The sequence below is a fragment of the Platalea leucorodia genome (assembly GCF_965183815.1).
Source record: "Platalea leucorodia genome assembly, chromosome: 5".
Taxonomy (NCBI): Eukaryota; Metazoa; Chordata; class Aves; order Pelecaniformes; family Threskiornithidae; genus Platalea; species Platalea leucorodia.
Window position 1 is genome coordinate 72787584 of NC_138827.1, and position 71360 is coordinate 72858943.

Consider the following 71360-nt stretch of genomic DNA (forward strand, 5'->3'; position numbering starts at 1 on the left):
CCAGGAAAGGTGTCGCTTTGCCAGACTGAGGCATGCTTGGAATTGGTAATGACGGTCTGTAAGACCTCTTCAGCAGTGCTTGCTGCGCTAACCTTCCCTCTCATCTTCCCACTAACACATACATTTACACATCTATGGGTATATTTATGAGAAAGAGCAGTTTATTATTCACACGCACCCTCACACCTAGCTTTTCTGCTAAGCTAAAGGTGCTGGAGATGGTCCTGTTTGAGACAACCTCTGGCTCCCTAGGTGAAGGCTGGGAAACAGGCATCGTTTTCACAAGCAGCTCACAGGGGACAGACATCTTCAAGTGAGCTGCCCCTGGACTCTCCAGACCTGCAGCCTCATGGTCAAAGCCTGAGCAACAGCTCCCACAAGCCATCCCGCTGCTTCTGCAACGCGAGCACCCAAACAAAAAGTGTTTCTGCAGAGGTGAGACCATTTATTTGGGAAAACTGCCTATGTCCAGTCTCTCCTGATTACTGCATTTCCTTCAGCAACAGCTTCGTTTCCCCCTTTCCCTCTAGATTTTGACTGCTCAAACTACAGTGTGGTGCTTGCTCTGCTTTATTTTAAGTTACAGCAGTGGTGGTTACCAGCACCTACAAGAATTTGGGGTTAGTGCAGCCATTATCCGGGCTTTCTTTAGAAGTTTATTCTGAGCAGCTTTCTTCAAACATGGCTTTCAAAATTGTTAAAATGGACCCAGTCTTGGAAAGGGCAATTTGTCTTCATCACCAAGAAAGAAAACATACCATGAACTAATTAGCCCTGATGAGTTTTGCTGCCTCATACTTCCACATCGATCTGAGTGGGACACCTGGGATGAGACCTGTGTGTACTAGTGGCATTGCACCAATTTACACCAGCTGAGGCCCGGCCCAGACACTTTCATCTGGTTGCAGAGGGAAGACAATAGCGAGTAGAGCCATCTTAGTCACGTAAGGCAAGAAAAGTGTGATGCAACTGCTCTAAAACCAGATAGTTTAACAACCCCCAGCAGCATCTGCTTGCCCTGATACCCAGTCCAACTCACACAGCTGACAACCCACCATAAAAGGGCAGCGGGGGGATGTTCATCCAGCAGCCTGGTGGCTAGACACGGCCCTGGCAATGCAACCGATGGGACTACAGGGCCCTCTGGATTTGAGGGCAACAAAGAGAACATATTTCTTCTATTACTGGACACCCCCCCATCATCCTTAAATGAGCACACTCAGTTCTGCAATCCTTCCAAAAGCAGAAATGCAACCGTGCCCAGTGCCAGAGCAATTCTGGGGAAGCTCTGCACCACACTAACCATTTAAGGTCAAACAGCTTATTGGCCAACCCAAACCAGCTCTCAAAGAGGGCTCAGCTCACAGCTAAGCCTGGTTAAATGCCATGATAGATGCCTTAATAAGCACACGAGCATTTCAGGAGATAGCATGGCTGGATTAACACTCAGCGCTGCCCGCGCCTCCGAAGCTGGGTTGCTGTGGTCTCCATGCACAGGCACCCAGCACACACTCCCTTTGCTGGCTGCTCCTGCTCAGGGTAAACTCCCACTCTCTCCCCTTCCAACACCCTCATCAGCTGCGCATCTTTTCCCAGCCATCTGTGGCCGAGAGGAAAAAAAAAAAAAAAAAAGTGCTTTTCTCGGTCTGGCCACCCTCAGCCCCCGGGGACTGGAGCGCTGGTGGCCAGAGAGCAGCACACAGCTGCACACAGCGCGGCCAGGGCAGGCTGCTCGGCAGGCACCCACCGCGCTGCCCCGGCCCCTCCAGTGCCCGCGCCTCGGCGGGGCAGCCCCGCGCCCGGCAGAAGGACGGCCACGGCCTCGGCCGCCCCGCTCAGCTCAGCTCAGCTCAGCTCAGCGCCCCCAACGCCACCCAGCCCCTCAAGAGCGGCGGTTTTCTGCCGAAACCGGTAACCGCGGCCGGGCCGGAGTGCGAACGCCGCGCGCCGCCCCTCAGCGCACGGCGCTCTACCGCCGCCGCGTGTGCCGCCGCCCCCTTATATAGCGCCCTAAAAATAGCTCGCCGCGCACCGCCTCGCGGGCCGCGGGGAGGAGGTGGGAGCCGCCTTGCCGGCCAATCGGCGCCGCCGCCGGCGGCTCGGAACCGCCCCCCGCGCCCTGAGCGGCTCCGCCATTGGGCGACAGTGACTTCAGGCGCGCCGCGGGCCCGCCCCTCCCGCCCCGCCGTTTACCCTACATGGTCACGCGCTGCCTGAGTGGGCCGGGCGGCTGCGCGCGGGGGGGGCGTGGGGCGGGGCGGCCGTGAGGCGGCCGTGAGGCGGCGGCGGCGGCGGTGGCGGCGGGGGGGGCCGGGCCGGGTTTGCCGAGGGAGGGTGAGAGGAAAACGGGGGGCGGGGAGGCGGGGGAAGAGATGTGGTCTCCCGAAAATAGAGAGGGGAGGGGGCGGGGAGGGCGGGCGCGAGCGCGCATGGCCGCGGCGCGGGGCTGCGCGGTGCGCGGCGGCGGGGACGTGCCCCGGTGCGGCGGCCGCGGGGTGCTCGGTGCGCGCCGGCGCCTCTCGTCCTCCTCGGCCCGGCCCCCGGCCCTCGCCGCCCCTCCGCGCTGATTCTCTCTCTCTCTCTCTCTTTTTTTTAAAGTGTGACTGAAACAAAACAAAGCCAAAGGGACGCTGGATCTATCATTGGTTGATTTTCCTCCTTCTTTTTTTTTTTTTATGATCAAAAACAACCCCCCACCCGAGCAAACAAACACACACAAAAGCAGAAAGAAAGGGTCTTGCTCAGCAGCAGCATGGATGTCTTGGCTAGTTATAGTATATTCCAGGAACTCCAGCTTGTCCACGACACCGGCTACTTCTCAGCTTTGCCATCCTTGGAGGAAAACTGGCAGCAGGTGAATCATTTAAATTACTCCTGTAAATCTCTTAAGCGCAGACAGTCGATGCATTGGGGCTGCATTTCTGACTTTATTTTATTTTTGTTCTTTAATTCAGGGTTGGTTTTTTTTGGTGTTTCTTTTTTTTTTTTTTTTTTTTTTTCCGCGTGGGTAGACCTTTAAATCTCTGTATTTTTTTGCCATGACAAACTGAGCAGTCCATTCAAATCTGTCTGCCTTCAGTCCTCTCTGAGCACGCCTGGCAGCACCTGAGATCCGGTGGCGTTCTTTAGGGTTTTGTTTTTATGATGACTACTATTTTTATTTTATTTTTGAGCTTAGGTTTTGGGGTTTTTTTTTTGTTCTTTTAAACAAGGCTGATCACTTCCAGCCAGTGCTGACAACTGGCAGCTGGTGGAAACGGAATAGATCATTCTTATTTTCAGGTAATTAGTATATGTCAATAAAAATCGTAGCTTAAATCAGAGATGGGGGGTGGGCAGGTGTATGGAAACACTAGCAAAAGCTTTTAGGCTAAATTCTGTAACTAGGGAGGTGAGTTATTTTTCATTCTATTTTTTTTCCCTTTTTTTTTTAGAAGGTCGGGAGAAACACACACTTGCTGTATCTTAAAACAATGACGCCTTAGGCTGGTTCCAGTAAACCAGTGTGTTTTGAGGCACCATTGGGTTAATATGCAGACAGAATTACGATACTTTAAAGATGGAAATCAAGTGTTACGAATGCATTAGAATGATGACTGGTGGCATGAATAAATAAGACCAAGGAGAAGAGTAGGTTACAGAGAAAAAGAGTTGTATAAAATGAACTATGAGACCAAATGCATAGATGTATAAATAGTTATCAGCTGCGATACTGAGGGAAAAGGAAAGACAGGCTTCCTTGTTACGGCTGGACATTGTGCGAAAATGCTGTTTCTTGATGTGATTTTCTGGCAGAGGTGATACGCCAGGCAAAATTCTGGAAACTAGTGTCTCTTTAAAAGAAAAAAAAAATCTGCTGGTGGGTAGGAATAGTGGAGTGTGGCTGGGATGACATGTGGTGCTAATGCAGCGCATGGACCCGTGGCACTATCGATATAAGAATAACAAGCCACTGGATTTCATCTTGCCAGCATTCACCTTAGTCTTGGCTAGTGTAAGGGTAGTGTGTGTTAGGTCTCCAGTATGTGACAGTTAGGGACATTCATTTAATTTTTCCTTAGAAGTGTGTGTGGGGAGAAATGTGGACGGTAGGGCTTCAGGGGAGCACTCGGGCTGTAGCATTGTCATCCAGCTGGACCGGGGCTGGATCTTTAAAGGTTTCCCCTAGTAAAATTGTTTTGGCTTCAGCTTTGTGTGCGTATGTGCACACACACAAGAGGTTTATTGACAGCTACAGTGCGAACACATTCAGGATTTAATTTGCAAAATCACCGATCCAACTTTGCTTTATCCTCCGAGGGGGAGGGGATGCTTTTTTGTTATTAATATTCAGCTCGCACATCCATGATGGTCACATCTGCTTTCCTTTTATATTTTTAACATGCTAATTAAACTGAAGAGGTTAATATAATTTCATTTAAAAAATGAATTTCATAGCATCGTTGTTGTTGGATCGGTTGCATATTCAGTTGCGTATTAGTAACAGTCCAGACAGTCCAAAGCGAGATAATCTGTTGACATAGCCAGCATGCTTTAGGCAGTACTGTGTGTGATACTCTGTCTCCTGCTGCCTTCTTTTATGCGTGGAAGAGCAGCAGTTTGTTTTATACAATACAATGTACTGACCCAAGCCCACTGTTACTATTGCAAAATTTAAACTCACACTCTCCTGGTTAAACCCCACTGATTCTCCACATATGTTTGAAAAGAGAAGTTGAAAATAATTTATTACATTTTCCCTTATTTCCTCTAAAATCCTCCAACCAGTGTCTGATATTTCATAGTACATCCTGTATTTACAGTTTGTTTTTATTCCCCTGTTGCTGCCTGGACTCTCCTTGCAAACAACGGGGAGCAAAACTGATGTATCCGTGGTGGGAGCCGCTGAAGCTGGCTGTACAGAGCATGCTGTCACGCAGGCTTGGCAGACCCACTGACACAGAGACCCCAATTTCATTCTCCTGAATCACTCGCAAATGTAGCCAGGTCTTGGGGATTTATTTATTTTAGGCAAACCGTAGCAACTTTGGGACAGGGATGTGTGTGCACATGTGTGTGTTTCTAAAGGTATCCCTTAAAACCGTCAGGCTGCAGTCGAGACCCCAGGGAAAAGAGCTGACAGGGCAGTGACTGATCCCTGCAGGAAGTATGAGGATAGGGAAGCAGCAGCTTTAATTTTGAGTGAAAACACTTGAATGGGTCTTGCCTCCGCTCCCATGAAGAGCTCTGGTGCCATACCCGAGGTCCACAGAGGCTCCAGAGCAGTTCTTCTCCCAGCAGCAAAGCAGCGCCCCAGGAGATTACTTCAGTCTCTTAAAAGGGGGGAAGTAGTTGTGTGGGCCAAGAGCACGCTTCCTTATCACGTTGTGAGCTCCAGTTGTTTTCTGATTAGCAGCTACTAGCACTTGATCTGGAGAGGTTAGTCCGTGCCAGTTCCAGCTCCTAGAAGTGGTGTCTACTGTGATACCGTAAAAGGTGCACTTGCCCCACTGAAAATCAGAGCATGCCTTGGGGTGAAACCGTTGACACAGTCCTGTCTTCCTTTTCTCCTGAGTCTGGATCACACTTTTGTAGCTGCTGGCTGGGGACTACACAGCTGGGGCAGTTGCTCGTATTTCCGATTGTGAAACACCCGTCACTCACTGAGGGCACTGACAGCACAGGCAGGTTGCTAAATGCTTGCATGCAGTCAGCTGATCTCTCCCTTTTTTCCTTCCCACTGCAAGAGAAATGTGAGCAAGTTTGATATCTGTGCTTTTGACAATTAACATTGGAGTTGAATGAGAACAACCCAGCAATATGTACAAAACAAACAGATTTTGTGTAGGAAGAGATTGTCATCTCTTGTGTAGTTTTTTTTTAGGAGGAAAAAATACAAACAAAAAACCCCTCACTCTGCCCTGGACATAGTTTACATTGTAGAAGTGGAAATACCTCAAGTGGAAGGTGGAACCGAATCCGTGATGTGTTTCACGTTATTTTAAAACACATACTGGGAAGGGGAGGGCTTGGTTTTTAGGCAACAAAAGCTTAGCTTCGCTATGTCAGCTTTGAGCGTACTCCTTCAGGCAAAACACTTTTGAGGTCAGGAGGGTTTTTTCTTGGAGTGGGGAGGTCAGGATCTAATGAGTAATTCAAAGCACAACTTCATCAGGAGAGAGAGAACTCTGTTTAGTCTTTGTTTAGCTTTTCCAGTAGTGTTGAGCCACCACGGCGCTGAGAGAGATTAAAGGAAGAGGTGGGCTCTGTGCGTTGGAAAATGAGGCGTTCGCTGTACATCAGCTGACTGGTATCTCGGCATCTGTGTGTTTGCCTGGTGCTTAATCCTGGCTATGACTGAACCCTCCTAGTTGCTCTCTGTCCCTGCAAGCTGACTCTGCAGTACAGGACCAGGGCGGGGGGAGATTTCAGCACCTGCGTGGCTGCTGCGGTGCAGTGGGAGGACCTCTGGCTGCATACGTGTTGCTCGGGGGTAGCTGTCTGATGTGGCATCCCCGAGATTGGAACCAGACTGCTGGGAGAGACAGCACGAGGCCGAAGAGCGCATTGTTACCCTGCAGAGGAAGGAAGTGGGTAGGAGGCTGTTTTTGAGGGAGGCGACTGTGAGGAGCGTAGCCCGTGCAACTGCACATAGTCCCACACTCAGTGTGCCAGGCTGCAAGGACGGGGAGAGCAGGGCTGGGAATTGGGAAGGGCTGGACACGGGGCTTCAGTCTGTTCTTCCTGCTGGGCCTTCACAATGTCATTTGGGGGGGTCATTAAAAGATCAGTGTGCAGAAGGCATCTTTTGTAGTCAGATATGTCTCTTCCTAGGGATAACATTTCAAACCACCCCTATTATCCTTCTCCATAGGCCCCTTGGAGGGCTCTGGACTCATCACCCTTGTGTGGAGAAGGGGTCTGATCAGGAGACAATTTGGGGCTCTCTTCATATTCTGTGTGGGCCATAGGGCAGCCTCTAGCATGGCAATTCCCGTAATGTCAGAGCACAGGAGCACCAAGTGCAGGTCACTGTGTGTGTAGCTGATGCAGGTGTATAAAATCAGCAGGATGTAGGAGACAAACCCTGGCTTATTCTAAAACAGCCAACCTTTCCCACATGTGTCATTGGGCAAAACAGGTCTAATTGGCTGGCAGAAGTGGAAATAGCATTATATCGTTTGCCTGATAAGCATTGCCCAATAACATTTCCTCTTGCCTTGGCTGACCCGGTTGCTCTCAGCTGCAGCAAACAATGATCCTTCCAAGGGAGATGCACGTTTCCTGTAAAGCATAGGATCAAGGAAGCCTTTGTTTTGCTCTTGACTCTGTCGTAGAGCCTTCTTTGCATATTTTTAATCAAGTCTTCTGAGTCTTGGTTTCCCCCTTTCTGAAGTGACTGACAGCAACGATGCTAAGGCATGGTCTTTGCGAGTCTGGGAGGCTGAGTTTTGACCCGTTCTGGCAAAGTGCTTTGAGATCCCTGTGCTGTGTGAGTATCCCAAGGTGACTTATCTAGCAGAACTCTTACATCTTAATGCTGACTTCTGTTTGGCAGACAGGGTCATTTCCAGGCCTATAGGAAAAATTTCCACTGCTACTGGAAAGGAATAAATCACACTGGAGAACATTCCTGCCTCCCCATCGTCTCCATTGTTCTAGTTTAATGGCATAGTTGGCCACTATATAAACTAAACCATCTCTTTTAATATTGCTGTTTCATCTTGGTTCCAGTCACAGTGTAACACATTTCTTAAGTGCTTATAGTACATCATGCCTCTTGAGAATAACTTGGAGAAATGGTTGACTTCCAAGAACAGCCACATGTGTAATGCAGTGTATTTCAGACTCAGCATCGGTCCATTTATACCTGCAGGCTCTCTGCTTGCTCCATGTGCTGAAAGCATGCTCCTATCACCTTACAGAAAGAGACGGAGAAAGAGAAGAAAGACAAACTTGAAACTGTCTCTATTGTTTCATGATTCCTTAATTACAGACTCTGTTGTTATAAGTGATTATTTCTTGGCATTATGAAAGCGTAGAGTCGTGCACTCCACGTTACAGGTCTTAAATAGCTGATTACGTGTGTGACTTGTATCAAGTGATTTTGAAATGGGGTAAATACCTTTAAGCAATGCACAATCATGATGTGGGTACTCAACTAGAAAATATTTTCTCTTGTTTGGGATGCTTTAACCTCCCCTCCCCCAAGCCCACATGTTTCTGTATGTCCTGTTGAATAGGCAATGCATAGATTAGAGTAGGCTACATAAAAGTAATGATATATAGCTGGTCTGCAATGTGATACTTCCATGTGGAAATGGCAGAAGGTCTTCAGTTTCACACAGTAATTTCACACTTAAGCTCTCCAGGGTGGAGGGAAATGGTATCTTCTGGATATTGTCGTATTTTTTGAGGCCTTGTCAAATGACTCTCCACTGAGAAACATCCAGTGTGTTGCTTCTCCGTTCTGCATTGGGAGACGTTATAGGGAAGTGAGACGGAAGCTGCTTCTGTTTGACTCTGTAGCTGCATATGAACAGCCTTGATTGCAATTGCCCTTATAAAACAGGGATTTTGCTCACTGGCTGAGCAGCATTGGTGTTCAGCACGTTAAGCAATGGGGTAATAGTACACCTCATCTTCTATCAAGTTTGTCATGTTCTGCAGAGGGAAGAAAAATTGCAGGCTTTTGATCACCACGCTCAAAACCTCATGAAAAGTTATTCACAGGTATTGTAATTGGTGACGGTTTTCCTTTTTGATGGTAAACCTGAATTCTGGAGAGTTAATAAAGGTGTTTTCAAGAATGGTGCTGAGTCCCTCTTACTTTCCTTTCTGTTTCCCTGGACTCTCAAGTGCCTCCTGCCCATTCCCTTACGTATTCATCTACAGTGCCCCCACTGCTTCCAAGCTCCCAGCAACACTTAGGAGCTGGGAGTGCCATTTTTGTGGTGTCTTTCAGGCTCAAGTTGCAGGAATCACCCGCCTGATTTGATGAATTTCTTCTCCCCACAGGTCCTCCTCTTTGTACTATGGGTGCTTCTGCCTCAGTCCAAACGAGTTTGGATTCACTTGAACTGCAGGGTTCAGCTGATTCTGTAGCAAACAAACAAAACAAACCTGCAGGGAAAGAGCCTCCCCTCCTCCCAAATTTTCCTGAGCAGAGAACAGGTTTGGAGTACAGATGTTACACAGGTATATTCCCTAGCTTGATGCTGTTGTATTTGAGACTGTCCCAGTTTTCTTCCATTGACTTCAGTCTTGATAGGCGCTACACGTTTTGAGTGTCTGAGTTTGGTACCCTCTTGGCTGTGTCTCCTTCCCAGCATTGCCACTTTGAGTTAAAAAATCATGTGCCTGGTTCCCAAGACACTGAGATTGTCTTTAAAGTCACAGACTTTATTTTTTAATTTGATGTTCTTTTTACTTTCCTGGCTTCTGAGCCACTGAAGATTTGTTTTATTGTCTTTTATTCTCAAAAATAAAAAAGCTGGGATTTCCAACAGTTGCTTGATTCCAGCAGCATTAAGAAAATGCCACTATTGTGACATTTTGAGAGCTGGTAGTAGAGAGGTAGGTGTGTACATCAGAAAAAGCTCACGTATTGCTGCGTTCACCAGGCTGTATTTGCCATCCCTGCTCTGGTAGCAGCTGGCGAGGAAGGCTGCCTGTGAGAGCAGTGTTCATGTCTCATTTCCCTTCTTAGAAGAAATCGTTTCAGCCTTTATGCTCAAAGATAGTTAGACATCTTGGATTTCATCAGGACACCAAACCTTTGCTTCTCAGTTCTTCAGTTACAAGGTTACTTGGCAGCTCTTCTGTTCTCTTAGGGCTGCAGCGAGGATTAATATTGGGGGTTTGCAATGCTTGGGCACAGCAGCTGGGGCAGGAGAGGGTTGCACTAGGCTATGGGGAGACGGGCAGCCAGTCCCTCTGGAGCTGCCGGCCCAAATCCTGCCACGCCAGCTGGCAGGTGCTGAAAGCGCAGGACAGCTCCTGCACAGGGAGCCCTTGGTGGGGTGCGGCATTGCCTCTCTGAAAAAACGAAAATAAGGTTCCGAAAGATAAGCTTAAATCCCCCTTCCCAGAGGTCTGTGTTGTCTTTGAGACAACCTGTGTGTAGCACTAATTTGACCCCTTCTCTAGGTTTTCAAAAGGTGTTGGGAGTTCGGTGTAGGAAGCTCGGGCAGGAAGGCATAGATTTTTTTTGTTTAAAAGGTTTAATATATCAGCTCTGATATATTAAGCTGCTCTGATGCTCTTAATCCTTTTATAGCAGGTACCCATCCTCTCCCTGTTCTTGCACATGAAGGATCCTTTCCAGTCCAGAGCATTTCCGCTCAGTGCAACTGTGTATTCATTACATGTGTTATTGTCTGGAGAACTATTAAGATGCATGTGGTACACTTTACAACGTACACTAAAGAGTCTGAGTCATTTATGCACAGGCTGCGTATTAATGCTTGCTGAAGGTCCAGCAGGCATACTCATTTAAGTGTCACAACGGTTTTGAATATGGTCCTTATAGACCGTGTCTCACATGTCCTAATCCTCTTGGTTATTTCCCAGCATTGTGCACCCGAGTGCAAGGCTGGGGTTTAAATCATACGTGGGGGTCAACAGCTCCTACTCTGCAAGGGATAGAGAAGTAGGCAGTGACACAGGCGAGCTTGGGAGACAGTGTGATTGATGGGGAGGGATGCAAAGGAGAAGGATGCTGGCTTGTGAGAGGCTCTTCTGAGACATTCCAGTTAGTGTCCTGATTTACAAATCCTGCACTTAAACCTGCAGCCTCCCAAGGTCAGTTTGAAAGGGACACTGGCATAGGGTTGACATTTGACCACGATGGACCTTTGTAAACCAACATGTTCTGACAGAAACTGCAATCAATGGAAGTATCTCCATCTATGTAATTAAAAAAAGCCCTGGAAGCAGGGTTTTTGGATGGGAACGTCTTGCCCACCTGCTGCCTTTGCAGCTCCCGTGCTGCAGCACTCTTCCCGTGCAACTGAAGCGAAGTGACTGGAAATCAAAGTGCAAATGACTGTTTACTTGGATTGTGCGGTGAGGAAAAATGCATGCAGCATGACAAGTAAATTAGATTTTAAAAATGCTTTCACTACTAATAGGCTACTATGCTGTTAGGCATTTGGTTTTAATCCTGACTCTCGAGTGGGCAAAGTTCATTTTCAAGCATAAGGAAAGTTCTCGGGTTTGTAAACATTCACAATTTCTGCTGACTTGTCTTCACTCCAGCCCAGGAGGGGAATCAGCATTGCGCTGAATTGCTTTGTGCTGCTAGGGGAGAAGTAGGGGACTGCCTTTAATCGCCTGCCTTTATTCTCCACCAGGGCTGGATGGAAAACAAAGGTTCCAGCGAGCAAAGGCCACTATGAAAAATGTTTAGTGAGTGGAAGAGTAGAAGGGGTGAGAGGTGCTCCTGTCTGCTTGCTTTTTACACCCAAAATGGACATTGGCAATATCACAGCACTTGGGTGTGATGTTAGAGACCCAGACTTAAGTCTCTGCTTTGCTTGATTCAGGTCTGCCCTTCCAGATTACATCGTGGATATGTGAAATTTCAGTGGATGACGTGGTGGCTCCAAAACCAATATGTTCCAATAAAGCACTTTAGATTGGACAAAAATGTAATTTTTTTGGAGAATGTTTGGTAGAAGTGTTTCAACCAGTTCTACTTTCTAGAAGTTTCCCTGAGGGCCTGGCCCTGTTTTTGGTGTGAGAGACTTGATTTGGCTAACATCTTCGGCTTTGTTGTCAATTTTAGCCTTCTGTTTCAGGGCTTGCGCCCCTAAAACTCGATTCATTTTTCCCAGCTATTAGTGATTTGGCTAGTAAAAGGTATCCGGACTCTCTGCATCTTTTCAGAACTGCAGCCACAACCCTATGTGATGCCATAAGCAATGTCTGGTTACTTCTGGTCTCTAGCCTGGGGGCCTGCTCTCCCTCCCTCTGGGAGAGGGTCTGGCAAGGCGTGTTGATGCACGAGATGCACAAGAGCGGTGCAGTCGCACATTTTCCTCGGCTCCTCGCAACTGCTGGTCACTCTTCTCCCTGCTCAGCTGCTGCCGGTGAGGTGCTGTGCTGGTTTGTTGGCGTGGAATCGGTGCACTCACCCTCCCTTGGCACCTCTGGCGTGCCGCTGGGTCTGAGGTGCCCCACGTCCCTGGGTGCAGGGTGAGGTGCGTGGCTTGCGGGCTTTGTTGTTTTCCTGTGGCTGCACAGCAGTTTGAAAGGTGCCAGCCCTGCAGAGCTTGCTGCCTGCTTCAAGCTGGTGAAAAGTACTGAATAATCCTGGTTTGGGGTTTGGTTTTTTTCTTTTCTTTCTTTTGGCCTCCCCTGTCAGCTGAGAAAATTTATGCTGCTCCGAAGAAAACATTCCACTCATCTGCAAGCTACTACAGCTGCCATGTGAGTAATAAAGTATGGAAAGGAAGAAGGGAGAAGGGAGAAGAAAGATGGGAGCTGGTGTTTCATATGGAAAGCATCAGCCCAGAAGTGGCTTTGTTTCCGACACGTGGACAGTGGAGAGGCTGCGTTTGCTGCTCAATGGAAAATCTGTGCCGGTGAAAAGAAACCTCCCTCATTAGTGACTAGATCAGAAAGGGAGGGACTTCGGTGTCTCTTGCTTTTATTTTAAAATTTGTCCACATTTTAAAATAGTACGGGAGAAGCAAAGGGCACTGGACTGACTTGATTTGAGAATACAGCCAGTTTGGGCAAAATAGCTCTTTTCTGTCTCCATCTGACGCTGCTGTCCCAGTTCAGCCTGGTGGTGTCACAGCCCTCCCCCAGCTGTTCATAAGCTGTGCCAGCACCTCAGAGTAGCTGTGAACATCTGAAGATTGCTGCAGATCAGGTTCTTAGCAAGGTGCATGTTCCTTCTGCTTGTTTTTGGTTTCTGATCTTTCAGGATAGTGTAAAGTCATGTTTGTAGGCTTTCCTGCACAATCGAGGAAACCTGGAGCTTGGTTTTGGTGCTGAGAAAGGTGGTTCTGATGTAACCAGAAGCCTCTGAGAGTTGGGGCTTTAAGAAACATGTGGGGGTTGCAGTCAAATAGTGAGAGTAGAGTAAGGGGTGTTTCTGTCTGATCAGCCAGAGGAAGGAAGCACTTACAGTTTCGGGGGTCTCCAGTATCTTGGAAGAAGAGACAGACTGCTCTAAGTGCTGATGTGACCCAGTGAAAGAGTGTGTAAGGTGCTTCTCTTGCAGGTTTGAGAACTTCAGGGTAAGTGGATGTCACCTGGGGTAGTCGTCTGCCGCAGGAAAACAGCATAGACTTCTCTTATCGGCGCATCCCTTAGCTCTCCTGTGTTTTTAAAGTGAAAAGAAAGATCGTTGTATACAACATTTGAAAACAGAAGGGCCTGGCTTAATCCGTGAGTTTTTTTCTAGAGGGAAGGAGTCTTTTTAGTGGTTGATTGTACAGGTCAGGAGGAGCTTTGCTGTTTCTTCCACTGATTACAGGATGAAACCTTTCAGACACAGGCTGAAATCTCTGCTCCAGTGCTTCCCTGGATGAAGATGTTTGCTTGAATCAGTGCCTCAGGAGCTGGGGTGATTTGGGACTTAAAGAAGGTAATGCCGGGGTCTTGCTCTGCTCGATTTGCATGCCTCCGGGACAGCCTGATCCCATGGCACCACGCTGTACTCCTGAGTTGGCTGCAAAGCTCATGTTCTCTCTTCACACAGCCCTGATTTTCTGCTCACTCAAGACAGTTCTGTGCTTTGCGAGAGTGACTCCTTTATTACTCTTTCTTGGATGCTGGCAAATGAGTTTCAGGGTACCCAGTTTAAATACTCTTTACTGAGTGTGCCTAGCTTCTCTTGGGCTTTCTGAGCTTTGGTAATTTGTTTAAAACATGAATAAGCCCCAGTAGTTTGAGGGAGAACAGAAGAATGCCAGTGCAGAGTTACTTTCCGGTGAGAAGGACTTGGTAGATGGGTGACTTCCCAGGATAGTTTCTCAGCGCTGAGAAGAATACCAGTAGGTGCACAGACTCCTGCAAAGGCTGCATTGGGATTTCTTTTTCTGACATGAGAAATCCATGTTACTTTTCTTTGAAGAACATATTTGAGGGAGAGCAAGGGAAGCAAGGCGTGGGTGGTTTCTTACTCCCAAATACCTCCGGTGCATGTGACTTTTAGAAAATGCTGAATACTCATCTTCCAAGTCTTGAGTGCCTGTTGAGCTGGACACTGAGTGGATGCCCCAGGTTGAAGACTCCTTCTCACTGGGACTGTCTCACATGGATTATCTTCATGCAGTGAGAGCTATACCAGCTGCAAGGCCTTGTAATTCAGTCAGTGTTTTGTTTGAGCAAGCTGCATCTCTGGTCAGACATTGTTGCACTGTGGTATAAGATGGGAATTTCTGTCTCCTTTCCATTTCTTTATGTTCAAGTGGAAAAGGTCAAGGAAACCTTTGACATTCAGTCCTGAATACTTTTTCTCTTTGTAAATGGGAAGAATAGTACCCACATCACGTTGGGGATTTCAGATCAGTCAGTGAGTCAGATCCTGGGCTGGTGCAAACTGATGCAGATCTGCCAAAGTCCCAGTGGCGATATGCGGATTAACACTGGCCCAGTGTCCACAAAGTCACTTGACACCTTGCAGGAGAATGGTCTATACAAATCCCAGGTCTTGTCAGGATGTGGAATAAATATCAGGATGTGGGCAGAAAACAGCACGCCCATTTTAATGATTTGATTAAAACAATATTGCTGCTCTATGGCTCTCATAAATGTATTTCCACTGGTGTTGGGGGGAGGAGATATTCTCAAGTGCCGTAATGAGAGAGTACATTTTTTAAAATGTTGCACAATAGGCCACTAAGTTGTGCTCTAGCTATATTGGCTTTTTTCTGTTTTATAGTGAGCGTGGCCTTAGGCATCCTATAAATACCATTTCTCCCCCCACCTTCAGCTAATAAATAATGGAAACTGTACTGGAAAGAAATTTTCTTTCCATGAAAGAGTGGGAGGTCCTGAGCTGCCCTCTATAAAACAAAGGATGTAGCATGATTTGTTTTCTTTGGTTTTTCAAGTGAAGAAAACGTGGGGGTGGGAGGGAAAGAGAAGATGTTTCTAAGTGCTAAATGTGCTCTCCCCAACACTGCAAGGTAGGATGATGTCTGGTGTGGGCATTGCTTCCCCCAGGACAGTAATACCCATCTGTGAAATGAAGACAAATGAGAGAGGTTTCTGAACAGTCTCAGTGCATGGGAAGAAGGAAGGATCCCATTCTGTTTTACCCTCGGGCTTTCATATCGAGCAGTGGAAACCAACCTGAAAGTGGATGTAAATGAGCGTCTAAGGGAGCCCTTTGTGTAATTGAGTGGCCTGTGTCATTCAGGGGTCAGACTAAATTATCAGAATGGCCCTTTTTGACCTTAAAATCCGCTTCTCTAAGTAAGTTCGCTTCGAGACCTTTTTGCTCTGTTTTAATGATGTCAAAAAGCTGTAGTGTAAATGTGAGTCATGAAGGGTACCTGCGTGTGCATGTATGGGCGGCCGGACACGTTTCATTTCGAGAATCCATCACACGCGTACTGTGTGTCAGGTTGGAAATGTGTCTCAGAGGAGAGACCAGGTTTGTGGAGGTGGGGGCTTCCTCCTGCACTAACTGGAATCAAAAGCAAGTCCATGTTGTGTCGTGTCGTGTCACGTCGTGTCATGTCATGTCATGTCATGTCATGTCACAGAGAGGGTGTGAGGCCACATTCTGACTGTGGCTTGGCCTCTAAGGTTAGAGAAGGGTCAGGGAAGACCTTGTGTTCAGCAAAGGGGGTCTTATGGGCTAATTTGGAAGGCAATTGAGGATCAAGAGCAGGGTGCACATGATAAAAAGTCATTTTCGGTCACTGCCTTCATCCAGCAACAATAAACTGTGCATATAAGCAGATCTGGTCCAGAAGCACATAAGCTCAGAGATTAACACTGTTAGATCATGAAATTCTTCTGCCCAGGTGTCATTTCTTACTGTATGCTTGGTGGTGCTTTCCAGTCTCATTTGAAATCCACCTAGCATGAAAGCATGAAGCCCTGCTTTCCTTGGAAACCTAATTTAGGGGAGGAATATCTAACAGGCTGTTCTGTCTCCTACCTGAGTCTAATTCCTCCCCCTCCCATATTCTCTCTCTTCTCCATGAGCAAGTCCATTGCTTTGTTTGGGTTCACCCTGTTCATAGCTGCACGGTCTGTGATGCTTTTTCCCATCTTTATATTAGCTCTTTCAAGGATTTTTGTCTAAATGTGAAATGAGACCTCTGCTCATTGACTGGAGATTATAATACTGACTGTAGAACAGATGTGATAAATAGTAATAAATGTGCATGTCCCTTTCAATTTTGTCATACTTTCCATCTCTGTGTTCCTTCTAATTTTCCTGTATATCAGATGCTAAGAATGTGTCCTCGAAGCTATATTGGTCTTCTCTGTGTCTTATCTGTTCTAGGTCTCTTTTCAGCCTTACCGGATCTCTGCTTTGTATTGAGTGTGCATGTTGTCTTGCTATTTCTTCCATAAATGCATTAATTTGTCTTTTTCCAAATTCAATCTCAAGGATTTATTTCCTGCCCCTGTGTGATTTTCTGTATATACTGCCTCTCTCTGCTGGCATCACAAAAAAATTTAGCATTTCCTCCTTAAGCCCTTTTCCCTGCTTTTCTTCACAATGAAAGCTTTTTATCAGTTTCCTTATTTTTCCAATTTGTTTTTATTAAGCATGTTTTTGTAGTGAGGGCTGCGATCCATCAAAGTAAACGGAAACAAAGAAATTGATGCCAAGTTTTTGTTTGTTTGTTTAACGAAACAGATCAGACTTTAAACGGGATGAAGCCAAATTGGTGCTGATGACTTGACTTGATGGTAGCTGGTTCTGAATGCTGGCTCTTGACAAAGAGTTGTGGAAGACCTCAGCATTTTGAAGAGCCTAAAAACACAAATACCACCATGGGGCTGAAAATCACGTGGTGGTATTAGTATCGGGAAGAGCAGGGTCGCTGTGAGTTGCTGCTCTTTGTTTGGGAAACAGTATCTGTATGCTGGTTAGTTAGTTAGTTGAAGACCACTGTTTTTGTGGTTGGTGGATGTGAGGTGGGTGTTTAACCTGGATCATGGTTAAAGGGTAAAGGCCCCTTGAATTTCGGTGCCCACCCAGCACACCTCCGCCCTTCTTTTCAGCCAAGGGAGCTGTTCCGAGGTGGGCAGGGAGCAGGCCTGCCCAAAACGCTGCGGGGTCAGCGGCGGGATCCCACCACCGTCCCTCTGGAGGGTCCCCCCTCTGCCACCACCCATCGGCGTGGGTGGCTGTGGTGGCCTTGAGCAGGGTGGCTCCCTGCCACCCTGGCTCCGCCACCTTAAAGAAGGATTTGCCAAAGCTGCTAGCGTGAGGCAAAGGAGCCTGCCTGAGCCGGGGAGGGCATTAGCTGCTCTGGACTGCAAGGCACTCTTTGGTTCGCTTGGCGGATCACCCCAGGCTCTGGACCTTCCTGCTGTGTTTGTCCGCTGTGCTGCTTTTAACCGTCTCTGCTCCTTTGAGTCAGCTTGGGCTGCTCGCATGGCAAAGAAGTACTTTCCTGGTGTTTCAGAAGGTGGGTGATTCCCTTTCCTTCCTGTGCAGGAGGAAAGCTGCTCGCCCCATGCAGGGTCTGCCGGGGTTATAACAAAACAGTGGGGCCTTGCCAAATAGCAATGAGGTGCACAGCTGGCTGTGGGCAGCTGGGCTCTGCTGGTTTTTGCTTGGTTCTGCCTCTGTGAAAACTTCTTACAGAAACTGTCATCTTTCTCCCCTTTATTCAGCAAGCTCTTAAGCTGTGGGTGTCCGTGAGGGGTTTTTGTGTGGAACGCAAGGACTGTAAAGAAGCAGGTCCTAAACCATGTGCTGTTGCTAATGATCCTGCAGACCAGCATGTAAAAAGCCAAATGTTTTAACAGAAATTAAGGAGTGAAAACAAAGAAGGGACCTGCTACAGTGAGGCACCATGTGGCACCGTCCTTATGACTTGATGGTGCGATTGCACTGGTCTACATCCTGGGTGTATTCTTCCATCTAATGACTGACTGGAAGAGTTGAAAACAGAGGGGTATGCAGAAAATCAACTGTCCATCCAGATGTTAATCAGTACAAAAGTTGAAGTTCAGAAATAAATTATAAAGGAGAAAATTGTGGGAAAGCAGTATTCTCTGTGCCTACCTCTATTTCAGTACCAGGGATTGTGCTGACAAATTTGTTCAGTCTGGAGCAGCAAAAACCCTCAGCAGTACCCCAATAAGTCAGAGGACCTGACACCTACAGTCTTGGAAGTAAAACTTGCAAGTTGCCTTTTCGAGGCTCAAATTTGCCAAGAGCAATGACAGAGCTGTTTCGGCAGAGAAAAATACATAGCCTTTCATCTAAGACCCAGAGATTTAGAGCATTCAGATGTCTGTCTGATTTGATGGTTGGGCTTTGAACAGATAGGATGCTTCAGAGCCATTGCCCTTACAGAGCAGGGAAGCTGTAGCGTGCCCATTTTACAGGCTGGGAAATTGGGACACCCAAGTGCTAAGTTGTTGGAGAGAGGAAGTCGAGAGCAGAGTTTGAAAAGGATACCAGCTCCCTGATCTCCATTTTAATTAAATTCTTTCTGCAATTGTCTTCCCTGGCAGTTTAACTGGTGGAATCTGGTCTAGCAGAGGAATTTTTGGCTGCAAACTTGACAGGAATATTTTTCTGGGCCAGATCCTTGCTTAGTGTAAATTAAGATGACTCCACTAGCTATGATCCCATGAAGCGCTAGCGATTTCCTCCTCCCTCTGAGAATCTGGCCCTGGTTTGCAGACAGTGGGCAGTGTCATATAATTTGTTCTTTTTAATTTTAGTCTGTCTAGACACTTCTGCAGCACCCCTTTCTGGGAGGATTTTGTGCCAGCAGCTCTGGAGCAGCACCACACTTAGCTGGTGAGAAATGCTTAGCAAACGCTGCGTGGAGGTGGCCTGGTGTGCTCAAACTCAGCATTTCACCTCCCTGGTGCAGGGTTTGGCTTTTATCATCTGGGTGTTTTGTGGTGGAGAGGCGGCAGAAGGGATTCGCGGCAGGATTTCTTCCCTGTGGAGGGGGAGCAAGTCTGTCGTTTTCCCCGTTTTTGATGATGTGTTGTCCCAGCTGAGTGCTGGAGAAAGATGGCTGGTGCCAATGCAGCATTTCTGTGGTAGTTTTTCTTTCCAGCAATGGATGACACACCTCTCTTTGTGGGTAAGAAGGTCTTTCTCCTGGTTTTAAAGGCCATTTGCTGGTCTTGTGTTTATTATTAGTCATTCCTTCCTCCCATGCTGTCAGTATTTACCACTCAGCCTTTAGCTGCTCTGCTGTGTTTTCTCCCACACTGAGTCACCTGGCATAGAGGTGGTACCTCTCTAGCCTCCTTCAAACTTGTCACGAGGCACACACAGGGCCTAGTTTTTACAAAATCCTCAGATTTGCTGGCCATGGTTAAGCAGGTGATTAGCTAGGACTGTTTTTCTTCCCCTTTCATTCTCTTGCCAGTTCCTGAGTTACTCACCAGTAAGAGCCAAACAGAAAGGCCGTGACTCTGGCTGGGGCTCAGGAGCGGCAGCGATATATACCCTTTTACTACCATTATTTCTGCTTGAATCCAAATGCATTTGACTCAACCCCTAATCCTCATAATCATTTTACAGAATTTGCTAATCATAAAGTCCTGCCTTCTGTTGTTAATCACCTACATTTATGTGTCTGTACCCAGCCCCCAAAAGGAAGGGTCTTCATGGCTGCAGAAAAAAGCCTGAAGATAGGGATTTTAAAGTCGTTAAAAAACAAAATTTCTTTTTGAGAAAAACATAAAGCACACACTATTTCTGGGATTCCACCTGATCTTTATCAATACTAACGAAGCAGAGCTCTCCCAAAAAAGCAGCTTGAATGGAAATGGGTAAGAGATTCTTTGTGCAATCTTAATGATTTTGAGAGAGACATTTCCCCTGTGAATTGCTGTAGGAGTTTGCACCCCTTCCCCCACGCTCAGCAGAGGCAAGAACATATGACTATCCTCATGTAAGGTAGCGCAGTGTTAATAATGCTGCTGTATTGATCAAATTGGGCTGCTTTGTCACCAGGGACATCTGGGAGGATTTATTCTGACTCCTAAGGCTGTGCCTCCTAAAGTGCATTTTCCAGTCCTTTCACTAGGCAAAGGGTGTGCTGTGCTTTTTTGTCTTAGCCTGCAGGAGCGACAGTTTTCAAAAGATTTCATGGTGTCCCACCATCCGCTGCCTCTATCATTTCTGCTCTCAGGGCTCCCACCTCACTCCCACTCAGAGCTGGACGTGTCTCAAGTTCAAATATGCATTGCGGCGAGATCCAGTTGTTTGCCCTTGGAGAGCGCCTGGAGGAGCAGCTGCTGGCTGCTGGAATGTGGATAAACACAGGGTGACGGGAACAGGAGAGGCTTCCTCTTTGCTTAGAAAGTGAGCAAAACATCGGTAAGAAAGCAGCGCAGAAGGAAAAACATGTGCAGGGTGGTTTTGCTCCCCCCCGCCCCCGCGGCTGATATTCATGACCTTGTTAAAAAGATCGGTCTGCTTCAGAGACTGCACGTGGTCGTTCTTAAGTGTAGGGAGAAACCGAATGTGGCTTTTATTTTTCCATCTGATAAATTGCCAATTGCAGGTTTTACTTACAGAACACTCTGAGTAGTCTGAGAAGAACACGATCACCTTGATATTATATTTATGAGTAAAAATGGTGTGAGGCAAAGAAAGCTTAGCTCGCATGTAAAGAAGACTTTTAAGGCAGTTTTTGCTTCCAGGAGTGCACCATTACTTGTGGTGGGGGAGGGACACATTAGCAGGCTTGACAGGAGGACTGAAATGCCTAGGGGCACTCAGGGGCTTGCAGGGGCAGTTTGACATCATGCTTCTTTGACAGGTGTCGTGAGCTCGGTGCTGGGTAGTGATGGGACATCTGCAGAGCGGGGAACGGTTAGAGACACTTGAAATGGAGGAAGACCCCTCAACCTTACTCTGGTGATGGTGGGAGCACCTCTGGGGCACTCGGAGCAGAGCCCATGTGTTCAGCAGTGCTGCGATGTATTCTGCAGGGGCTCAGGGTGGCAAACGAGTCGTGCCTGGAAAATTGTGTCCTGGATGCGTAGGCTGCCAATAGTGCCGGCTATATAGCTAAAGAAGCACAGTTTGAGTGCATTTCTCTCCCTTTCTGAGTCCCAGTTCTTGGACTGCTGGGTCTGAAGCAGATCCCTCCAGCAGGCCTGGGCACTGCAAGGCATTTTGGCTCTCGCTTCAGCTCTGATATCATGCAACCACTTGGGAAGCACAACCGCTTGGGAAGCGGAGCCGGCTGGAGGCGAAGCAGCAAAGTGCTCCCAGGAATGTTCCCTGCGAAGCAGAGACTCAGCCCTGTGGTCTCTTGTGTGGCTCCTCCTCTCCCAGCATAAAGGTTACCTTTGTATGTTTATAACCAAAATAAAATTGCAGCTCCTGAAAGCTATAATTTGTACTTGGGGAACATAATGTTTGTGTTTAGCTATTGCAGGGATTGTACCAAAGCACGGTGACAGAGGACTGGAAGTGTTTGGGATGACGATAGCTGGCAACAGACTCTGCCTTTGGGGGCTACTAAAAACAGCTTTAGTTAAGCAGTATCGATGATAAACAAGATGCCAGGGAGGATTGGTTGTACTGTGAGGAAGAGGACCCCACTCCTGCAGCGGGAGAAGCTGTCCTTCCTCAGTTCCTGCTCTTCCCCTTCCCACAAACCGAGCCAAGAGAGCCTGGCCTCAGTCTTCCAAGCTGTGACACTGGAGACTTCCATCCCATCTGAGAAAGACAATAGAGGGAAGGAGTGGTATACAGCCAACCCACAAAGGCAGGCTTATCTCGGGAGATGCTATATAGGCTTAAATAGATGTGGAAAAGGGAAATTGGGAAAAATAGGACACTTAAGGTAAACTAACTACATTTTTTAAACATTTGAGTTGGAAATATGCCAGATAACATGTCCACTGTTGAGACTATAATGACTACAATATGTTTCCTCTTTTCCTTGTTGGTAAGCGGGTTTTGTTTGTTTGTTTTCTGGAGAGTGGTGAGGGACCGCAGTTCCCTGCAGTGCATGCGTAGTGAGCTGGAGCTGTCTATGGCTGTTTAATGGGTAAGGCTGCAGTGCTGTGAACGTGACATCTTCCAACTCCTGGCATCATCATTTGGACCTTTTCTTCTCAGGGAAAGATGCAGTGTCGAGTTTAATTCTGTTTACTCCAAGAGGATACATAGGGATGGGACCAGAAAACCGAAGGCCTCTCAGCCGTGCAGGTGCAGGCAGACGGCATGCTAAAAGCCTTGCCATCAGAGATACACCTTCATCTGGTATCATCTCTGCAAGGTGGTGCTGAGTGTTGTGTTCGGTGGTGTACCTGGAATTAATTTGGGAACCCTCCCAATTGATTTTAGAGGGAAAGGTGCCAGCATAAACTTGAGGCAGGGTCTGGCAGTTTTGCACAGTATTCTCCAATACGTTTCCAGGGATATTTTGCCAGGAGAAACAGAAGGCTTAAGAGAAAGCATGAAGAGGGACACTGACTTGCCTTGATTGCAGGGCTCCTGCCCAAGTAAAGAGTGTTGCTGAGGAAATGCAGAAGAAACAAGGGAAGGAGAGGGTGCTCGTAGGCTGAAAAGAAGAGCCTCTCTGAGGTCCTGGAGTCAGAGAGGTTTCTGAGCAGGGCTCAAACAGGTCCCATCCCATCCTCCACCTTCAGGAAGAGTAGAGCTTCTGTTTCTCCTGATGCTCCATCACAGTGCCCAGCCTCTGCTTTTCACCAGCCTGCTTAGAGTAACAAAATACCACTCTTTGGGCCTTTCTGAGTTGTAGTCTCTGCAGACTTGGGACTCTGCAAGTACCCATACCGGGCATTTCTATGAAGGCATGTCGTGATGGCTTATCATATAGTTAGCTCATCTAACAAAAGACAGTCTTCTGCACAGAAACATTTTGAATTAACCATGGTGCTGCTTGGATGCTGGGAAGTTGTCGCATCTTCCAGGAATACCAAGACATTGCATTCCTTCTAGGCTATTTTCTGGCTGCTGGGCTATTAATAACTTTGTCCTGAAATAGCACTTTCATATTGCAGCGTATTAAAATCCATAACAACTGGGTGGGTGTCCACAGTCAACAGACCGAAGAAAGCAAGCCAGCGCGAGAGCTGTGGTTGTGTAAATTGGCTCACAGAGGTGTGCTGACTCTAAGCAGCTGGTGATCTGACCTGCCGAGCTTTCTCAAGTCAATAAATGGCAGGGCTTTAAATGGGATCTGTTGGCTTCCCATGCCGTGCTGCAGCCAGTAGCCGTACAGCCTGCTGGAAACCACGCTGATGCGAGACTGATCTCGTGATCCTTTCATGAGGAGTGAGCAATGCCTTGTCCAGTTTTGACAGTGCACCTTAAGTTGCTAATGATACCCACGAAAGGCCCTGCCAGATCTCCTTTTTGTTTGATTTAATGCATTCTGGGGATACAGGTCTTCTCAGATGCCTGTGGGCAGCTGCCTGGGTTGCTGCTGAGCAGTTACGCCAATACTGGCAGGTGCTTTACCAATGTGCTCCAGCAAATTGCTTTTAAAGAGGACCGTGCTGCTTTTATCAGGGTGCATGGCAGCCCAAGTGCACTGCCTGTGAGATTTGAGGCTGATCAAAATCCCTGGTGGCTAGAGTTTTGAAACAAGCACTTTGGCAGAGCAGCGTAGAAAAGAAAAGCAATGGAAAACCAAAGGGAGCATCCTTTGGAGGGCACCTGGCTTTTGAGTGAGAGGCAAGTTTACCTGCAGTGGGACATTCAAGCGTGAAGGCTGTTGTTTCTGTCCATAGATGATGAGAACTCTGGTCTAGAAGTGGCAGAAACCAGTTTGTGAGTACCTCAGTATAGACTGCCCAAATGTAAAAAAAAAGAAAAGAGAAAAAAGAGACAAATCCAAGTATCAGGATGTCTGAAGTTGGTGTTGTTTTTAAATTCTTGCTATTTTTCCATTTGGGTTACATTGTTCCTAATAAAGTAGACAAGATTCGTAATATAAAATAACCATCTTCAGCTGCCTAAGAACATGTCAAATTCTGCTTCACGTAAGCCACAGAGTTAAGTGGCGCTAATCAAGAGCAGAATTTCATGGAGTTTGAGTGTTGGCAAGGTCCTCAGCTGATGTAAACAGGAACCATGAAATCAGGGCTGCTCTGTGCTGATTTACCCCAGCTGAGAATCCGTTGTGCTTCCCATGGCTTTGTTTCTAGTCAGAGTTTTTTTTCTCAGTGTAACGGTGAACCTCAAGTCTGTTGTCTTCTCTTTTCCTTGCCCAGAGTGGCATATTTATCACAGCAGCACATGCATCTTCTTGCTCTTGTAAGATAACAAATTGCCCAAATGATTTTAAAAAAAAAATCAAAGAAAAAAGCAGCAAATGGCTTTTTGTAAATGTGCTTGGACAGTTGCTGTGCTCACGTTAAAGTCTAAACTTCAGCCAAACAGCCCACTGCTCCCTGCGTGGCTGGAGGCAGGCTTTGGTCCTATATGTTTATTATCGTTTAGAAATGGAATAAATGCTCTTTTATTCTTCTTTGTTCTGACCTTATTCTACAACATATTCCCCTCCTTCCTCCTGCTTCCTGTTTCCCAGACAGGTCCCCACCTCTTCCTCCCCACAGCCAAAAATAATACAGAAGGGAACATACAAAAGGTTTTTTGAGCCATGAGATGTGATAATGAATGGGCATCATGTACAGCGTAGATACAGTAGTCCAGTGCAAAAATGTTGAACACGCAAAGTCTAGATGAGGAATCGCACATTTTTGGGTTAGGAATTCAGTGTTATGCATCCTCTGGTTTAATATGTTTTTAGATCAGAGCAGAAGAGATGACTCGCAACCCAGGACTCTTAGGAAATGTAGCATATATTGAGTGTATTGATCACATCTCCTCTCCAGGTTTGATTTAATAAGCTAATTGTGAAGAATTGTGCTTACGAATATGCTGTTGCCTGAGAGCGTGAGCACACAACTAGTGTATACGTTTGTGTCAGCTGCTGAGGAGGAAATGTTAAGCTATCTCTGGATGTTAATGAAACATCTCTAAAGAGTACATTTTTTCATTCATGATCCTATCCAGAGTAATTACAAGGAATCCAATTCTGCTGTGTAACCCCACTGCAATACTCTGTAAGGATGAATCTTAATTGAGGATTGAGACCTGAAATATTGCTCTGCTTTGTATGTTCCACAGCCATCAGGATTTGCTCTTGCGTATCCATTTCCTGTGAGAAGTTTACCACACTCTGGGGCATGCTTTGAACCTGATCCTTTGATTTCAGTAGGAGCTAGGACTGGCAATTCAAGGAGCTAATTGTGCCTTTTTTGCTATTTATAATGCTAAAATAAAGCTGTTTCCAAACTGGACGGCAACAGGTTAAATACACACTTGAAGAAGTTGAGGGAAAAGTTTGCAGTGAGGGCCACTAGCCAGCTCACTCAAAGCCATCCAAGGCTGTTATATAAATAAATGATCTCTTCAGAAAGATTTTGAAACACACTTACATTACATATATATAATTTCTCAAATGGTCATTGTATGGCTACTTGCCGTCTGGATTGCATGGCAGCCTGTAGGGCATGTGCTGGTGTACAAGCACACATGGGTTTTACCGTATTTTGATAGTAGCGCAATGGGCTGTGTGCACTTTTGAATTCTTGATTTGGCTATCCTTAATCCTTTGCTGACATTGATGCTATTTTTTGTTGTTGTGACTGGTTGCAGATATTTTTTCTATCTTTATTAAACCGGCAAAAAACAACAAAAGCCCTCCAAAGCCCTGGTTCAGTGTTTGCAGATTTTTCATCCTTTTTTTTTTTCCTAGATGCCTATCAAATTGAGCCATGCTTAGCTGCAGTCCTTTGTTCAATATTTCACAACCAGTGCACTGAAATCCTCTATGCTTAGAGCCCAAATACCACAGATTTTTAGTGAACAACTTTGTCTTGTCCATTTAAAAGGATATTTGTTAGATAAGATATATTTCATTATCACTAAGTTTGGGACCAAATCTTGATTTTGACTCCTTGGTTGGAGTTATAGGTTCAGACCTTTTTTCTGTTTGAGACATCTGTTTTACCACCCATTTCTGCTGGTGGAAATTGCTAATTTATGGCAAAATTGGTTTTGATCCTTTGAACTTTAGAGGCTGATCAGTCTTTGATAACCCTGGTTGCATCATGCCCCAGAGCAACAGGAAAGTGGCTTACGTTTATATGAGGGCAGTGATTCTGTCCTTTAAGTAAATTTGCAGAACTTTTTACATTAAAGTGTATCTTTGCTGAATGTGGTTTAGGCTTCTGATTTCAGTATCTTTTATTCTCTGAAGCAAAATGCTGTGGAGAACATCCAGGGAGAAAGCCGTCTGGGTCATGGTAGGAGGGTGTTCGTTGAGAGTGCTGTTGTGCATGAATAACAGTGAACAGGCTGGTTTGGCTAAATACATTTCGTTAAAGGTTCATTCTTTGGGCTGAGCCCAAGGGCGAAAAAGGGCACAGGCCATTATTATATTGAAGAAATTTGCAGAGGCTTCAGTCCCGTGTAGCATAGTCAAGAGTTAATGGACTTGTCCATTGCAGGCTGTAGTGGCCGGTGAGACCCATTCAGCCGGTGTTAGAGGACTACCCTGACGGCTCAGGCATATGGTGAAGTTACCACAGGAAAACAAGTCTTTGTGTGTCAAGCGATCTTTGTTGACTATGTGTGTGCCTGCTTTTTGCTCTTGGCAAAAGCCTGTTTGTTGAGCATACAGTTAACTTGATTTGCTTCATATATACAAGGGATTAAGAACTTGCATGCAGATATTTACCATGAGTTAGCTGTCATTAGGTGTCTTATTGTTGTACCTGAAAAGTGGGTTTAGCTGTCTTTTTTTTCAATGAACTATATAACACATAGGCGAGATATGCTGGCACGTGACGCGGAGTTTTGTCTTAAATCCTTTGCAATAGAAATTATTTGCTGTTGCCTGAAACTTTTTCTTACTATTCATTCATTTCAGACTGCAGTTTTCCCATTTTCCCAAATGTATTTTGCAAAACTACTTATTTTAATACTAAAATTCTGTTTATTTTATGCTGTCCCAAATGTTAAGCTTCTGATGTGCTGCAGCTTTTTGACAGCTAGCAACTGCCCAGTAGAGGTTGCCAAGAGGAAAAGCTGGAGGTTTTGGCAGCTGGGTGGGAACAGATGACAATCTTGGAATAGATGGGCAAGAGTATTGGGTTTTGTTGTTGTTCAGGAAGTAATGAAGGCTTTTGGCAGTGGGAAGAAGATGCATCTTTCAAACCTTGTTTTAGGGTTAAGGGCAAAAATAGCATGTCATTCTGGGGAAGGCAGGTGAATTTTGGATCTCTTATTCCTCTTAACTTCAGGGCTGCCCCACAACATCCAGTTCAATATCTGCCTCTGGCATCAGCAGTGCAAGTGCCACCATAGCTCAAAGCTTTCGCTGTTCTGCTGAAGAATGAAATACTGACACCGAGCACTGGACCTGGTGCCACTGTTTGCTCTGAGCTTGAGTGAATTGCAGCGGCACTGACCTTAGAATTGTTGTTTTGGGTTGCCTTCAGGTTGAGGGTGCTTTCTCTTCCTTTGCAGCCTTGAGACTTTCACAATTATTTAAGGTTAGAGACAAGGCCCCTTTTTTACATGCCAGTGGAAAGCAATGGGGCCATGATGGAGGTTGGAATTTGACCTTCGCTATTGCATGTATAATTCTGCTTTGCTTGTATAAATTATGCTGCAAAGAGAATCCTTTCAAGTATTGTAAACAGAGCTGGTAGATCAGACCTGCCTGTCAACCACATTCAACATTTTCATTCTCTGTCAGAGCCTGATCTAAGTATCCAAGTTCTTAATTAGGTTTTGGATAACTTCCAAGATTGGTGCTTGATGTCCAATTATATTTGCAGTAAAATGGCACTTAGAAGTAACTAGCACTTCCAGATAAGACTTCCCATGATCTGCTAGAAAAATTCAAAATCAAGATGTTATAAAATACTTCAGCATCAATGAAACAGAGGAACGCAGTGACGATGTTGATAAGGTGTCTTCCCTGACTTTCTGTCCTCGAATCATTATAAGTGTTTGGGCTTTGTTTTACCCTTGACAGACCTTTACTGTTGCCACATTGTGCTGTCTTCAGCTGTGCAAAAGGGGTTTGAGTACTGTAAAGACTTCACAGCATAGACAGGTGCTTCTGAAGTGACCTGTGATTTTTCAAGAGCCTGTATGTATGGGTCAAATTCCGATACACAACATGACTGCGAATCGAGACCAGTTCTTTGCAATTCATTGGAGCAAGTTTAGATTTATACCCCGGGAACTGAGAGTTCATTTTAGATCATCAGTTGGAATTAGGTTTTCCAGCTGTCTGGACCTGAACCCAGATGCCAAACTTGTGTCCCTGCCTATGGGCACGTCTTTCCCCCATCATTCTCTCAAGGGGAGACAGAGACATCGGGTACCTCCACTGCCTTGAAGCTTGGCACATCGATGACGGTGGTGGTCCCAGATAGAGCCTTCCTGCTGGTTGCTCTCTGGGGCAGAGTGATGAAGTCAAATATCAGCATCATGAGGGGTGACTCCAGCTGCTCCATATCTGGATTTTGAATGTTCTGGGTTGCACTTTAACCTGGACAGCTGACAAGTACCCTAAAACTTAGGCTGCCTGAGCCAAACCGAGTGCCTGCAAGTCTGGGAGGGACTGGAAAGTTTGGGGTTTGTCTTGTTGTTGAAGTTAGTAGCAAAACTGTCTTGATTTCTGCTGGCTGCAGAATTAGGTGAGTGCTAAGCTCTGCTGAAAATCGTACAAATGTATCACATCTCTACTATCAGAGGCACACACTGGGTTTCTCTTGCATTGTATTTCATAGTGGTGAGCATAGTCAGTGTGTTTGATAAATAATCTTTACTTTCAGTAGATGAGCTTTAGATGAGCTTCGGAGGTAAGAATACAGGTAGATTAGAGGTCATACCTTTCTGATTTGACAGACGTACTGAACACTGAATTTCCCTGGATCAGTGCTACTGCAAACACTGAAAGGACTAACAAGTAAGAAGTAGGTTCTTAACAGGCATAGGACAGCACTACAGCGGCCGTCTTGTGCTGTCTGAAGGATCTGGTGCTGCATGTGGAGGTGTCACAGTGCGCAATTTATGTGAATTCTGCTGCTATGCATGCCCCAGAGGACTGAGATGATAGTATAATGTGGGGAGTGAAGAGATGTTATGAGTTACTGGTGTGTAGGCAGGGAACACACACCATTTCTTGCAGGTGGTGGAAATGTGCCTCTGCTGGGAAACTGAGCCTTTTTGCAATTGTATCCAAAATTGAAAAATCAGGCTTAGGCCTTGTCGGGAATGTCCACATGCCAGACTACCATCCTTTGCTAGCTGGTTTTCTGCAAGTACATGGGGTCTCACAAAGTCACATCCTATTATTTGTCAGCCATGAATCATAATTTTTTTTAACTGGCTAAATTGAGGAGCAAGGTGCAAGGAGAATGACCCTTGTTAATCAGGGCAGATGGGTTGAAGTGGTGGGTCACATTTTATCGCTTGCCTGTGACAACGGCTTGACAGCAATCAGCAATCTTATGGATCTTCTTCTTGTGCTCCTGAAGGGAGCCGTCTTCCTCTTCCCGTTGCAATTTTCGAAGTCTTTATTGCTGTAAGTCCTATAGGCACTGTGTAAGAAAGTTTAATACCTACCAAGTTGCCTGCAACGTAGCAACCAAAGGATACTCAGACTTAATGTCGCATGCGACATATATTACATCCATTACACAAAGTTCCCCCTCTCTTGCATGAGTGGTTAAGGAGAAGCTGGATATCCAACAGAACTATGACAAGAGCATGACAAGAGCAGCTAGCTCCTGTCTTACGTATCCTTGGATCATTTTCCTACCAGGTTGGTAGCGGAAGTAGGAGACCTACAGGGGTTCACCAGCATCTGAACCAGCAGTTTGGGTTCCTGTCTCGGTGGATAGTGGTCAATATCCTGCTGCTCCCACAAAATAATGGTAGTTTTTGATGTACTCGCTGGCAAATGACTTTGTGGGAATGAGGAACTCTCCTGCCCCTCCTGATGGTCCACTGGGCTGGAGTGGGGACCTTAGTGATATCAGCCTGATTGGTTTCTCCGGGTCAGAGCTCAGGATGAGGGGGCGGGCTTAGTTGGCCTAAAAATTGAAAGTCTTGCCAGGGCAGGAGTGAAGAAAGCAGGCTGTTTTCAAAACGCTGCCACACCACTCCCTGGGTGATTTGGGCCAGGAGGAGAGAAGGTCGCGTAAGGTACTTGGCAGAAGCTGGGAAGTGCATATGGGGAAAGACGCTTTGTTTCTGCCGGCAATTGCCTGCCCTGGCAAATGCAGCAGCAGGTAGGGCCCTGGCGGGGGGTAGAGGAAGGGCTGTGGCCATAACCCCTCACCAGGCTTTGTCTGCCATGCAGATTAGGTGGAGGGCTTTTCTGGCTCAGCGTTGCTAGGCTCTTCCCCCTTATTGACTTGGTGGAGAGGCTGAGGGGGGTGGGAGGGAGGGACTGCATTATATTGTTTCTTTGAGTTGTTTTTTTCCCCCCTCTATGGGGAGATGGGCTTGATCCACTGGTTTTGGATTTCAGAGGCAGAAGGCAAGACATGACCAGCTGGTGTCTTGAAATGGCACAGGTGCAATGGCTGCGGGAGGGGGGAGCCAGGAATAATTACAGGTTTCTGAAGCATCAGGCTTTGCCTGAAAAGGGCTCATCGAGAAACTGCTCTTTATGGAAAATTAATGGTGAAGCTGGAAAAAACTGTCAGGCCCACTATTGTTGTCATGGGGTAGTGATGCCTTAAAGGAGCAGCACCTCCCGCTTGCCTCCCCTCCACGGGCAGCCCGGAGCCGGGCTTTCTGATCAGCTTTCTGATCCCATAGCAATTGAAATTTCATGTCACTGTCATCAGATTTAATGGCCTTGAGTCCCTGTCTCTTTCTTATTTTTTTTCCCCCTTTCCATCCCTAATTTGTGATTGTGGTTGCTCTTTCGCTTGGAAGCCTTTTATTGATTCAGCCCCTAAACCTGTTTCTGCCCCACTGGGTGAAGGCTAAGTGGGCCAGAAAGCCCAAATTACATGATGTGGGGAATTCAAAAGCATCGCCTTCAAAAGCATTTGGCGAGGGGGATTATTCCTGAAAGACTGTGGAGCACCCCCCAAAACTGGTTAGGATTCATCTGGGGAGAGACCAGATCCTCAGCTAAAGCCATTCCTGGTGATCCCAGAAATGCACTTTAAAAAGAAAACTGAAAGGTTGCTTAAGGCAAGAGTACTACCTGGTAAGTGTCCCACCTCCAGGCCTGTGTGCAGACACATCGTATATACAGTGTCATGCCTCTGAAAATAACGTACACACTGAAGTATAGCATGTCTCTGTTGCCATTTTATTGCTTTTTGTCCAAGCCTATCTCTACAGCTGAGGTCTATAATCAGTTATTATTTTAAGAAGAAACAACAGATAACTGTCTGACAAATTTATTTCTGAACTCTGAAAGTCATCCCAGCAAATTGTATCTGCAACCAGCATTGCTCCGTCCTGGGTACATTGAAAGTAATAATCTTGAGTTACCTGATAGCTGCTAGAGAGCTGTGAGCGGGGCCTCTTTACACTGCCGTTGATGGGACCTTTGTACCCAGAAGGCAGGAGTCTCTGTCTCTCCTCTGGTCATACGAATCTTGTTTCTTGATCAGATGCTGGGCTGCGCGGGCTGAGATGTATTTGGGTCGCCAGATCCCATAGGCTGAAAATTTTTGCCTAAAATCCCTTCCTTAATATCTCTAGAAGTGTTCTCTGAGGTGCAGTTTTTAAAGGTTTCTAAAAAGTATTAGTTAGAATGTCTGTTTCTCCAAGTCCTGTAAAATCGCAGCGGTGGTGTTAAACCAGCTAGCCTTTCAGGCAGCGAGAAATGAAAAATAGCACTAGTAAACTCCATTAAAAGCTCCTGAAACTGCAGCAAACGGTTTTCTATAAACAATAAAAGTTTATAATGTTGGTTATGGAGAATGCTGGGCAGTGTGGTGGTGCCTGGAGGCTTTATTGGGGCTAGCTCAGGGCACCTCGTATAAGGTACATTCAAGTAGGAGGCTCACCCCATCCTCGTGCTGGTGATCACTGCTGTGGAGATGCAGAAACACGTTTTTATGTGGCAGCCTCTTTGACTGCTTTTTAATAAGGTGCATGTGTGTGTTTGTGTGCAAGTCTGGTGTCCTGTACGCAGGAAGCCCCATTTGACCAAATGTGCCAAAACCCCTCTAAAACTGACGGTAGGCCCCTTTTTTCTGTCACACCTTTCCTTCTCTCAGGCTCTTTAAACAAGCTGTGGTGTCACTGGAAATTTTTCCCTGTCTCCTATCTTAAAATGCTACGCTTCAGAATTGTGCTGTTTTAGGAACAGATTGGGCCCCAGCCAACTATGCTGAGTTAAATTTGGAGCGAAAGTTAATGTTTGTGAAGGAAGAGGAAGGAGTTCTTTGGAGAGGTAACTTTTTGTTTGTACGCGGCCAGGCGATGGGGCCGTTAGGATAGTTTCATATGGAGGTGACTGTTGGCCAGATTACACTTAAAATTGGGAAGGGCCTGGTATCGGTGGGACAATGTACAGAATCATGAAAATGCAGCGGGTGCTTTCTGGTTGTCGTATCTTCACTTCTACCATAATATCGGCTACCATATGTGGATATTCCCACACTTTGTCTCAGAGCAGCATCAAACAAGTGCTGAATCCTCATGTCTCCCAAAATGTGACCGTCTCACGATAAGGTGCTGGTGTGCATGAATGCTGGCTCTGAATGGCACTGGACCACGTTGTTCTCCTGCCCTAGGTGGGAGCTACACTGTAATCTCTCTCTAACAGTGGTTTCTCTTCCTCCCCTCTCCCTTCCCCTCCTGCAGACATGCCTGGAGTTGGAGCGATACCTTCAGACTGAACCGCGGAAGATCTCTGAGACCTTTGGTGAGGATTTGGACTGCTTCCTTCATGCCTCCTCAGCCCCAGAAGCAGAGGACAATATCCGACGGCTGGACCCCATCCTTTTACCAGTGGAGACGAGTACGTGTGACAAAAGCACCAACATGGACATTATCCTCTCACGGGACAAGCTGCTGTCTGAGACGTGCCTCAGCTTGCAGTCCACCAGCTCTTCCACAGAAGGCTACACAGCCGTCAACCAGGCCCAACTCAATGCAGTAACCTCATTAACGCCCCCTTCCTCTCCGGAGCTCAGCCGCCACCTTGTAAAAACCTCACAGACTCTCTCAGCGGTGGATGGCACAGTGACATTGAAATTGGTAGCCAAGAAAACTTCACTCAGCTCCGTAAAAGTGGGTGTAGCAACAGCGACCGCGGGGACGATAAAAAGCGGGCAAAGTGACAGTGAACAAGGAGGTACAGGGGCAGAAGCATCCCCAGAAAACAAGAAGAGGGTTCATCGCTGTCAATTTAATGGGTGCCGGAAGGTTTATACAAAGAGCTCCCACTTAAAGGCTCACCAGAGGACTCATACAGGTACTTGTGTAGGATGCTTCTCTCATCTTGTTCTCCTGCCACCTAACCGTAACCATCTCCTTTTATTCTCATTTAGAAAAGAAAAAAAATCTCTCTGAAAGTCCAAGCTTCTGTCTATGAAACAGGGCAGTGGAAAAATATGGTAGGCCAGCAAATGTACCCATTATTCAATAGAACAGAGGAGTTCACTGTCTACCATTAACCTGTTGGGGTTTCTTATGTCTTGTGGGGCTTGATGCAGAGTAATTTTAGGATACCTAGGGGATATAGATATCATTCATGTTAAAACTGTGGGCATGCCAATTTGGGTTTTTGGCACTCACTTCCTCAAGACTTTAAAATTGTTAATTTTCGTCAAGTGTTAATTGCTCCAAATAGAAAATAGCATGGGTAGGGTTTTGTTGCCCTTTGTATGGGGGGAAGAGAAAAATGTATTTCAGATCTGAGATATGCAGTTTAGGAATAATGTTTACGTGAGAGAGCATGCGTGTAGATGCAGATGTGTAGGTACACAGACGCACACACCGTTGAGGTATTCACAATCTTGGACTTCTCTGGTGATAAATCCAGTGAGAACAAATGGAAGAATGACATGGAGTTTGAATGGAATGGTGTAGGTAGAGAGGGAATAGGATGTATGGGAAGATGTCAGGCTGTTATTTTGGGTAATATTTTAATGTTGCATATAAGCTCCACTGTGTAAGCTTCTTGAAGCATACCGAATTGACTTAGGTTTGGCTGTTCAGGATCACCCCTCTCCTGTCATTTGTTCACAGTCCCCAGTAGCTTTTCGGCTGGTATTCATTGGCAGTAATAGCTGTGCAGTTCGCGCGCGTTGCTGCTTTGTTCTAAGCTTCACATGTGATGAGAGATGATAAATTCCCATTAGCACTGTCTTATCATGTGATTATTCTTGTTTCCAGAGGGATTGCTGTAATCAGTTTTCTCAATTTTACTGTAAAATGTGTGGTCTCTTACGATAACTGCACATTTAATTCACGATCTTATCATGCAGGCAGATTCCTAGAAGCGAGGTTGTTCTTGCAAGGTAGAAAATAACGTGTTGGACCAGTGCAGTAAATCAAACAAATGTGTGGGTTGTTAAGAGAGCTGCATCCATCAAATACTAGGCAGCCCCGTAAAAGTTACATGGTCTGAAGTATAAATCATATTAAGATATAAAAGGCATTGGTTTTGATCTTTTTATGTGGGCTTTCTGGTGCTTTTACTGGGGATAGCCACCTTGCCAGGAGTGACCTCACTTGTGATCCAGTGATTTGAAAGCCAGTGAAAGCAGCGCAGTCATTTTAAAATCTGCAGCAAGGCAGTCAGGAGGCTCCTCGTAGCGTCAGTGCCGCTGTGAGGCTGGGCCCTGCCGGGGCTGTCTGGGGGGACGTCCCTGCCAAGGCCTTCCCGCAGGCGACGGGCCTCCCATGAAGGCACAAATGCAGAGCGTGAGAGCCGTTGACGCGGTGGTCTTGTCTCTTCAGATGTGACCCCTGTGTTCCTTCTCAAGCTGGAGTTGATGGCTCTTACACAGCTCTTCCTGAAGTTAGTCAGGGAAGTGACACAATCGCCTAGAAGGGGTGAACTTGTGGAGTTTTTCTGGTTTTGTCACCCAGTAGGTGGGGATGTGGACAAGGAGTCCTGAGAGACCACTTGCAAAAAACACTGCTCTTTCAACACCTCCACCCTTTGGAGTCAAAATCTTGCAAGATTTTGCATGCTTTTGAACCCAGCCTTAGGTCTGGTTGAATTTTGTATCTGAGGTCAAAACCTTTCCCCTTGGTAACATCAGCATGTGAAATCATACATTTTACAATTAATCCATGATGAGAAACATTTCTCGCTGGCCCTGTGATGCTTGTGTTGAATAGCCTTAGATTCTACGTAGAGCCATTGACGTGTATGTGTCTGCCCATCCACAGCCGTGCTCAGCATGGTGAGAAAGACAAGTCCACCTTTGCTGGCAGATGGGGAATACCTGTATCAGATGATGAGACTGCAGCTGCCCAGGTGCAGTGCCCACACCTCCCAATCCCAGCACCTCATGCAGTGGGTTCAGCTACCCCTCTCTTATTGCCTCTTAAACTGTCAGTGGTTTAACCAGCCCCTACACCATTTACTGGTTTATGGGAGTGTTCCTGTTTCCATTTACTAAGTCCTAAGCAGATAGCATAGGTTGTTATGAAAGCAGGAAGGCAAAAGGCAAGAGGGAGTACAAACCTGGAGCTCTCCTGTCTTTGCAGCCATATAATCATCCTGCACCTTGCCACGTCCTAGCTGCGCATAGCTGCGTAGAAAGCATGGTTTCATTTTGCGATGAGGACTGGATGCAGCCTTGTTGTTAAAATACATCTTTGATGCAGAACCTGGGAGCAGGTAGGCACCTGGCTCCCATTTTTGTCTCTGGAAAGCAGATTGTCTAAATACCTTTGAACATTTACATCTTGGGAGCAATCTGAGTGAACTGAGGTGAGGGGTGTGATAGGCTTATCTAACTAGCTTATTTGAGTCCAAAGCACAAAGTCATTCAGACCTCTTCATCCTGCTTAAGTGCTCTGTTCTCTTAAAAAACACTGACTGTTGGATGCCTTAAATCAGAGCTGGTACAATCAAGACATTAAATCTGTTCACGCTGACCTCTGCAGTGGGGTTTCCCCACAGGGAGCTCCTGCCACCGGTAAAAGAGAGGGACAGAGAGGAATAACTATGGAAATTTGTGACTGAATTGTAAATGGCAGGGCTGCCTCCTTTCCCATGCACGCCTTCAGGGCTAGGGACAAGGAGCCCTTTTCTCCATTGGTGCTTTGTTTTTTTCACGCTTTGAGCTGAGTGTGCTCTGGGTTGCGAATGCACCCAGCAGTGCCAATGGCTAGTAGCCACTTGGCTTAGTCAGTGGCTGAGCCAGAGGGTCTGAAATGATTGCGAGATATTTTCCTTTGGCTGGTAGTTTGTTAGTATGTCATGCAAGAGCAGTCTGCCAGTGCGGGCTCTGTGTAAAAGGGTGTGAGTGCCCTGACAGACAAAGAGCTCTCAGTGTGGGGTTCACAGGCAGGGAGGCAGATGTGGGCTGGTCACCCAGCTTGCACGTGCAAAGTCCACTTGCTGGATCAAAGGGATTTACTGCAGTGCATGAAAACAAGAAAACCATGGGCTGGGGAGCTGGGGGGTGGAAGGCGGTGGAAGGAGGTTGCATTCCTTTCGTTCGTATGTAAGGCTGACCAGACAGATGCCGGCTGGCGTTCCTTGCTGCTGCATGATGAGCCAGGCTGGGCTGGAGGCAATACAGACTGATAGCAGCTTGCTAGATTGGAGGCGATCTTCTCTAAGGGCTTTACTTTGCTGGGGAGCCCAGAGAGACTCAGACCCCATGTTGCACTTGGTGCATCCCCCACATTACTCTCCCGCATCTCATCAGTAAGTGAATCAGGACAGCGCTGTAAGGTCCATCAATGGTTGAACTGGTTATGAAACCACCTTCTGGATGACCTTTGGAGAGGGAAAAACAATCATCTGTGTGGGAGAGAATTTAATCTGGAAGGGAAAGGGAAAAACATTGTCTGGATGGAAAGGGAAATGAAAATATTTGACTGAATTCAGAGTAAGCTGGGGCATCTAAAGCGAAGGGTGTCTAAAGGAGCTAAGAGCAGTGGTGGGACTGACTGTCAGAGGGCAGCAAAGAAGCCAGTCAGGGGAGAAATAGTGGCTGGGCTAGCGGAAAAGGTGAGCTATAGGTTTGGAAGGACCATGCTGCCAATGTGAGGGTGAGGTAAAAACATCTAAAGAAGGAGCTACCAGGACTGGCATGATAATCCAACCCTAGCACATTGTCTCACAGTTATTCATGGAGCAGACATCAGTGCAAACAATGACATTTTGTCTCTTTTGAGAGACAGAAATTTTCACCCAGCCTTCACACATGCATGGAGATGAATTGCCAATGTAATGGAGAGTGGAGAGGGAAGGAATTCGAATGAGCCAAAACCCGTGTATAGTCGTCAGTGCTTCCTAAATTAGAAAACAGGATATTGCTGGCGAGTGTCGGGATGCAAATAAGTCTAAGGGTGAGCTGGCCTGTGACCTATGGGAAGATTAGTCATGGGATGTGGCTGTGTCTCCCAGATCAAAGACCTCTGGAGGAGATTTCTGTCTCCTGACAAAACCGTTCATATCAGCCTTCCTTGCCATAATGTACAGGGGAAGGTATGAGATGGCGTGGGTGCTTTCTGGCCAGAGATAAAGCATCATTTATAAACTGCCCAGGAAATCCTTAAGATTGGGATAGTGATAAAAAATGACCCTTAGGGGGTTCTGCTGGGGTTTGCATTTTCTGAGTATCAGAAGGTTTTGGGTTTTTTCCTTTATCCATCTAAAACCAGGATCTGATACAACCTAAGCTCAAGTCTGAGAAACAGCAGTTGGGCACCTCACATCTATATTTAGGTTTCTAAAGCCTAAAGAAGTGGGAAATACCCATGTGAATAGATGTTATGAGTCTACATGCAATCTTAAGATAGCACTTATTTAAGTGGAGTTTGTTTCACATTGTCAGGACATCTTATTTTAAATTATATAGTTCTTTGATCCAAAGTGCTGGGTGAGAGTAACTAAAACAAACAAATCCACCCTGCAGGAAAACAAATTACTACATTTGCAAGAAAAAGACAAGAGGCACGAGGGTATTAGAAAGAGCATTAATGAACAGGAAGGTTTTTGAGATGGGATTTAAAACAACAGAGAAGAGCTTTCCCAAAGTGTTGGAGATAGAAGAGGAAATGTCCAGAATTTGGAAATGATCAGAAAAGACCAAATTGAGGAGAGTAGGTGGATGATAGATAAAGAAGATTAATACAAAGTAAAGGAATAATAGAGAAAATAGGACTATCTGTGTCAGTGATACCACACAAATGGGAAGCTGCATTGCTGTACCGTGTTAGTATGGTAGCATCCGTGAAGAGAAAGCCAATGAAGAGAAAGAAAAAGCAAATAGCCAAGCACAGCACCAGTTCCGCAGGATGCAAGATTTTGAATAATGACTTAGAGAAAAGCATTTGGGAGAACAGTACAGGTAGCATAGGAGAAATGAAAGCCAAAGCCCAAGATTTTTTGTGGTACAGAGACCCACGGCTTCATAGCGAATCCCGAGCTTTGTGTGCAGGGCTGCAACCTGGCAAGGGGACACAGAGGGACACGGAGGATGCTGAAGCTCCCATGGCAGCAGCCAAAACAACGGGTGAATTTGCCACTGGAAATGAGAGCAAGGGAGTTGAGGGAGGAGGGGTGCGTGAGGAAGACCTTCATTCAGGGCTGGGTTTGTTTTGGGGTACGGTTGCATTGCCAAATTGGAAAGATGTGTTTTGTTGTGAGGTTGGGCTTTTTGGAAGTTTTTTTGGGTAAAAACATAACAAGCGTTTATCAAAGCTGAGTAAAATGAGCCCAACCTGGTCATAAGTTCTTTAAAACTTTATGGTTCTGAAGCCTTTTAGCCATTTGGCAAGTTTGGAGGGGAATGTTGTGATTTCACTGTGGAGGGCCAGAGCCTCACTTAATTATTACAGCGAGAGCTTAGGCTGAGGAAACGAGCATTGTGAACCTCCCAGGCAGCAGGAGGACAGGCCCTGCCAAAAGCAGCCCTTGCCATTTAAAACACCGGTGGTGTTCATCCATTGCTTCGTTGCCAGTACCTGAATTCTCAGTCACCTGTTTCTGCTCCATCATTTGCCAGATCAATAGCACAGGACAGTCTTACTGTTTGGGTTTGAAAATATAAATAGGTATTGTTTGTTTGTTTGTTTGTTTGTTTGCCATGTGAGATGATTTTTTGGCACAAGGGAGACCTAGAAAGTGATGTTTGCTGTTTGTTCAGCAGCTGCAGGAGGGAGAGTGCCGGTGCCTCCAAGTGTTATGGGCAGGCTGCCTCAGTAAGGCACGGAGGAGCCATCTCTAGTTTGTCATCTAGAGTTTTCTTTATACCCATCCATCCCTGAGCCCCTGTGAGGCACCCAGCAAGGGGCTGAATGATGGGGATCACAGAGAAAGACTCGAATTAAAAACCCTCAACTTGTCTTCTGCTGATTTCCTTTTGTGTTGGTGCTGTCCCACACTGGATACAAATGGCAGGTTAATGACAAGAAGCTATGGTTTTCTTGTCCATTTGTCCAAAGCACTAGCACTTCTGAAGTATTTGAGGTCACACCAGGCCTGAATCAGAGACAGGTGCTCAGATATGCTGTTTTAGGCTAAGGTGGGCTTACTGGACAAGAAGGGCCTGAGCAGGCTGGGAGAGCTGAAGTGGTCTGGGCAGGAAAAGCCATGTGCGCTACCTCTCATCTCAAAAGCAGGTGCCAGGTTAGGTTCTTCCTAAGCACAGTGTGGGCATTTGAGTCTGGGTCACATCTGGGCAAGCAGCCAGGAGCCTGGATGGACCTCTCCTAATCCAGAGCCTGCCTTTCACACCCCATGCGGACATGGTCCCGCATACCTGCATACCGGCAGCAGCAGCTTGCAAGCAGGAGTGGATGAGCTGCAAGGCTCCGTGGAAGCTGACCTAAATACAGTGGACCTAAATACAGTGTCCGTGCTTCTGCCAAGGGTGGTGGGGTCCCAAATAAAACCATGGGCACCATGGCGTAGCTGGTGCCCACTGTATAGCATAGACCAGCTGCAGGTAGGGAGACCAGCCAGGCCTGCATTTGCACTAGGAATAATGGCTGAAAAAATGTACTGAAAGATAGCTAAAGGGCAAGCTTATGGTGCGGGGAATGCAGGGTGGATTTCATGAATAAAATTGCCTCTTTCTGTTTTGCTGGAGTTTAGGAGAATCATAGAATCATAGAATGGTTTAGGTTGGAAAAGACCTTTAAGAGAATATGTATTTGTGTCTTCAGAAAACAACTGTCTGACACCACTCTCAAAAGCCAGTTGGTTACCACATGTCAAGCAGGGAATGGTAATGTGCTGCAGTAGATTGAAATGAATGAGAGACAAGGACATCAAGTGGGGCAGTTTAAAGACTAGTGCGGCCATTTCGGAAAGGGGAAGACAAAATACTGCATGGGACCTGCTTTATCCACAGGTCTCTGAGAGCGTCCAAAACCTTTGTGTCACTGCGGAACCAAAATTTTTCCTTAGGTCAGCTTTATACATGATAACAAGGCTTACTAAGAATTAAAAGCCTTTAAAACATTGCAGGCCCGTTCACAATCCCAGCAGTCCCCATTTGTAGATAGGCACCCAAATGTTGTGTTGGGCAGATTTGCTGCTGAAGGTGTCTGGCCTTCAAAACCTGGGACTGAAAGCTGGGGCTGCAAAAACTGAACGCTGAAAAAACATTTGCAGGCGTGCTAGCTAAGCTAATGATGACAAGCATGTGTTTCAAGATAAAAGCTGATCCCCGGCTGAGTTCTGAAAGAAAGGTGTCCTCACTGTATGGCAGTCCACATTCAGAGGCTTAGCAGGGATTTATTCCTTCCTCTTGTACATCTGGACTCTTAGCACTGACAGAGAGAACTTAATAGATTGGTTAGACAATTTTGCAATGTCATTCTAGCTTTGTATGATGACCACAAGTGATCATTAGTGCACTAGAAGCTTGTATTAGTTCTTGGAAATGAATGTTATAAAAACACAGGCGTGCACATCTGCATGTACTTTTGTTCGATATGTAACTGCATGGAACTCTACTATGGTTAATTTTGCATAAACTTCCATTTGGACGTCTTCTTGTTGGTCATCTGTAACTTTGCAAAGCTTTTCCTTCTTCAGAGTGAAATTTTCCACATTTGGTCTTTTTCCAGTGTGGTTACTGTTTGGTATTTTAGAAGTTGGAGGAAAAATATTTGTTTTTTAGGAGAATGTGGCATGTGTGTTAGGGAGGGACAGGGAGAAAAGAGCCGTCCTCCGTGTAAGGTTTGCCCAGCAGCGTTGCCAAGACCTGTGTACCGAGCCCTGCTCAGCGTGAAGCAGCGAGGAGCTCCCACGCTGCCAGGCACAGCCTGCCACCTCCAGCCCCAGGAGAGGGACAAAGCACCAGGGAGGATGAGATCTCGCTCAGAAACATCGTGTGGCTGCCACCGCGTAGGTAGCCCTGCCCGGACACCAGGGCAGCCTTCACTGGGAGAATGTGCCAGTGTATTTTTTAAGCCCAAGCACACAGTTTCCCTTCCACCTCCACCCCCAAATCGAATCCAGTATCTGAATGAATTAAAGCATCCTGGGTCTTCTTCCGTTTTTCTTTTTGTTGTTGACAAAACTGGGAAACAGAAAGGAATGTATTTTACTTTCCTCTTGTGTTTTATTCCGGTGCTATCTCTGCCAGTATGCATCATTTTTTTTGTCATCTTTCTCTGATTTTTCAGTGGCAAAAGGGAAAAGATGAAGTGGCACGTAAATGGTGAAAAACATCAGCACTGTAGTAGTTTGAATAAGCAAAAGAACGCATTCATTAGCACAAATATGGAGCAAAAGCATTTAAAACGTTAGCATTTGGAAAAGAGGGTGTCTATTCCTCTTAATTTTTTTTCATTGGTTCTAGTCCCTGATACATGTTTCTTTTATTTTCCCTGGAATATTTATATTTTGCCTGGAATTTCTCAGAAACTTTTGGCCTAAAACATGGGTGTCCAAAGAGCACATCTTTGATAACACTGCTCTGGATTATGTAAATATGTGCCATGTCCCGTAAAGGGCCGTCTTCATTGTTCACCCTCTGGGATAACTTACAAAAAGCAAAGGGAAAAATATATTTCAGGGTCCTGGAAAAATCTGACCCAGTGAACTGCTGAATTTTTCTCCTTTTTCATCTGTTCCTTCTGCCGCTGCTACCTTGCCTTGCATCTTTGAGCTCACAGAGCTCCACTGAATCTGAAACTAAAAGCCCTTATTAGAAGAGATTTTTTTTAAAGTTCTTGCTGCTTCTCTGGGGACCGAAGTAATGGCAGCTTGAAGCAGCGGAGAATGTGTAATTAGGGCAAACAGCAATGCCTCGCATGATGGGGAGAAACAGGAGGAGAGGAGGGGAAGCGCGCAACAGCCCGGCGTGCACAGGCTGTTACTAGGAGACCCCGGCACGAAATGCATGAGATGCAGGGTGCTAATGGGCCAGCCCGCTGCCTGGGTACCAGCCCGACCTGCTGCACAGCTGCTTCTGCCCTCCTGTTGCCAAGCAACTCCATCCTTACTTTTTCTTTTTCTTTTTCTTTTTTAAATTCCTCCCCCCCCCCCCCCCGCCCCCCGCCCCTTCTGGAGGCTTAATTGGGTAGTTTTGCTGCTGGTGTTGCTGCCGGGTGCCCGCCTGGGCCTGCCGCTCTGCTGCTGTCCCCAGGGCTTGGGGTTGCGGGAGGATGTGCTGGCAATTAATGGGGCAGAAGTGTGGGTTGTGCGCCCGGGCTGGCGCCAGCATCCGTCCCCTGGCCCCGCTCCCCGCCAGCCAGGAGCTTCCTTCGGAGAGGAGCTGCGGAGAAGGGGTTTGAAAGGGAAGCGGCGTTTCGAAGGCTCTATCACGCTCGATGGGAGTCTTGCAGAGACCCAAGGAGATAAAGCGCAGCATTCCTCCCCACCTTCAGTGCTTGGCATGTATGGCAACGGGCATTCATTAAATGCATCCTCTTAAGTAGAGTAGAAAATGGAAAATTTCCATTTCTTTGAGTGTTGCTACATGCTTTGCTTTCCTCTGCTTTTCAGCTAGGCGAGTGGGCTTTGTGGATGCGTGTTAGGTGCTTGTGTGCGTAAGACATAATGCTGCAAAAATTCATTTCTTTTCATGCCCTGAATGGCTACGTGCCGAAGACTGCTGCTGGCTCGGTAGACAAGCTTTGGCAAGGCCCTTAGGGACTAATCCGGAGCTTTGAAGTTTGTAGAAAGACTGATTGGACATTGGGTCTGGTTCTTAACCTCTTTTCCTCCACCTCTAATACAGACGTGATCAGAGCCATCTCTCTATAAGGGCACTGCTGACCTTTTTGGATGAAAGGGTTCCATCGTTCATGGAAATGTACTGCTTTTACACTTGATCATCCCTGCCCGTCTAAAAATAGGTACAACCTTCTCACATTGTGTATTTCACAATCCTGTCACATTCCTCTTCTGCCCCGTACTGTCTCCTGCCAGCTTTTCTCTTGTGCTTTGTCACTCTTTCAAAGGCTTTTCCATCTTTCCAGCAGGTGGCAAAACTGTGAATAAAATGCCTTTTTTTTTTTCTTTTTTCTCTTTTTGGGTAGAAAGCATTGGTGAGCCACTTAAGCACTGACCACTGCCCCCCCTTGCATTCCTTTGTAATAATAAAAATAATAATTAGCCTTTCTATTCTCCAACAAAAATCAATTAGGAGTATATTGAGGAATGAAAGGCTCAGAAAAGTATCTGAAATTGATTTTTGTAATTAGTTTTACTAGTTGATGGGTTGCATGCACATACGCTTAGATGTTAGCATTGATCTCCAGAGGATATGTGTATTAAATAGCCTGCTCTTCCTTTTTGCTAAAGAAATGAACTTATTAATCTTAAAAAGAGGGTGATGTTGTGCGCTGAACTGCAGCTGCTCACTAGCTTTTCTGTAACCTCACCGGCAGAGCAGCTGCCTGAGCCATGTGATGGTAACTTGCTGAATCTAGTGTGAAAGTGGGGATATTTAACAAGTAGCAGGTCTTGGGCTACTCCTCTTCTGTGTCTCATAGTTGACGAAGTGTGCGTATGTAATGAGGGAGGACAGGCACAGGTGTTAAGGAGACCTGTCTGGTTAGATTTCATTTTTTCAGGAGTCCATAAAACTGAATGTCCTTCTGCAACATGCCTCTATTAAATATCACAAAGCTCTTTCCATAGGAAGAGAGGAGTGACCGGTAACATTTTCTGTTGTGCCACGTGCTGTGTGCTGATGTTCAGCTAATTAGAAGAATTATGGCTCAGCTTCATTGGTATGCCATGTATGTAGCTTGTAAAGCTCTCAGGGACCCTTGGAGATGAAGAGTGCTACATAAATATAAAATATTGTTAATGTGATGTTCCACATTAGGCGTCCCATTGTGCTGTGGCAGACTTTCGTAATAAACTGCAAAGCAAATACGAATGCCTGCCTGGCGTTTCTCTGCAAGGCGATCTGGGGGGCTGCTTCCCACCGAAAGCTGCACCAGCTTCTGGCATTTCTGAATGACTTACGTCTGCACCGACGACATCCCTGTGGGCACCGGCCTCTGAATGATGCCTTGGGTTGTCCCGCAGTGACACCACTGCTCGCTGCAACGGCACAGTCTCATTCACCAGCCTGGGAACAGCAGGTCCCAAAGGGATTTCTCAGAAAGGGTGGCGAGGAAAGTTATTAAAACACTCTCTTAAAAAGCCAGTGGCACTACTTGATTCTTCACACATTTCTTTGCACAGCTCAGGCCCCCAGAGCTTCCTTATAGGAGAAATCCAGGCGAGAAATCTTGCATTTAATTCCTTTTTCAGTTGTAATTTGCAGTTTGTCTGGTTCTCCAGGAACACCAGTCTTGGAGCAAGCGTAGCTGAAGCTGTCTTTCAATACGTATTTTTAGACATTGAGGCTTTTAGAACTAGTTTCATTTTGAATAGGTTTTAAATCACAGATTTTAAAAAGGAAGGAAATGTTTTGTGTTTCTTTCATAAAACTTTTTTTTTGGATCCTGAAACTATATGTAAATAATTCATGGTGGAGTAGAACACATGGTGATTTTTAAGGGGGTGTTTCTATTGTTTTCTTAAAGACACTTTTGCATGCTAGTTTTGTGTAGTTATGTAACATGATATTAAGGAGCTCTTAAAGCATAGTAGAACAAATGTCTTATTTGAATGGCCTTCAAAATGTGCATACAGACAGAATTTGGATTTTTTTCCCTCAGTTTCTTTAAGCATTTTTGGCTAAATTGGTCATACGGACAAAGGGAGTCCCGTGACTGTACCACATTTTAGCACAGAGAGATACCAGTGAGAATTTTGACTGTGATTCTCCTCTGAAGTTCATTGCAGGACTGGGGGCTTAAACTACTTGATTGTTTTACTAAGTGCACTGTAATCAACATATGTCTGAGTTGCGGTATTTATGGTGGGGTGCAGGGGAGGAATAAGGAAATAGATACGGATGGATAATCATAAAATCTTTGTTTACTTTTAATTCTGTAAAGATACAGGGTGAAACTCAAGCCTTAATGGTCATTTTTCCAATGACTTTGGCGGAGCCAGGATTTCACCCCACAGCATTGCCAACTCTGTGATCTTACCATGCGCATCCCAAAATCTGGAGGGTTTTCTTCTTAAAAGTCCCCACTCTTGAAATCCAGGGAATAGAGAGCAAACTCCCTTCTCTGTATTTTGTAATAAATGTTTCTAGCCTGCAGAGCTGCAAAGACAACTTTAAAATCATGGCCCTAGGTTATCTACAAAGCAGAAGGCAAATGATCTCTAAATGTTACTGTTTTCTTCTTTAAAATCCCATTATTTCTATGGGAGACTGAACTCGTGACTTTTTAACCATTGGGGCTGGCAATAAATAATGCAGATATAAGATGTATAATATGCCCAGCGTCCATTGTGTGCTGTAGTTTTGTGGTCATGACAGTGTCCTCAGCTGATCTCAGTTATGTACCTCTGCGTCCTGTAACCTAATGTTTCTACTAACCATTCTCTGTTGAAACAGCCACTGTGAGATATCTGTAGCAAATGCTGCCTTACCCCTTGTACAAAATAAATATCCCTGGGACCTAGAGGGTGCCCGTGGGATGTAGGTGGCAAGGACAGGGGGGTCTCTGGATTTTGACACGAGACAAGATCCCCACTGCTGTGTTTTGTGAGGGAATATTTATTGTGAAGGCTTGTATAGGGTTTACAGTCTAAGTATGTGTCGGAGAGAAAACCTATGTTCTCTGTTTTGTGCCTGGAGAGCAAAGATACAGCTGCCTGCAGCTGAGCGGCTTGCCTCGACCCCTGTACCATCAAAGGAGAGAAATTCACCTCCAGTTCCAGTCTGACTGGGGTCTAATGTGTCACACTCTGCACATGCCTTTGCCTCTCCATTAACTTGAAAAAGAGCCATTGGTGGCTATTTCAGACGATGGCTTTTGATATCTAAAGTTGCATGAGATGAAACTCACCAAGGCTGCCCGCGGCTGGAAAATGGAGGGAGAAGTCTCAAGGACCAGTGCGGTGTCTCCATCACAGAACCAGCCCAGCTCTGTCAATCATGTTCTGCTGGGAACCTGGTGTGTGTTTACCACAGTAGTGTTGCTAGGATTGTGTGCTTGGCTCTTTCATATTTCAAATGATAAATTTTTGGCTTTCAAGAGAAACCTATACCAATCATTTGTTTATTTTTATAACTAGGTGCCTAATGTTTTGAGTCTTGCATCTGTCTTACCAAAGGCATAGTGACCTGATTTCAGAGCTGCCAAAGTCTGATGGATTTTTGTTATGACTCATAAATTCTAGCTTCACTATTGCATGTTTCCCATAAATTTGCAAAGGTCTTTGTCCTCCAGTTACCAGATTGGTCCAGGCTGGATGAAATAAGGAGGATGGAGGCCCAGACTGTGCTGAAGTGTGCTTTGGAGGTACCGCTAGAAGAAGAGCTAGGTTGTGTGAGGTGCCATAGATGGAAGTGGAACAGAGAGCCTATTTCCCAAGCATCCCAGTCTCAGGGTATGAAAATATGCTCCAGGAAGATAAAAAGATTAAAGTGGGCTATGGACCGCAGGACAGAGCCACAATGAAGAGAGGCTGCTTCACAGAAGTATGTAGTCACAATGGACTGAAACTCTAAGTCATATCTGAAGGGCTAATAACATTTCTGTACCACTAGCTTTTCTGATGATAAGGTCCTTCTGGATCAGTAGGTTTCAGCGCAGCACTCTGTGTGCTTACAGGCATGCGCAGGCTGCTTCTTGGGGATCCTCAGCAGGCAACTAAGGGTGTGTCTATGTGAGTGTTTTCTGATGATGAAGGATCCCCTTTTGAGGTGAGTCTTCTGGTTGCCCCCATTTGCTGTGCTTTGGTTCAGCCCAGCTGGAGCACACGTGTGGTTTTGGATGGCCTGTCCTGGGAGGTGCTCTGGAAGTGCACAGCTGGCACGGTTCACCTACAGATGGGTTCAGGCCACAGAACCAGGCTGCAGCTAGCCAGAAATAACACCCTTCAAATGCACGTGGTGTGGATGTTGGGTCCTGCATACCACTGTTTCACAGATCGCCTTTACTGCGCTGCACTGCTCTCTGATGTACATGCTGCCCAAGGAAACTGGAGTGTGGTCAGTAAGCTTGAAATCACTAGGTAGCGGTCTCCACCTCGCGGGGAAAAAATTAGAAAAAGCTGAAAGCCACTATTCTGGGTTGGTTCTAGAAGATTTTCCATAAGCAAACGGTACATTGTTTTAACACTAGTCCTCATCTTAGAAAATTGCATAATTCGCTGCTTGAACGTGTGTCTGCATTGCTGGCTGCCTGCCCTTCCCAGGTGCGTTTGTGGATGTGTGAAAGCTGAACCAGCCCCACGGTGTGGAGCACGTTCTGACCTGAAACAGCTGAGTATTTAACAGCTGCATATCTGGGTATCAGCTCCTCCGTTGAGTGCATTTCTATAAATGTGGATTTATGGATTTGTTTAGGCACTGCACAGATCCTTGTGTTGAGTAAAGGTGACTTAAGGAGTAGAGCCTCCTTCCTGGGAGTGGCTGGCAGGCATGAGTTTTAAGTGCGGTTATTAATTCTGAGGAATTAGAGCCTGAAAAAAGTCAGTGTGGCACAGCTCCGTGATGTTCCTATGTTTAATTGGATTTTGAAGCTCATAATTAATTTGTTAAAAAGGAGGAGATCCTGGCCCTGTAGAAGTGAGTGAGAGTTTTGCCATTGCCTTCAGCAGAGGAGGATTTCACCATCTATCCTTTTATTCTTACTAATCCTCTGCAACAACAGAAGAGCAGCCTGGCACGTGGGAAGGATCCTTCCCATTTCTTCTCCCTGCCGTTGCCAGTAGTGAGGTAGGAAGACCCTCCCCCCCTTCTCCATTCCCATGCTTCCTACATATGTACACCTCGGCAAGATACGCTTTCTTTTCATCTTCGGGTAAGGTGAAAGCAGCCATTAAAGAAACAGTTTGTTCTTAGTCTTCACGTGCAGAGCTATGGAGGTCTCTCTCCTCCTGCCCTCTCATGTTTTTGAGTAGCAGCAGGAGGGCGGGAAATCTAACCTCTTTGAGGTCTCTGGGTCAAGGAGCCGTCTGGCATGGCTTTAAAGGTCACTGTGCTCCTTTGCATTTATCTTGTGCCACGTGGAGCACTGTATGCCAGCCTGCTGTCTGGAGCACAAAGAGGTACTGTCTGACATTTGGTGGAACGGGGCTTGGATTACAGAGGAAAAGCATCTGAAAACAAAACTCAGCTCAGGGCTGTGCAAGGCCAGACCAGGAACACTTGAGAGAGGAGCCCCTGCAGCAAGTAACAGAGAGATGTGGCATCCGTGGGTTTACCAGTAATCATGCTTGGCATTTCTGTCTCTCGTAACCTATATATAGCACTGTACATTTTCAAAGCTCTTGACAAATGCTAACAAGCCAAACTCAGCTTCAATCCTAATAGTCCTTGTTTCACAGAAACCCCAGGATGTTTTTCCTTCACCCTTCTGCTCTGTAGGCGACTGTATCCTTCAGACTGGCTGTACCTGCTAGATTTGGCTGAGCAGTTGTCTTCTGCATTTGCTTTGCAGCGTGTGTAGCAAACATACGCTGCAAGGCGGTTTGTCTGCCTTGCTGTCTCCACTCTAAGGTAGGCACTAGAGAGCGTCAGAGAACCGAGGAAGCTGAATTATCATTGAGACTTGTTTACTGACAGCTTTTAAAAATAATGCATGAACTGTTCAGACAAAACCGGTGCACCATCATAGACACGACCAGGGCTGGGGAAATCCCTTTTCTCTGAGGAGAGCAGATGCAGTATGCCAGGTAGGATGTCAAGGGCTGCAGGGGGGAGAGCTTTAGTGTCTGGGGCCAGCACTGGTGGCAGTGTTTGAATTACAGTTGAGTAACCAGCCCAGAAACAAGACACCAGCACTTGGCTCACTAACAAGTGGTTTCTTGCCTTTTTTTTTTTTTTTCCTGAAGAAATCCTGTTTAAAAAAAAAAAAAAGAACAAAAGGCAAGTCTACAGAGATGACCAGGCAGGCACAGTGTAAGTGGGGTGGTGTTGTTGTTGGCTCAGTCCGTTGTCCTGTTGGGCATTTTCCCGTGGTGGACTGCGGCACACAACAGAGACATCCAGGCTGGCCTTTCTGCACCCAGGGACTGAGGGACAAATGGATATTTTGGCGAAGTTTTGCTGGCTGCTGCCCCCTCTTCATTGCTTCACCCCAATGAATCCTTTAATTGAGCTACTGAGCCAAAGAAACTTCTCAGAGGCCAGTAAAATGGCTCAACTCCAGTTAACATCTCAGCCCACTCTGCTGTTGTCTCTGGGGCGGGTGACCACTGTGCAACAGAGCCGCCTGTGCAATAAGAAGTCTGCAGAAACTCACTCACTAGAGAACAGATGTTTTTTTCATGTATTTTGATGCAGTTCTCTTGCCCTCTTCACTTTTCTTGCTCTTTTGGCCTCTCTAATTTGTCACCTTGAAATGCATAGGTCTCCCATATTCAGATCTCACTCCTTTACTTGCTGAATAGACACGCTAAATATAGAAATCTGCGTCTCTGCACTGAGAAATTTGTCTGCCATGTCCAAGTGATTGTTTCTTGTGACTGGCATAGAGAGGTCGTACAGACTGCAACTTCAGTTTGGGCAGTGGTGGGATTTTTAAGATCACTTTCTTAGCAATTTTAAGAACAAATAAATAAGTAATAATCCCTTCTCTGTTTATAATTCCCATCTTAGAAGCTTGGTAGTGAAAGTGATTTCTTGTCTGCATTTACTCTAAACTCCCTCCTCTTCTAATGCATCCATACGGTGCTGACTGCATGAGGAATAGTGGCATGGAGTTTATATAGGAGAAGATGCACTGGAGCATTTGTTCTGCAGGGAAATGATAAATTTGCATGCACACAAATACATGTGCACTGCATAAGAAAAGGGGAGGCATGAGACCTTGGAATTCTCCATCAGAAGGTATTAATGACTCCACGGATGCTGCACCATGGCAGGCTTTGGTCCACAGAGACTGGTTTGCATTAGAAGATAAGTAAATGTGAACACAGCAGACGAGAATCTCTCCTGTCTTATCACTGCACTGTTTCACTGCCTTCAGTGGTATGGGTAATGTTTTGGGGCAGAATAACAGCTGATAAAGGTGTAGTGCAAAAAGCCTGGAGGACCAGCTGATTTAAAGAAGACAACATTTCTCCTCTTGCACTCACTGTGCTGACGCATAATTTCTTGAACCAAGGAACAGTTTTTGTTGTCAGAAGTAACTAAAGAAGGTGCAGTTGAAAGCTTGAGGGGAACACATCTGGCCACGCGAGGGGTAAATGGCAGCCGGGGTAAAGCATGCGATGCAATGGTGGTGCTCACTCTGGAGTGGTGCACGCCTGCAGTGTGTTCAGGTGTTAGTACAGCCACTCACAGGTACCACAGTAATTCATCTGGCAGGGGCAGAGTGAGCTGAAAAGCTGACTGAAAATCAGGCTTCAGCCACACTGCAGGACAGGCATTTGGGGATGTTCTGAGGGCTTCTTTGAAGAGTAATTGACTGGTTTTGTTAGAAATGGGAAATAAGGTTGTGCAAGAATTTTAGCAGCAGTAAAATTTGGGCTGGATCCATCCTCAGTACAATGCATCATAAGCCCTAAGTTGTTTCCATCCCACACTGGCCATGAATTGTGTGACGGGCTAACCTGCCCGAGCGGGGCAGAAGTGAGGTGGGAGGACACAGGGCTTGCAAGTTGAGTGCTCAGTAATCCTGCTGCCACGCTGACTGTTCTCTCCTCCCCTCTGCAGGTGAGAAGCCTTACAAGTGCTCGTGGGAAGGGTGCGAGTGGCGTTTTGCACGGAGCGACGAGCTCACGAGGCATTACAGAAAGCACACGGGTGCAAAGCCCTTTAAATGCAACCATTGTGACAGGTAATGCGGCCTCCTAACATGGTGTTCAAGCAACATGTGGACTTTGTGAATGGCATGGAGCCGCCAGCTCCCTGAGACAAGAGACCTGGCTCGCAGCAGAGGGGCTCCTTCTGGCCTCCCTCCTGTCCCATTGCCACAATCCTTGAGTCAAGGAGGGACACTCTGCCCCTGTCCTCTCTGCCTCAGTGGCCAGGTGGGCTGGCAGGGGGGGAATACTTCCTAAGCAGCCGAAGCTGTTTCCATCCCACAGCACAGAGAAAGTTGTGGGACCAGGTATAGGTCTGACTGAAACCTGCCAGTGTCTGTTGTGGGCATAGGATTCAGTCCATAGGGCAGCTGTTCTTAATACTCTTGAAACAGAGAAGTTCAGAGGGCCCTAGACCACTTCAGTGATGGACCTCTCAACAAAGCATCTCCACAGCTTTCCATCTCCTAGTTGTATGAACCTGGTGCCCTCACACAGGCAGAGCTCCCTCTACCTGCTCTGCTTCAAGGGCTACCCCAAGCACCACCGCTGGCTGCCAGCATTTCAGTAGAGTGGTCAGCAGAAGCTGATGGGCCCCACAAATACATGGGTGTACGACTGGGGCAGTGGGGACTGTGTGTGGCTGTTGCACCACAAATCTATAGGAAATGTCTAGGAGAAAAGCACTTAATTTCTGTACAGTCATTGTCTTCTCTTACCACTGAGTCCAGGGCTCCATGCTTCCCGAGATGAAACAGAGGGGAGTCAATGAAAGACAGCACAGGGCTTCATTTTCAAAAGCACAGGAGTGATTTAGGCACATCTGACAATTCAAGTTCGTGGGGTTGTTCTGTGTAGGATCAGTGATCTCTGCACATTCCTGCTAATTAGTGAATCTTTTCCTACAGTTTTAAATCTCAGCCTTGACATCTAGTTCATGTGGGAAATACCCTGCACCTTCGTTCTATGTGGGCCCAGATTTAAAAGCCTGACAGGTGCCAGGGTTCCTGAAGAGCCTGTCGTGCAACAGTCCTCCTCTGGACACTCAGAAGTGAGGGGCCAGTTTTGCCTGGCAAGCTGAGCACCCAGCAGCTCCCAGTGAGAGCCATGGTTGCTGCTGCTCACTGCCGATTCTTTTTTGCAGTCCTCACTGCTTTAGCTGCTTGAATGAATGATGAGCTTTTCTGAAAAATCTGGTCATCCTTGCTTGGTGCTGAGCATTTTTGAAAGCTGGGTTCTTTGAATTCAGAAACAAAACGAAAAGAAAACCCTCCTCCCCATCCCCGGTCCCAATCGGTAAGAAATTAGGGTGGAGCAAAAGCAATTACCCCTGTAATGACTCTTGACAGCACTGACAGGATCGAACAATGAACACTTCTCCCCCTCGCACCCCCCCAGCTGGAGATTGGCAGTGCCCTGGGTGAAACCTGGATCCACTATTGAGTAATCAAATAATGTGCTTGCATCTGAACATGTTATCCAGCTAATCCTATTTATATATATTTTTAAAAGAGGCTTAAGAAAATTACCCATCTTTTTAATGCAGCACTAAGGTTCTCTGCTCTGATAAGGAAACATTCTCTAATACAATAAAGGCTCTAGGAAGCCTCTGGGTACACCAGACCAGCAGAGAACATGCGTGGAGAGAGGATGTGTGGGACATAAACAAGGGACCCCATCCTTTTATGGGAAGGAAATTTGATCATTTTCACATCCTGCCTTTCCAAGAGCTTCATCTCCTTGAGTGCTCTTCTCCCCTTGTCTTCCCTCTTCCTGTCCTCCTTCCCCCACGGAGGGCTTCCTCTTGGATTATCTTTTGTTTTATCCCTGGATTATCTTTTGTTTGCTCAGAATGAGGGACAGGATAAGCCAAGTAGGGACCTCTGGAGTTCTGCTTTTGTATAAGCACCTCTGTGGAGGAGAACAGTTATGTTCCCTGTTTTAAATGTAAGGCATTGCCTTTCTCTTTTCTTTCCTCTGAAGAACAAACCAACTGTCCCGGCCCCACGAACACACACACACACATACACACAAAGCCCCAGGGTTTCTGTGTCAGACAATATTTTTAGCAGAGATCTAAAGAAATACAGTCAGTATTTTCAACTCCTCAGTCTCTTTCAGCCCTCTGTTAAGTATTCATTCTTCTCCCTCTATGTATTATCCCTTCCTACCTAGATTTTTTCTTTGGCAGCCAATTCAGTCACTGCAGTCAAGAGAGATATTCCTGCAATCATCTAATGCATTTTCTGCTCTTCAGCTGAATCTATAGATGAAGGAAAAATATTTATTAAAAGAGTGCTGGGGATTGTGGACTGTTAAACTCCATGCACATACCATCTGTGTATGGTGGTAGGAGACAGATTTGTCTTTACTCTCCCAGTCAGTTGTTGCAAGCTCGTAGAGTGACAGTGCCTGTTCTTCCTTTGGCCCACTCTGCCATACCAGTATTTTTCCTTCTTTTCTCATTCTGTCTACTACCACCTATTGCAGATGTCACCTCAAGCAAGCACTGAAACATGTGCCTAAATCTGTCCTTAGCTATTCAGGCAGACTTCTAATGTTAAAGACGCTCCTTCCTGAGCCAGGGTTCCCAGCTGGAGAACCGTTTCTCCGTATTTGAACTGCTGCCCTTTATTGCACCCACCATTATTGGCAGGAGTTGTAGTCACTCCCTCAGACATCCTGGCTTGCTAAACTTTAAGGAGCCTTTTAGAGCTACTTTTAACAACACTGACGTAGCACAATACATATGCCTGTTGTTGTTCAGAGGTGAAGGCCATACCTTGGCAATCAGAGCATGAAAGTGCTGATTCAGATAGCAAAGAAGGGGAATGTTGTGCACACAATCTGGCTGCAATTCCCTTTCTAGGCTGTTTTCAGATGCGTTTGTGTCTCTGACCTTCTGGGCGACGTCGAGGGGTATCTCTGTGTACAGGTCAATTTTAAAACAAAAGAGATAAGAAGACATGATTCTCTTCTCCTGCCGTCCCGGCCTTATTGCAACACCATGCAGCCCACAGATCACGGCATTAGTTATAGCTGGCAAACTACCACTGGTTTGAGTAGCACCACAGGTACTGCAAATGGTGTGTAGTTTGGTGGCAGCAGGGGAGAAAGGAAAATCAGCTAAAGTGGTGCGGAAAGCAGTGTACAAGTCCCTGATGCCTTCCAGACACCAGAAGTATGCTGGTTATTAGCATTCCCCAGGAATTATGCTCTTCAGAAACACAGGCTAGGGTTAAGTTCCTCACACAGTGCAAGCCCTCAGCACTCCAAGGGGAAGAGGATGACAGGGTAGTGGCACTCACTTGTTCTGCGTAAATATGTGTTTAGGAGATAGCAGCTTAGTGCCAGACTATTGGGATATATATTCCTCTGTGTGTGTGCGCGCGCGGTTTCCTTTTTGACAGTAAGCTAAGAGCATACTTAGCTAGAATGAACACATCCCACAGCAGAGAATCCACAGCTGGTAAGAAAGATGGCTGAGCAATATATTCTCTTCTCATTGTAGATATCTTCCCTCTTTCTCCTGCAGAGGCTTCAGTACTGAGCAGTACTGTGTTGCTAAGGAGATAGAGCAAGAAGAGAAAGAAAGGAATCATGTTTGGGAGCAGGGAATTTATGTATCATGCACAACTGTAAGACTTTCAGAATTAGGGTATCTTATTGTAGCATAAACTGTCCTTTCTAGGAAGAGCTGGGCTGGGGGAAGGATGATGGGGAAGATTGTGATGGGCCCATGTACAATGTGCAGAGCCGGTCTGGAACTGGAAGAGGTGTAGAGCCAGAGGTGTGGAGCAAGGTCTTGTCTCATGGGCAGGACTAGAGACCAGCAAGCTGCTGTTTGTTAATTTGTGAAGAAAGGAGTTTCCCTTGACAGCTCATCCTGCGGAGCCTCTTCCACTGCTCCCTCTAGTTCCAGAAGGAAAAAAAATGTGTCCACTGATCAACAGCTTTTTTTGACAGTGTGATTTAGCTGCAAAATTTTGTAGGGACTGTTTTACTGTTGAAAATAAATGTCCGCATCCACCAGCCTTACCAAGAGATAGAACTAATCAAATTAGTCAGCAGGAGAATGTGAAGAATTAGTATTGTACCATTTTATTAGCTATAAATTAGCAAATATGGTACCATTTTGTTAGCTATAAAAATATTCTAGGGCTGAAAAATACACTAGATGCTAATACTGTGGTTATTGATGTGAAACAATGTATTGAATCCATATTTTTAACAGATCTTGCTGTGCTGTGACTCAGCATACGTTTTCCTGGGTTGCATCTATAATAGAGACAATCGGAGAGGAAAAGCCGTGCCTGGGTGGTGGTCTTATGACTAGTCCTAGACTGAAGTGCCAGCTGGTGCATGTCTTTTTGGCAGCCACTCAAGCTGTTGTTTTGTTTTGGCAGCCCTTGTAGCCAGAGCATGCTGCTTTCTCAGTTTAGACTGACGAGAGAGATGTTGGTCCAAGGGTGTATTTTGGCACCGTAGGGCTAGAAAATTCTAGCTGTGCTGAGCCTGCTGTGTTGAAAGCCAGGTGTCCATTGTCAGATTTGCATCTGTCTCGCTGTGCTTCATGTAGGAGCTTGGAGGAATGCAGGCTCCATCCTATTTTAAAGTCTTTCTTCTTAATTTTTACACTCTGAAGGTGTTAACCCCCCTGTAAGCTGCTACAAATCAGTAGAGAACAGCTGACTTGAGCAGAGCTATGCTCATCCACAGAAGATGAGTATCTAGCTTTTCCTGCAAAAGTCACTTTCTTCTGAAGTTTCTTTGTCTTAAAAATGCACCTCTCAATCACTCATCTCTGCATGTAGATGCAGATGGGTTGCTCGTGCAGGGGAATACTGCCGGCGGGACAGAAAAAATCCCCTAACTATTTAAAATCTCTTCATTTTTATAGTTCTTCTCTTTCTCAGCCTTTCTCTGCTTAGGGTGTTTACCTTTAGATTGAGTGTTCTGTTTTTCATCTTTGGTTTTTTTTTACTGAGTAGTTCAATTCGTTCTTTTACCACCTTCTTTTTGAAAAATATAAAATACTCAACTACTGCTTTTTTGGAAATACATTCAGTGCCCATGTATGAGCTATCCAGATTCTCACAATAAGCCATTTGGATATTCTTCAGACCGATATTGGTGGCTCTTTTATACTCTAAATCTGTGGGCCAGTGAAAAGACGTCACAGGCAAGTCAGTTCTGGAAGTGGCTTTTCATGATGCCCTCGGAGCCTACAAAAACAGTTTACTCAAAAGCCACAGATAAGTGATTTTTGTGTAATATTTATAATAGATATGTTTTGCTATTAGTAAAAATAAATGAGCCAGTGTCTTATGGCTTAGGGTGGAAAGAAGGCAAGCCAAGATTTGCAGGGAACTTGGAAAACTCCCATTTTTTAGTGCTCAACTTGAAGCATCTAGTAGAAGTGAGGATGTCCGAGTCCTGCCGCTCTCACAGTCAGGCTTCATTTTAGAGCTTTGGGGTAGGCGTCCAGAACCACTGCCTGCTTGTCCTGTGGTTTGCTCTCTGGTGCCATACGCATCTTTAATGACACTGTGATGGTGGGTGTGAAGTGGGTTGGTGCTTTCAATCCCATTTCTAATGGGTATGAAGTCGAAAAAGTATTATTGCTTACTGGCAGTCTTGATAAAATGGGGTATATATTGAATGACAGGGAAGAAAAGCACTTGTCCTCCTGAGAACTTATTCCCCTGATCACTCTGACAATATCTTGGTGGTGTGAAGTGCCTGAATTTGGGCTGCTGTTCCTGCTGCTGTGAGTGCCCTGCAGCATGTCTACTACAAGGCAGCTGTTCTAGAATATTAATTCCTGATTAACTCTTTGTGGGATGGCTCTTCTCCTGGACTCAGTGTGTTTTATTCTGAGTATCTTAACCCACTTCCCAAGTGGGTGAAGTAATTTCAGAAGACGGCAGTCATAAGCCTTTAGAGAGGGAGTTAATCAAGAATAGGTGCTCCATTTCAAATTCATGCCCTGCCTTATTCTCAATTAACTGCATGTTTAGACCAGCCCTAAAATTCAACTAGTTCTCTAGGGTTGCTGCTCTTAAGTCTGTCTCATCAGCATCCATCTATATGTTGACAATGTCAAAACATTATGTTTTCTTATGAGGTGGAGAAAAATTGCTTTGTGGATAAAGAACAGAAATTGAAACCTGAAGTCCTAGCATTTTTTTCTAGTTTTACCACACTTCCTGTGTGATTTACAATTTCCTTGCCTTTTCTGTCCCTCAGTTTTCACAAAATAGGCATAGCACCTTATCTTCTGTCAACATCCTTCAGGGAGATAGCATTCATCAACATCCACCTATTACCACGCAGATTCCCAACAGAGAGAAAGGGAGAGGTATGTAGCCTGGTGGATTGTGAGCCTCCAAACTCTGAGCCAGCTTTCCTTCCAGTTTGGAATTAAAAATGAGGATTCAGCTTTCAAAACTGGCATCATACTTCGGTGCTTGTTGCAGGTACTGGGCACTTGAGAAAGCTAGTGTTTTTTTAAACTGGTGTTGCTGAGTTCTCAAGCAAAACTGACTTGTTTTATCTCATTTTTTATATGGACACGCACACTTATACTAAATATTTGATTTTATACTACAGGTGCGTAGATGAGCACTCTTCCCTGATGTTTGACTCAGTGAAAGAAGAGGGAGAGAGAGGAGCAGAGAAGGAGAAGAGTAGTCTATTTAGCTGCTGAAGAGCCAGGATAGTTGGCCATCTGTAGTCACAGAGGTCAATCACACGGGGTTTGGTGGCGATCCACGGATAATCTAAGGAATGTCTCTAAACCTGGATATATATCTCCTCCTGGAAGGAGCAGGAACCTTGTTTTCCCAAATCCTGTATTTATTTCATTTCCCACTTGCTTTGTTTTGCAGGTGTTTTTCCAGGTCTGATCACCTCGCCCTCCACATGAAGAGACACATCTAAATATCAGTCAGCTTGGCATGGATGTCATCTGAGCTAAGTGTTGTGAGATGAAAGTGGAACTCCAGTTACAACGTGCTGCCTTGCAGGAGAAGAGAACTTGATCACGTGTAATCCTCTGTACAGAGACCACACGCTCACACTGTCGTGCACCCAGTTATACTTCAGTGCATACATTGGTTCTTTATGCCTTGCCCCAGCTGGATGGGAGAAGATGCAGGCGAGGAAATGGTATAGAGGTGAAGTCAATGAGAAGGAACAATTGCTTACAGTACTTCGTCCCTCTTGGATTTGTTTCCTGTTTTTGCCAGTGGAAATCAAAGAAAACGGAGGAGGCTTCCCTGCAGGTGGACGGCAGTAGGAGGGGCTTATTTAACTTGCTTCTCAGTGCAACTCAATAGGAGACTATGCCGTCTTGAAGTTGCATATTTGTAGCACTAACTTTCTTTTTAAATAGATGGGGGGAAAACAATGACCTAGAAAACCAAATCCCAGTTTGGTAGCCAAAATTAACCTCTTGGTTCATTTGTTCTTTGTCTGCAAATTCCTAATGTTCAGTGCGTCAGACTTCTCACAGACACTTTGACCTGTCTTGGTTTTGGTTCTTCTTCCTAGAACTGAGCTATTGAGATCCTTTTAAGTCAATACCAGTGGCCTTAATGGCAGTAGACTGTGGAGTGACACTTGTGACACAAATATCCTCTTTTTGGCCTGAGTTTATGTCGACTTCACGGAGGACTATATTTTTGTTGGTTGTTTTTGTTTTAATTTTTGTTTTGGCTATTGCACAACATATGCACTAGGGACTCTGGAAGCTGCTGCCATGATGGCTAAGTGGCCAAGGGATAAACCCCTGAGAAACAGCACCTAATATCTCTGTAGGCCTCACCTTATTGCCATAGCTAGGACTTCTTGTTTATTTGTTGAACAAAAAACTTTAAAAGCTTATTTGGAAGCTTAAACATTTTTTTCTCTTTTCTCCACGAACAAGTGATCTTCAGAACTCCTTGTCTTCACCTGGATATCGGTCTGGGACTGGCCACACAAGCATGACTACAGGATTCCTTCCACATCATGTGAGCATGTTAGCCACAACCCACAGTGACTTAGTGATGAATTATGTTGCTTTTTCTTGCTGTTCTTCTATTAACCAATTTAAAACATTAGACTTTTGTTTGTGTAAAGAGCACCTGCAGACGTTTTAATTTAAAGCTAATGTTTGTTGAGCATCTTACACAAAAAAAAAAAAAAAAACCAAGCCAAAAATCCTACTCCAGTCTCTGAGTGGGAAATCAAGAACCTCTTCCAAGTACAATGGCGTCATTCAGCATTAGCCTTTTAAAGAAATTATCAAAGTCCTCCTTTTCCATTCATCAAGTTGATGCTGTAGCCCACTCCAATATGAAAAAATGTAACAGTGTGAACGGTGAAGGAAGGGTTGGATTTTACATACAGCAGTGAGGCTTTTCCAAATGATTGGTCTAAAGTATTACTAACCTAGAGGTCCATTTTGGCCTACTGTGTGAACTGTCAAGGAGAAGTGGAGGTCTCATGCTCACCCTTCAGTCCTATTGATAATTTGATTTCGTTGGCTCAAAGTGGATTAAAGTCTTCATTACAAAAGAAAAACAAAAAAATATATCTTTCCATAACTTGCATTTGAAACTATTTGGCACTGGCCCTGGCTCCAAAGACTGCATTTAGGACCATAAAAATGGCCTATGCAAGCAGGCAGGTGGTCATTAGGTTGTATATTTTGTATATTCTGGGACCATCCCTACAAGATGTGTCTAGAAATGAAACAAAATGGCGCGTGGTCCACAAATGGTTGCTGCTCTTTTATACTGTATTAGCCAATTGCCCTTCTTTGACTGTTTTGATTCATTGACTGTTAAATATTTCCCTTAATTTATGTTTTGGGAGGTAAAACTGTACTCTTAGGGGAAAAAAGAACAAACAAGAAACTCAATAGATGTTTAAGAGCCGTCACCGGGATCCTTGGCACTTGAATTCTCAGCATTTTGCAACCTTTGGTTCCAGTGAGAGATTGAATTTACTCAAAAGATGCTGTTTTTCCTCACAGTTTTCACAAAACACTGTGACTGTCAACTGAACACTTTGGGGACAGGGGGGAAATACGATGTCTGGCCCATATGGCATGAAATATGGGCCAAAATCGAACCATCTTTTAGGGACAATGTTGTAACATTCGTGGTAAGAGCATGAGAGAGAGCAAGAGAGAGAGTGAAAGAAAGAAAAGAAAGAAAGACACAGAGAGAGAGAGAGAGAGAGAGAACGAAAATTTAGTTTATTCCAAAGATTTAAAACTAACCGTATATGTGTATGTATATATATGCTTATATATATGTATACATTTAAAAATTGCGGAGCACTGCTTGCTGACAATCTCGTATTTCTCTACTTCTGTATTTGCATCCTTTTTGTGGCCATTCCACCCAGCTGTTCCACTGGGACTGAGGGCCCTAGAATCCAATTTGTGTTGGAATATATAGAGCATCCTGCCAGATGTCTAATGGGAACTGAAACCTCAGCTGTGTGAAACTGTAGAGCATCCAGTCAGTGCATTAGATTAAAAAAAGGATAAGAGAATCCTAGAATTTCATTACTGTAGTGTCCTAAAGTGTGTGCTCTCAAACCCACCACTATGATATTCATTGGCTGTGAACCTGCATAAATATCCTCCTTTGACCTCTGAACACACCTGCCTTTAGACATGCTATCAGTAGTCTACAAACCTTAATTATTAAGTGACAGTTTAAGTACCAGGCTCTATTTAAAATGGAAAAAATCAAGCAAGACTGCTTATTTACTTCCAGTTGTCATTTATGGTCTCGTTGACATCCTATTTAAATATGGCAGAACAAGGGCCTCATGGAAAAAAACCATGCTGAAGTGTCTGATTATTTTGTTCTAGAGGCAGGGCCTACATCTAAATCATGGATCCAAATAGCCTAAAAAACATACAGAAAAGGGGGATAAGAGACTTAACCAGATTTCAGATTTCTCAGGCTCTCTCTGTAGCAGGTCTTGAACTCTGAAGCCAAATTTTGGGCTTTGGGACCATCATCTCTTCTGTTTATAAAGGGAGATATTTTTCACCTGTATACATGGTGTACTCAGTCAGTCTGTGGACTTCAGTTTTTGGGTGCTCCTATGCAAGTGTCTTAGTCATTACTAAAATTCTGAACCATAGCTGGTATTTTGTAAAAGGAATCTCCATTTTGGAAAGGCATAATTAGCGACACATTCCAGGATTCATTTTTTACAATGGCAAGTTTTGTTTCTTCGCAGATATTTTAAGCTGTGCACTTCAAACTTGTGTAATCTGTTATAGCCAGATCCTTTTTGGGCCTGTGTCTCCTTGCTAAAGTTGTACAGTTGTCCTCTATTTGTAAACTATGAGTAGAAACAGACTAATGAGGAAAGGCTAATCCTCTCTGTAAGGCTTCTTGGAAGCAAAGCCATCAATAGATGATTTGGTGACAGTTGAGGACTGAGTTATCCAGCTGTAGAAAGGAGAAGCTTAACCTTATTTCCTTCATGCTAGATTTATGCCTATTTGCAAAAGAGAAGGCATTATAAGAAAGTCAGATTGCAGTTTCCAAGGCCATGAAACTATAGGATGAGAACATATTGAGACACAAGTCTCACAGAATGGTGTACATAGAGGAAGCAACTAAAGCAAATGTGAGCTTTTGTGACTAGCTAAATAATATTTTGGAGCAGAGCAGTCAATCATAGAATCATGCAGGTGGGAAGGGGCCTCCAGAGGCCATCTTGGCCAACCTCCAACTAGAGCTGGTTGCTCAGGGCCATATCCAGCTGACTTTTAAATATCCCCAAGGATGGAAATTCTACAACCTCTCTGTGCAAGCTGGTCCAATATTTGGCCACCTTTATGGTAAAAAAGAAAAAATTAAGAAATCCATGTGTCAAGTAGGAATTTTCCATGTTCCAGCTTGTTTTCATTGCCTCTTCCACTATGCACCTCCAAGAAGAGTCTGGCTTCTTCTGTACACCCTCTGTTAGGTATTTGTAGACAGCAATAAGATCTACTCTTACCCTTCTCTTCCTAAGGTTGAACCTGTCTCTCAGCCTCTCTTCATCCATCATGTGTTCCAGAACCTGATCTCCATGGTGGCTCTCTGCTAGACTTGCTCCAGTATGTCAATAATTTTCTTGTAATGGGGAGACCGAAATCAGACAGAATATTCCAGATCAAGACATACTTCCTATGTTACAGTGTTGATATAATTTATTTATTCTGGATTTTTCCATTATCTAATTGAGACAAGCTATACTCTATGACAAGATTTGGAAAACTGACTTAGAAAAAATCATTTAGGAAGCACCACTATAAAGATCTTTCCGATTTTTCCTGAATCTGTGTATAAAAATATGCTTATAGAAATATGCTTTCTATACTGCCAGCTTGAGACCTTGCAAGCAAAATTCTGTTTTTCCAACATAATCATGGCTGTTTTACCTTAAACTAAAAAAATGTATTGTTTCACTCATACTATATTGAATATGAAGACACATGATGCTGTATTTTGGTAACTTTTTAGACCAAAACAGCGCTTCAGTGCATCTTTGTTCTGTTTGGTTTTCCCTTTAGGAGATAAAGAGCAAGCTAAAATAACACATGTATTTTATAAAGATTGGTCTAACAGAAAAGGGGATTCCAGAGTGCAGGGTATTTTTCACTACCCCACAGTTGTTCTTTTTCAATAGCCAATACTCAGTCTAGAAAATTATATTACCTGGAAAAATTGGCAAATGAAGAAGAGAAAGGATGTACTGAAATCCTAGATTCTTTTAGTGTCTTGGACAAGGCCCTGAGCAGTCTGATCTAACTAAACTGGTTTTTAAATGGAGGGTTGAATGAGGTGACCTCCAGAGGTACCTTCCAACATTATTTTTTCTGTGTTTCTGTGATTCATTTCAGAGCTCTCACTGATTAAATGTGTACTGGTTGTAGTTCTTCCCAGTCCTGTGCTGGCAGAACAGACTGTAGGACAGGTCTGTAGGGTTTCTCTCAAACTCTGATAGTTTCATCCTTATTAAACTTCATAAGGCTTCTTCGTGAGGGAGACTTAGAGAGGAGGAAATCCTAAAAAAACGCCAAACCCTTAGGAAACCAGTTTGAAGCAGTATCATGCCATGAGATGTGTCACAGCTGCAGGGACCAACCAGATATGGAAACAAGTTTGCTAGCCTGGAAGACCCATGTGATGTCTCAAAAATGGTTTCCAGGACCTGAAATGTAAGCCAACATATATTTCTACAAAGGTGAACATTAAATTTTTTTTTCATTCATTCTTATTTTCCTCAGACTTTTTGGAATTGGGTTTACTGTATTTTTAGGCTAGCACATTTTCACTTAATACATGGAAAGCACTGACCAAACACAGATGAGGAAGAAGAACCTGAATGCAAGAGGAGCCCCCAGGTCCTTGCTTTTGGAACTGTTCTAACTTCAGGAGTAAAAAGATAACTAATTGCTAGGGTGTATGGCTAAAATAGAGTTGATCAATATGATAGTTGCTGTGATTGAGTGTATCTATCTTATCTGTGACTATTCTGATACCAACAGAATCAGGCTTCTGATTCTCCCTCATTTTTACCTGGCCCTAGACAATTTGGGCTTTTTAGCTGTCTCTAACACAAAGGTTGCTCCTCCTATTTAACATAGTTTGTTTATCTGTGTACAAAAGAGGTCATAATTGGTGCTTTTGACAAAATTGATGAAAATCCAACTTGCTTAAGTGTTTCCTTTTCTCTGTCTGTTCCCTTAATGTGTGTCAAAATCTTTACATTTAAAAAAATAAATAAAAGAGGAAAATTTTGTAAATAATTTAGTGTTACTAGGCCAGCACCCAGTGGATCAAGGGCTTTTATTCTTGATTTCATTCAGGACTTGGCACATCCTGTCATTCCATCCAGTAAAACTGTTTTTAAGCTTTCATATCCTGGGTGACACCTCTAACCCAACACTCTTTTAAAGTACTTTTTGCTGATTTCAGACAGAATTGCACTTGCAAAGATCCCCACATATCAAGAACAAAAACAATGCTTGACAATAACTCTATTAACTCTGTCTTGAAAAATGAAAATTATTTCTTCCCCAGATACTACAACTACTCATTGACAGGTCTTGCCTGTCTTTCATTAGCATTAAATCTATGCCTTCTTGAATGGTCATTTCCAGATCAAGCTTGGATATTCTTCTTCGTTTTGCCACATTTGTGTCTCTTTTTATTAATAGTTTAGGGATGACTACTGCAGTCTTTCTCCTCCACAGCTCTACACTGGCTTCAGTGTCAAGATTTAGCTTGTAAGAACTGTAGGATCTGGCCTACCAGGTACTAAGATCTGTCTTGTAAAGCTGAGGCTTTCCTCCTCCCTTAGAGGAAGAAGTCCAAGAGATACTCATGCTATATAAGTTATATATATAATGATATAGTTGTATATATAAATTATATACATAAAAATGTGGAGATGGGGGGGTTGGCTGTCTTTATCACCTCAAGAATGGGTTTCCCTACCTGAAAACTTTCAAACACAGGTGTCATTTTTCAAACAGGGTTTTATAGTTTTCCTTAAAGCTTGTTAATGGCATTTTTGGTGTAATAATTGAAGTTGGAACTCTTCACGATTTTCAGAATGAAAGCTTTGATGATTTTTTTTAAGTGCTTTGGTCCTAACTTCTATATACTGCCAGAAAACAGGTCCTCCACCCTGTCTCTGTGTGGGTGTGGATATACAGCAGTATACCGTGTATACCTACACAGAAGAGGAAACTGAGCTACTGACTTACAGTTTGTAGTAGCCAACCGTGCCTATTGCTTTGATTTAGGGAGGGCACTTGCTGTTGCCACTGCATTTTAGGAATCATGTCAGCTTCTCTAGGAAAGTTTTCAACAATGCTGGGAAATACATGTTGCTGTGTACTGTGAATGAGTAGGCTGCAAATCTGGGGATTGGGAGGGGAGGTGGGAAGGGGGGGGGGGGGCGAGGGCTTAGCATGTACACACTAAAAGTGAACTAGAATGGACAGAAAGGTGACAATTTTAGCCTTTATTGTTGGGCTCTCGGGGAAATGAAAAGCTCACACGCAGTCCCTGGAAGGCCTGATGGCTGAAGGGCTGATCTTTACTTTATATTTTGCAACATACATTTTACCCGTCACTCTGTATTTTAAACCCCAGGCCTGTCAGATTCTGGAAATAGATCAAAACACTGGTTTAAACACTACTTTGTTACCAAGGCCATGTCTCTACCAGGGAAGTTGCCCTGCGTTAAAATATCAGCCTAGTTAAAATCACTTTGTAGCTGCACCTGTTGCTTGATTGCCTGGATTGAGTTTGCATTGGCATTCTGTGCAGTTAAGCTGAAGCATAAGAAATGCTTCAACCAATTAAGATACCTCTACAGGAAGGTTCTTACACCAATTTAAGTACCTGGTTTTGAAATCACTGCATATAAACCACGACAGCTTTTCTCTTAGAAACAAGGCCTTAGTTTAGCATGTCTGCTCATCTACTTGAAAAAAATAATAATGCAGGCTGAGATTTTTTTTTCTTGCTTTGCAAAGTGGCCTGTTTTCTTTCTTGTCCTTTGAAACCTTCCTTGCTCTCTACTACACATTAGATTTTTGTTTGGGGATTTTTTTTTAGCAACAACAAAAAAAGTATGAATGCTCCCTATTTAAGAAAAAAAAAAAACAACATTGCTTGAAGGACTTTCATTTTGCACTATAATTTTTCTTTTACCAGATGTGTCTGACAAGTGCATTTTGGAGATGCCCTCGGTCACGTTCTCTCAGGCCTACTCTGGTATTTCTAATATATCACAGAAGTACCCAATCTTGTAGCCCTCAGTTCTGCCTTTTTTTGACATTTTATTTTTTTTAAGCTTTTTATATATATATATATAAATATATTACTTTGTCAGTTTTTTTGCTGTACAAAAAGTCTTAAGATTTAAGAATATTATTTGTATTATATGATGGTGGTATGTTAATGTTACAAAATTATTAATGAAGAAAAAATTTATTTTTGTTACTGGTCTGTTTCATAATTCTTTTTTAAATTGGTATATTGTAAGATATCTATGCAAAAATGTTATGTGACGCATTTTTATTTAAGAATGTAATATGTGTAATAAACAGTAGAATGTGTTTGGCCTGACAGTGTTTAGTGTGCCTTGTATATTATTTCTTTTTTAAAACTTCTGTGAACAGTGAAATGGCTTTTGAGTATCAGTTAAGGCTATGGTTCTGTAAACAGTTACTGACATAAAATATATAACTTCTAAGTATGCTTTAGCTTATCAGAATCACATTTTTGGATTTAAATAATTTTTTTTAATGTGCTTTATAACAGTTTAAGTGTTGCTTATATTCATGCTGTATCACATGTTGCTTTTGGAAAAGATGCTGAAGAAGGAAGTTCTTGTTCTTAAAAGCTGACCAGATTTGGCTTGTGATACTGCTTCTGTTGGAGTCAGTGACTTCTGTTATTTGACAGTTTACACCGGTTGAAGATTTCAGCCAGTATTATTTTTGTAAAAGACAGAACACTTACATTGCATTTTCCATGCCTAGCTTTAAAATGTTTGTCAGTCAGTGGTCAAAATAGGACTAGACTTTGAGGCTCCTGAGCACTAGTGCTACGCTCTAGTCCATGTATCAGGCTGTCTCGCAGGAGTGCAGTATTGTTCTCTTTCCCCCGCCTCAGTCATTTAGTCTCCCTCTTTAATGTCTGCAAAATTGCAAGCACAATTGAATCCACCTGGATGCTCGAGTACTAAAAATGTATTTAGGCAGTAAAAACAGTCATTCTGAGCACAATTACTTTGCAGTGTCATGGCATAAAACGAAATTACTTTTTCAAGTCAGGCCGGTATCCCTTTAGGTTTTTGCTGTCTTGTGCTTGCACACTACAAACAACCTCAATGGGCATGGCATATGAACATCCTATAGGGCTCATCGGATGCCAACTTGCTAACTTTTATTTCTGGGACAACATGCCTCACTTGCCCTATTGGGAAACCTGCTAGGACTGTTTATGTCAGACAGACAGAGCGTAGGATTCCCCTCCTGACATCTGCATCTAGAAGCCAGATGACCATTCTAACCTACTCATTTATACTCCCTCTGTAGCTAATGAAGAGAAACATATCCAGAGGTGACTCACTCCAGTTGAATGAAAAAGGAGCTGAGGTGGTGTCAAGCATTTCTGGAAGGCTGCATGGTAAGTTGGAAGACAAAAGTTCCAGTGATGCCCGTGGCTGCTCTGGTCACTCAGGTTGTACTAGATGTTTGATGACGGACATAATTTGTAGCGTTTGGGAGTATGTTAACAAACAGCTCTTGAGCACTGGAAAAGGGTGCAGCACAGGTCAAAATTTTGGGCTTGTGTTCCAAATGGTCAAAACTGCACAGTGCTCTGGCTGCTTCAATGTGGCAGTGATACCTTGGTGTCACTCTTACAGAGCATGAGTGAGTGAGCGAGGCAGTCAGTTGTCACAGAGCTTTTGGCATCCTACCATGAAAATACAAGACTGAAAAAATTGGTCTCTTTGTTGTAGATTGAAGTGTTTGTATGATGTAAGTATGAATGGAGTTAATGTACGACACACAATTCTTTCTGCAAATGGAACTTTGACTTGATAGCTTTTTTTCTCTTAAAGACAAGGTCCAGGTTCCTTCACTTTCTTTCTTCTTTGAAAACCTCTGGAAGCTTTTAGCATCTCAGCTACCTTGAGCTTTCTGACAGTTACATGTCTGTATGTCTAGACAAAGATATTTCTAGTGTAAATTAGTCCTCTGCTCTCCACCTGTGAGAGGGAGTTCCCGAGAGCTCTGGAACAACCTTTTTGAAGGAAACTTTGGGGCAGCACAGCTGGTTCTTTGACCTGTATTCAATTGGCATGAATTGGAAGGAGGATTATCAATTACAGGTAAACATATAACCAGTTTGTTTTCCAGGAACTTCCAGAAAACACAATGCTTTACTATCATACACTTCCTCTTAGAAGCAAATAGGTTATTAGTCTTCAGGAATAGCTGTCAGACAATTCCCCAGGCTGGAGGCCAGGGAAAAGAGATACTGTGAAAGAACTCCTTCCCTCTGAAATTGTTCAGGTAGCACACAGTCACACACCTTGGGCAATTCCCACTGTCAGGGTGTGGAGTTCTCTAAGGAAAGAAAAGAAAAATTTATTCACTTCTAGGGTTAGACTGCGTATGACTATCCTATTGAGCTCATCTGATGCAAACTCATCATGTGCAAACTTTGCATGACTTTTCAGACATAGTTCCTCTCCATCAAATCTCAGCTGAAGCAGAGAAGGGCTGAGGAGTCCTTACCCCTTTCTCAAGCTGTAGGAGGCTGGGCGACCTCAGCTCTGCAACACGTGGCTATCTGGTGGGCAGCTTACTCTTAACAGAGGAGGTTGCCAGATGCATTAGTTTCCTCAAGTATCTTCTTTTCCAAGCTACTTGAGCTGAAAAAAGAAATAAGAAAAATGCGTCCTATGAAACTTAAAAATGTAGATTTTTCTCCTCTTTTTTTTTTTTTTTTTATTTTTGGCTCACCTTTTCCTAGTGAGAGTAAAAAATGAAAGCAGAATTAAAAGTGAATGAAATGAGGGTTTGCCACCAGAATTATGCTATTTTAGTGCTTTTTACAAATATTTGTAGTGCTTCTGGGTTTAATTCTTTTTTTAAAGATGTCAGTCAGTTTTGGTATGAAATAAACAGTTTTTAATGAACAATTTCTGACCACCTGAGTGGAAGTCTTTCCAGAGGCCCAGTTGCAAGCCATGTCTGCTGACTGAGAGCTTGTGTGCCTCATCGTGTACCTCTGCGGTGCTGAGAGCCGACGAGGGTTGTTGGAACTATTGCTTCTAGGGACCTTCTGTGTCTATGGCTTGTCCATTGACTTCAGTTTTCTGGAGATCTTTTGTCTGAAACCATAAGGGACACATCCTATTTTCAGAGACCTTTCTTCATGTACCCCTGCACATGGTTTCACATTCATTGTCTGCTTATGTTCTGGCTGGTTAATGTTCAATGATGGTGAGGCAGTAAAAGTGAGCAAGACGAAGCTGTGCTGTACCTACTTCGTCTTGAGTTTAAAATTCCTCAGGGCTTTGGAGGCTTTTCCGAACTCAGTCAAATTTACCTCTATCTACTGGCTTTCCCTTGGAGTTTTTGGGGGTGCAAAATTAACAAAAGCATCTCAAACAGGTGGAACAGGATAGTTGTATCTCAAATTGAACTTGAGTTCCCCAAATGATACGGAGTGTAGACTAGAAACTAGAGTCCCAATCCAGGCAAAAGCCTTCTGGTCCAAGGCTCCTATCTAATATTTCTAATTTACTGATGTAATCAAAAGGCACTTTTCCCCTTGGGATCCAGTCTAGCTGGTATTAGCAAACCTAGGACCAGTACTAATCCCATAAGTAAGTAGAAGTATAGTTGAGTGATACCATTTTAAAAGTATTTTGGGATATTCAGGAAGGATCTTTGAGAAATAGGAACTTCCCTGCCCTTCAACAAAAGCCTCTTACCCTTTCGACAGAAAGCTGCAAAATAGATACAAGTTCCTAAAATTCAGTGATGAGAACTTTGGCCTTCTGAGGTGAATATTTTGGTCCCTAAAATATATGTTTCTTTCCACCTCTTTATTGTGACCCTGAAATACTGTGACTAGCTGATGGTGCAGAAAGAGCTGCTACAAGGAAGGTAATTTGGAAGAGGAAAGAGGGCATGGTCCTCGTAATCAGAACAACACCTAATGCTCTGGGAAACAGCGAGAGCTGCCAGAGTATAACCCAAATACGGTTCATGAGCTGTGGCACAGAATGGAAGGTCTCAGCTACAGATCTTTATCTCCATGTAAACTCACGTGAGTAGCTCCGAGGCATCACCACAAACACCCTGAAATCCCAAGTAACTGTTATTAATAAACCTTAACTGTTTCTCTTCTGCGTTTCTTTTCTGAAGCTTATCTTGCACACATTTCCCTAAATCCCCTCAGCCCACTCTGAACCGCCTCATCTCTCTCCTTTTTCAGGTTTTTATGCTGCCAGATGACAGTTTCCCTTCTTAGCCCGAGACTTATTATTAAATGATAAATTAAATGTTCCTCATTGTGAAGGATGAGTTACAGGGAGCTAAAGCGATCACTGTTCAGGCACCCAAGATATAAAATTGTGGCTGGGTCACTGTGCACCTCAGAGAATATACGTGCTGGTGAGTCAACGGTACGACACCCGAGGACCGTGTGTACTTGTCCAGTATAGTCCTCCCCTTGCTCAGAGACCCCATCCCTAAGAAGTGAGTTAGGCGCTGCGCCGGGGCCCCAGCGCAGCACAGCCCGAGTTAGGAGAGAGGGGGCGAAATGCTCTCCCCCAGCCTGCTGCCCTTCGGAGGGGCAGCGAGCGAGGCAGGGGCCTCGTGGGCCGCTGCACGGCCGAGGCCCTGAGGAGAGGCATGAGGCCGCTCCAAATGGCGCCTCTCTCCCCTCAGGTCTCCCGGCAGCAGCTGGCCTGTCCCCTCAGGCACCTTTTGGCATCGACTGCAAGTGCCAGCTCTGCTCAGTGCACCCTGTCCAGCCGCGGAGGAACAGGCCAAGGGAAGTTAGGCATGTCCCTGAGCAACTGGAAATGGCGGCAGCGACAGCAGGGGCTTTGAGGTTGAAGGGAAGCGCAGGAAGAAATGTTCTCCTCCCGTCA

General features: G+C 44.9%; 1 protein-coding gene across 1 annotated transcript; it reads left to right on the forward strand.

The window, feature by feature from the left end:
• The first annotated feature begins 2749 nt into the window (after window positions 1-2749).
• KLF7 (KLF transcription factor 7) lies at window positions 2750-59407 on the forward strand. Its single transcript, XM_082311773.1, has 4 exons — window positions 2750-2854; window positions 33026-33638; window positions 51565-51688; window positions 58544-59407. The coding sequence occupies exons 1-4, from the start codon at window positions 2753-2755 to the stop codon at window positions 58593-58595; spliced, it is 891 nt and encodes a 296-aa protein (XP_082167899.1). The 5' UTR covers window positions 2750-2752; the 3' UTR covers window positions 58596-59407.
• The last annotated feature ends 11953 nt before the right edge of the window (window positions 59408-71360 follow it).

What these genes read in the sequence shown, in the direction of transcription:
- KLF7 (XM_082311773.1), top strand. Translation starts at nt 2,753, where the DNA reads ATGGATGTCTTGGCTAGTTATAGTATATTCCAGGAACTCCAGCTTGTC. An exon ending in TGGAGGAAAACTGGCAGCAG is followed by an intron (nt 2,855 to 33,025) that starts GTGAATCATTTA and finishes CCCCTCCTGCAG; the next exon opens with ACATGCCTGGAGTTGGAGCG. An exon ending in AAATGCAACCATTGTGACAG is followed by an intron (nt 51,689 to 58,543) that starts GTAATGCGGCCT and finishes TTTGTTTTGCAG; the next exon opens with GTGTTTTTCCAGGTCTGATC.